The sequence below is a fragment of the Cololabis saira genome, chromosome 13 (genome assembly GCF_033807715.1).
Source record: "Cololabis saira isolate AMF1-May2022 chromosome 13, fColSai1.1, whole genome shotgun sequence".
Taxonomy (NCBI): domain Eukaryota; kingdom Metazoa; phylum Chordata; class Actinopteri; order Beloniformes; family Belonidae; genus Cololabis; species Cololabis saira.
The window spans coordinates 28,477,548-28,529,726 of record NC_084599.1 but is presented as its reverse complement, the minus strand read 5'-3'; the positions used below and the strand labels follow the sequence as shown (position 1 = coordinate 28,529,726).

Here is a 52,179-nt window from a genome sequence, read left to right as displayed (position 1 = left end):
CTTATTCAAAAAATTCGGTTCAATGGAAATCCCCCCTGCTGCGCTGCGTTAATCCAAATTCAGAGTTTCAATTTTCTTTTGCAAATAAGTGTTATGATTGAATCATCTCAAATGGATGTAGACTAAATCAGTCATTGTGATTATTTTTGAATTATTAAATAGATAAACAGTTTTTGTTTGGTGAAATTTAACACCATCACTTGTTTTCTGGCGAGAAGGCAGCTTTTGAAAATCTAGACACACTCCACTGGCATTAGCGAATAATGACTGGTGCCTTGGTCTTATTAACATATGAGGTGGTCATAAGTCATATCTCTCCCTTCCCTCAAATGTAAATGTGAGGGAAATGTAAAAAAGAGCTGTTTTGTTAGATCTAGTTTGCTAAAAGTGATTAGTTAAGGGACACGTGCTTGTTGATAATAGTGGGATTATGTTATAGTATCTGTCTTGAGCCTAAAGAGGAAAATGTTTTTGCACAAAGTTTGCTCTTATACAGCTCAGAGGATAACATGTTGATTCTCATTTTAGCCTCAGTTGAGACTGAGACTCAGTTTTGTCTTCTATATTTCTCCTAAAATATAGACAAACTTTTAGAAAACTTTTAGAAATCTCCCTGCAGTCCAAAAACATGTAATTCAGGTTAATTGATCCTAGATCTTCCAATGCAGTGTTTGTTGTTGGCTGTCCAATTGTAGCCCTGAGATGGACTTTTGAACCATCCATAGTGTTGCCTTTCACCTGAAGACAGCTGCGATGGACTCCTGCAGATCCCTGTGACCTAAAATAGGAATTAGCAGGCATAAATAAAGGAGGGATGGAAAGATTGATGGATTAATCTTAGTATATCCATATACTGATGTGTCTAGGGAAGCTATTTGACAATTTCACAATCATGTATGCAGTTTATTCAAATAAGAGGTATGTACTCTCACTCACACTATACTTGTGTGATCACAGATTTTATTTCAAAATAGTTAAGATTCATAGTAAACAGGGTCACGGGGGTAATGTATGTTTTTGCATGTTTTTTTTTTGTCTATGGGAGGAAGCAGGAGTACCTGGAGAAAATGTACACAAGCTCAAGAAGAGTCCGTATTCTACACCCAAAAAGAATCAAGAACCTTCATGCTGTGATGAAATAGTATGCTACTGTGCTGCCCGACTCTGGGTAATTTAAGCGGGTATCAAAAATTAATAGATTTATAATTTAGTGCTTGTATATTCATCTTTTGGATATTTGTATGATTTGGGGCGAATTAAACTTAACTCTCTGCAATCAGGATAATCTGCAGTGTGAGATCCATAATTTGAATTGAAAATGAGAGAAACTGAGTTAATAGAGACAGTTCTCTGGGTTTTCAGCCTGAGATATGAAACCTTTGAGAAAGTTAAGAAAATGGGATATGTAAGATAAGATAAGATAAGATAATTAAATTAAATTAAATTAAATTTTATTTGTATAAATGCATCTAATACAACAAAAGTTGTCTCTAGGCACTTTCCAGAGACCCAGAACATGATAAGTGATGATAAGTAATAAGAGTCTTTATTTGTCATTGAGCCAGTGTCCTGATACAACGATATACGAGTCCAGTACAGCCCATCCAAGAGAACAGAAACACACCCAAACAAACGACAACATAGGACATAGACGGGTGTCTGGGGCTGTCAGCCATGGTAGGCGCTGCCCTTATCATTAGCTGAGAAAGAATGACACTGGAGAAGAGTCGAGGAAAAAAGACATCCTCACACTGTGTAAAGAAGACACAGTATGATATATACCGTGTCAGAGCGATATGAGATATCTTAAAAGTTATGAGAAGGATAAAACAGATCTTGTATATCTCTTAACTCTGCAGGAAAACAGTGAAGCAGGATAAAACTATAGTCTCAGTTTGGAGAAATAAATGACATTCTTTGTATCAAAGGGGAAAAGGATTAAGATGGCTGTCCAGGCTACTGGGATGTCTGTAGGTTAAAGACCAACGTGATGCTGTTGGTGAGAAGCCAACAGTTTCATACAAAAAATGACTATGTCAAGTTATTGCTGCTGAAGTTGGTTCTACGAGCCTCTGAATCATTGGTTGTACTAGTTTTTCATTTTCTGCTTTTGCATTTTGGTTTTACTTTAAAATAAACATTTTAAATAAAAAAAATGGCACTGTAATATGTTAAATGTTGTTCATCTGAATGCTGTATTTACCTAAATTTAAAACCTGGTAAGGGCCAAGAAAACTTTTATCATGTACTGAAATGTAAAACCAATAATTTTGGGAGGGACTGGTGATAATATCATTTTTATATGACTGGAAGCAGTATCATTTTGTGACTGCGTCATCGAAGCTGGTTAATAAATCTTAAGGACACTCCAACAACCAGCTGATCATGCCTATAAAGCAAAGTGCTACCGGTAATTGTGAAATTAAAAAAAAGTGAAATTGTTTTTCTAAGTATGCTGATTAAAGACAACATTTTTATTGTACCTTCCACATCATGTTTCCCTTTATGTTTTCTAATGCACACCTGATGTAAATACATGTCCCCAGGGCTAGATGTCACCAGGCTTGCCGCCCGTCCCTTGAAATACAGAATTTTTACGTAATTGGGAATTAAAAGTTGCGTTCCGTATTGAACAAATACGGAACACAGTTTATTCCGTATTTCACAATTGTCCCATGCACGTCTGTCACACTCACATACACATGAACAAAGAACTAACAATAATGAACAAAATAAAGGACAGGATATATTAAAGACAGCAACATATGTTGGTTCGCTCTCTTCATTTATTGATGTCATAATATACAGGTGAAGGTTGGAAAATTGGAATATATTGCAAAACTTCATTCGTTTCAGTAAATTCAACTAAAGGTGAAACAAATATATTATTTCCCACTACATGCAAAGTGAGATATTTCAAGCCTTTATTGTTATAATTTTGATGATTATGGCTCACAGTTTATGAAAACCCCAAATAAAAAATATCCAAAAATTTGAATATTTTATGAAATCAATAAACAATTCAAATCATCAAAATTATAACAAATAAAGGCTTAAAATATCTTGCTTTGCATGTAATGAGACTATGTAATATATTAGTTTCACCTTTTAAGTTGAATTATTGAAATAAATTAACTTTTACACCATATTCTAATTTCCCAACCTTCACCTGTATGTATATTATATATAGGCTATTGGCTGATGTGGACATACACACTATTGGAGGCTATTTCAGTTGCTGGTATGGTTGGCTGTCCGTTCAATGCTATTACAGTTTTTTCTGAAAGCTTAGGCGCTAATCATGTTCTTGTAGCACAATTTCTAAAACTATTAATACATATAGTAAAACCATTCACTGAGTTAGCCAAACTAAAAGCACAAATACTGCTTTGCACTCAGTTTGTAATTTTGTAACACACACTTTGCAAAACTGTAGGCACAATTCACTGCTTACACTCAATTGCCAAATTTCCAAAACACTCCTAGCAAAATTATACACATGTATGGCTATTATTTACACTATTTTGCTAACTGTCTGGCACACTTTCACATGTGAAAACAATTTTAGAGAATTAGTTCACTTTGCAATCAGCCTAAGCACTATAATAATAATAATAATAATACAGTTTTTTCTGAAAGCTTAGGCGCTAATTATGTTCTTGTAGCACAATTTCTAAAACTATTAACACACAGCAAAACCACTCACTGAGTTAGCGAAATTAAAAGCACAAATACTGCTTTGCACTCAGTTTGTAATTTTGTAACACACACTTTTCAAAACTGTAGGCACAATTCACTGCTTACACTCAATTGCCAAATTTCCAAAACCCTCCTAGCAAAATTATACACATGTATGGCTATTATTTACACTATTTTGCTAACTGTCTGGCACACTTTCACATGTGAAAACAATTTTAGAGAATTAGTTCACTTTGCAATCAGCGTAAGCACTATAAATAAGCCACAGGTAAGCTGTCTGTGTGGAGTACAAGGGAAGGAGCAAGAAGAGTAAGAATCAGAGGAGGCCGAGGAAGAGGATGTGGAGGTGAAGAAGCAAGAGGTTTAGAGGAAGTTAGAGGAAGAGGACAAGGAGCAGCAAGAGGAGGACGAGGAGGGGGAAGAGGAAGGGCCAGAGCAGACCTGATATGTCATCATATGGGACAATGTTAGTTTCCATAGGGCTGCTTTGGTCCACAACTGGTTTACTGATCACCCACTCTTCATGGCACTCAACCTCCCCCCATACTCTCCATTCTTACTGTAAATCCCATTGAAGAGTTCTTTTCTGCCCGGCGCTGGAAAGTCCACGACCGCCTTCCCCATCAACACGCAGCCCTTTTACAAGCAATGGAGGAGGCATGTGGAGATATTGAGCAGGCATCATGTCAGGCCTGGATACGGCATGCAAGGAGGTATTTTCCCCAGTGCCTTGGACTGGAGGACATCGCATGCCATGTGGATGAGATTTTGTAGCCGGACCCAGAGAGACGGCATGATGTAGGCTGATTGTCTTTTTTTTGTGAATGTATTATTTTGTGTTCTGTGCTGTGTCTTTGTTTTGACGAGTGTGAATAAACACCAATACTTGAAGTTTGGATCCCTGTGTGTTTACAGAACTATGACAAAAGTATGACCTCAAACTGACCTAGCCTACCTTGTGCACAGAAAAAGAAAAAAGCCAGATGGGTTTTGTATTCATACCATTAGTGTGTAGTTGGCACATTATGTGCTTAGTAAATGATGGCATGTGTTTACTGTCTGATATGAAAACACCATTTTTACTAAGGTGTGTAGAGTTAATCAAACTGTGTTTGATTTTGCAAGAGAACTATAACGTTTTGATAATTTGGTGAAAGGTTTTCTCATTTGTGTGTAGAGTTTAGCAAAAATAGCCAATGTTGCAAAAAATGTACTTAAGGATTCAGAAAAAACTGTAATAATAATAATACATTTTATTTATATAGCGCTTTTCTGGGCACTCAAAGACGCTTAGGCTATAAATAAGCCACAGGTAAGCTGTCTGTGTGGAGTACAATGGAAGGAGGAAGAAGAGTAAGAATCAGAGGAGGCCGAGGAAGAGGACGTGGAGATGAAAGAGTTGGAGGAAGAGGACGTGGAGGTGAAGAAGCGAGAGGTTTAGAGGAAGTTAGAGGAAGAGGACAAGGAGGAGCAAGAGGAGGACGAGGAGGGGGAAGAAGAAGGGCCAGAGCAGACCCGATATGTCATCATATGGGACAATGTTAGTTTCCATAGGGCTGCTTTGGTCCGCAACTGGTTTACTGATCACCCACTCTTCATGGCACTCAACCTCCCCCCATACTCTCCATTCTTACAGTAAATCCGATTGGCATCAGGCATCATGTCAGGCCTGGATACGGCATGCAAGGAGGTATTTTCCCCGGTGCCTTGGACTGGAGGACATCGCATGTGATGTGGATGAGATTTTGTGGCTGGACCCAGAGAGACGGCATGATGTAGGCTGATTGTCTTTTTTTTGTGAATGTATTATTTTGTGTTCTGTGCTGTGTCTTTGTTTTGACGAGTGTGAATAAACACCAATACTTGAAGTTTGGATCCCTGTGTGTTTACAGAACTATGACAAAAGTATGACCTCAAACTGACCTAGCCTACCTTGTGCACAGAAAAAGAAAAAAGCCAGATGGGTTTTGTATTCATACCATTAGTGTGTAGTTGGCACATTATGTGCTTAGTAAATGATGGCATGTGTTTACTGTCTGATATGAAAACACCATTTTTACTAAGGTGTGTAGAGTTAATCAAACTGTGTTTGATTTTGCAAGAGAACTATAACGTTTTGATAATTTGGTGAAAGGTTTTCTCATTTGTGTGTAGAGTTTAGCAAAAATAGCCAATGTTGCAAAAAATGTACTTAAGGATTCAGAAAAAACTGTAATAATAATAATACATTTTATTTATATAGCGCTTTTCTGGGCACTCAAAGACGCTTAGGCTATAAATAAGCCACAGGTAAGCTGTCTGTGTGGAGTACAATGGAAGGAGGAAGAAGAGTAAGAATCAGAGGAGGCCGAGGAAGAGGACGTGGAGATGAAAGAGTTGGAGGAAGAGGACGTGGAGGTGAAGAAGCGAGAGGTTTAGAGGAAGTTAGAGGAAGAGGACAAGGAGGAGCAAGAGGAGGACGAGGAGGGGGAAGAAGAAGGGCCAGAGCAGACCCGATATGTCATCATATGGGACAATGTTAGTTTCCATAGGGCTGCTTTGGTCCGCAACTGGTTTACTGATCACCCACTCTTCATGGCACTCAACCTCCCCCCATACTCTCCATTCTTACAGTAAATCCGATTGGCATCAGGCATCATGTCAGGCCTGGATACGGCATGCAAGGAGGTATTTTCCCCGGTGCCTTGGACTGGAGGACATCGCATGTGATGTGGATGAGATTTTGTGGCTGGACCCAGAGAGACGGCATGATGTAGGCTGATTGTCTTTTTTTTGTGAATGTATTATTTTGTGTTCTGTGCTGTGTCTTTGTTTTGACGAGTGTGAATAAACACCAATACTTGAAGTTTGGATCCCTGTGTGTTTACAGAACTATGACAAAAGTATGACCTCAAACTGACCTAGCCTACCTTGTGCACAGAAAAAGAAAAAAGCCAGATGGGTTTTGTATTCATACCATTAGTGTGTAGTTGGCACATTATGTGCTTAGTAAATGATGGCATGTGTTTACTGTCTGATATGAAAACACCATTTTTACTAAGGTGTGTAGAGTTAATCAAACTGTGTTTGATTTTGCAAGAGAACTATAACGTTTTGATAATTTGGTGAAAGGTTTTCTCATTTGTGTGTAGAGTTTAGCAAAAATAGCCAATGTTGCAAAAAATGTACTTAAGGATTCAGAAAAAACTGTAATAATAATAATACATTTTATTTATATAGCGCTTTTCTGGGCACTCAAAGACGCTTAGGCTATAAATAAGCCACAGGTAAGCTGTCTGTGTGGAGTACAATGGAAGGAGGAAGAAGAGTAAGAATCAGAGGAGGCCGAGGAAGAGGACGTGGAGATGAAAGAGTTGGAGGAAGAGGACGTGGAGGTGAAGAAGCGAGAGGTTTAGAGGAAGTTAGAGGAAGAGGACAAGGAGGAGCAAGAGGAGGACGAGGAGGGGGAAGAAGAAGGGCCAGAGCAGACCCGATATGTCATCATATGGGACAATGTTAGTTTCCATAGGGCTGCTTTGGTCCGCAACTGGTTTACTGATCACCCACTCTTCATGGCACTCAACCTCCCCCCATACTCTCCATTCTTACAGTAAATCCGATTGGCATCAGGCATCATGTCAGGCCTGGATACGGCATGCAAGGAGGTATTTTCCCCGGTGCCTTGGACTGGAGGACATCGCATGTGATGTGGATGAGATTTTGTGGCTGGACCCAGAGAGACGGCATGATGTAGGCTGATTGTCTTTTTTTTGTGAATGTATTATTTTGTGTTCTGTGCTGTGTCTTTGTTTTGACGAGTGTGAATAAACACCAATACTTGAAGTTTGGATCCCTGTGTGTTTACAGAACTATGACAAAAGTATGACCTCAAACTGACCTAGCCTACCTTGTGCACAGAAAAAGAAAAAAGCCAGATGGGTTTTGTATTCATACCATTAGTGTGTAGTTGGCACATTATGTGCTTAGTAAATGATGGCATGTGTTTACTGTCTGATATGAAAACACCATTTTTACTAAGGTGTGTAGAGTTAATCAAACTGTGTTTGATTTTGCAAGAGAACTATAACGTTTTGATAATTTGGTGAAAGGTTTTCTCATTTGTGTGTAGAGTTTAGCAAATATAGCCAATGTTGCAAAAAATGTGCTTAAGCCTTCAGAAAAAACTGTAAGGCACTTTAAACGTTAAATCAACGCATTTTGTTTTTTCATATAAAATAAATGAAGTCTATGCAGTTTAGAAGTTTTGGGGATGTCCCTTTTTTTGGCACCTGCGCTGCTGAAATCGGGGTGTTATTTCTATTTCTGAAGGGTGGCAACCATAGATGTCACAACGTCAAGATTCATTATTGTCATTGTGCACACAGACAAGCTGTGGGTTCCCTCCGGGTACTCCGGTTTCCTCCCACAGTCCAAAAACATGCATGCTAGGTAAATTGATCATTCTAAATTGCCCGTAGGTGTGAGTGTGAGTGTGCATGGTTGTTTGTATATATGTGGCCCTGCGATGGACTGGCGACCTGTCCAGGGTGTAACCCCGGCCTCTCGCCTCAAAATAGCTGGGATAGGCTCCAGCAGACCCCCGTGACCCTGCAAAGGATAAAGCGGGTATAGATAATGGATGGATGGATGGACAAGCTGTGGGCACAACGCCAATAAACAACAAAGTGCTTTAACCCTCAACCGTTGTTTGTGTTCCTCCGATATGTCATTACAATGTGGCATATCGATCTAAAACAGTTAACTTTAATAAGAAATAAAGTGTCAAATGGTGCCTGATAGCAACATCTTAATTACATTTTAGTTTTTCCAAAATGTCGTTATTACTGTATCACCCTTGCCACTGTATATTGGCTTAGATTTGGCTGTACTCGCAGTCCAGCCCCTCAGCGTCAGGCCGTGGTTGACAACGTGGTCAACCAGTTTTGCGTGGATCTCATTTGTCAGATTCGGTCCTCTTTGAGCACCTTCTTGTCTTCCTCTTCCTCTACCTCTACCTCCAGCATGGCCTCCTCCTCTGTTGATTCCTCTTCCTCCCCTTCCTCCTACTCCTCGTCCTCCTCCTTGTTCTTCTCGTCTTAGTCTTTCTCTGACTCTTTCCATTGTGCTTGAAGACCAATGAACTCACTTGCTGCTTTTTATAGCGCAGATACACCTGATTGATGTGTTTACAATAAAGCCAACGAGTGTTTGCACACCTGATGACTGTGTTGAACCAACTGGTTGGACGGGGTGCTAATTTGACAGTCAGTGCTTTGGTATTGCAAGGAAGTGACTTCATGATAGATTTTTGTGTGTTATGTACGTTTAGTGTGTTTAGTGTTTTGAAAATCACTGTGTAGAGTTTTGCAACAAGTGTGAGGTTGACAATGTGCTTATAGTTGTGCAATTATGGGCTGATATTTTGCTTCTTGAGTGTAAGGTTTTGCTAATAGTGTACTACTTTTAATTTTAGTGTGTAAGCAATCGAAAAAAACTGTAACAAGAGTTTTCCTCTTGTTCCTCTGGTCTTTGGCGCCCTCTGGCATCAAAACCTTGTTACAGCAACAATTTCGGGGTACAGTTTTTAAACAATTTGTATAACAATTTGCAAAACACTTGCAAAGAAAAAAAGGGGCCACTGCTACTTTTCTGATAGGCCATGGATTTGTCCAATCGGGATTTCACAAATAACAATCACGCACAGGACCAACCTGATTGGCTGGACTGTTATCTCTCCCTGGTTGAGCAGCTTTTCTCAACCAGTTCAGCTTCCACAGCCTTTCCAGGTGTAGTGACTCTACAGTAGAGACTTACAATTCTTCAGTGAGATGTCATCTGCTTGTAACATCATGAATAGGTAAGGATTGCTGAATAAATACACGTGTAGAGATATGGTGGGGCTATACTGTAACTTTAACATATTTAGGGCCCGAGCACTGAAGGTGCGAGGACCCTATTGTATTTGTGGTGTTTATTATTATTATTATTATTATTATTATTATTATTATTATTATTATTATTATTATTATTATTATTATTATTATTATTATTATTATTATTATTATTATTATTATTATTACTCTATTACTACTCTAACATTTTCATTAGAAACCGTTTAAGATTTCAGGAAATCTCTGTTTGTTATGTCTTATTAAGATGGTAGCCTAATTATATTAATAATAACAGCTCTTATTTTTTCTTTGAACTCAATTCAATTTTATTTATGGTAACAGAGCCAGAATATTGAAGTCATCATTAATATGAAAACCAAGAGATTTTGAAAGCCAAGAATATTACAGACGTTTACTGTTACCAGAAAAGAATTCATGAGCGACCAGAAAGTTTCTTTCTTTCTTTATTTCCCCTTCCTCTTTCCCTTTCACTTTCGACTATTTGAGGTTGTAAGCAGAAGTTTTTTTTGTGAAATTGCTTTATGGCACAACCTCCCCCATTTATACCGGCATGTACGTATATATTTAGTCTATATATCTGAAAGGAGAGATTGAATACCTTATCATGCAGACAAGCGGGTCAATTTCCATTCTTCTTCATATATTGAAAAAAAAAATGCAGTGGCATGTAGTAGGCTCATAATGATGCCAGTAATATTAATTGGGATGCTTTATGAAAATTACCCTTAAGAAGGACAGCATGTTATTGCTTGGAAAGTCATTAATAAAAAGAAAAAAAGTACAATGATGAATTGTCTTGCACTTGCATTTCACAATTTGAGCAAATCCTCCTTCCCAAAAAAACCTGATGCGTGACAAGACTGGAGATTGATCCACTACCCTTTTGTTCAAAGGACTACTCACTGATCCACAGTAACAACATAAAGAACGTTAAAGGAGCTTGAGGCAGGATTGAGGCAGGATTTATGAAAAAAAATTTGTGTACGTTTTAAGTTTTCTAGTAATAATGTCAGATGAAGCGTTCCAAATCAAAACGAATGAGCCCTCTAGTGTATCTCTCCGTTTGCTTTGAACAGGCTGTGTGCTGCAAAATGTGCTGCAATTCGGAGGCCGAATTTCCCGCGCTGTCCTGCGGATGTGACATCACATGACGCTGCATGCGCATTCTCCCCGTTCTCCCGTTCACTGTTGGCTTCAGTACCCCCGACGGCCGTCTTGGCGAAGGGTGGCGCTAGAGAGTCTAATTTCTTAAAAGGAGCCTCATGCTCCTTTAAGTAATAGCGGAGTTAGAAAAATGTAAGGAAGATACTGTGCAAAAAAATAAATAACTATAACATCATATCAATATGTGACAATATCCAGGAAGAATTTGTCGTCAGTTGACGACAAATTCTTTTGCGGCAGAGTTAAAGGGCAGAAAAAGCGTATCTGACAAACGCCATTTAACTTATTCTGTTCACTTCATCCACTATGTCAGTGCAACAGTATCACGTGGACATCCCAGTTTAACTTAAAAAAGTTAAAGTCCAAATGCAAAAAGGAGAGGGAGGGAGCAGAAGAGAGAAAGAAGGTAAAAAAAGTCAAATATTTCCCTTAAACAGATTTATAAGAGGGTAGGGTGATTTGATATCTTACCTTAAGATGAACTTGCATAATGAATCCATCAGTGGCTAACAGCCTCGTTAATAGCCTGACTGGGGCAACATTGGACTCATCACTTGCCTTCTTTCTTTGAAAAACAATTGCGGGGTTGCCTGCTTTCTTTTCATTTTTGTAAGTTTGTAAATTAGTAACACTGCAAAGAGCGCTAAAAACGTGATTGATAGCGACCACCGTCGTCACGGACGCTGGGACATCACATTTCAAGATATGGGGGGGGGGTATACAAGTGTTGGGAAAGATAATACCTAGTGAAATCCATCATGTTGTTCTGACTTGCATTTGTAGTTATTTTATGTCATACATTCTGGATTCATTACAAATCAACTGAAATATTGCAAGCCTTTTAATATTTTAATATTGCTGATTATGGCTTACAGTTTAAGATTAAGATTCCCAGAATAATAACTAATTTTTTGAGATAGGATATTTGAGTTTTCTTAAGCTGTAAGCCATGATCAGCAATATTAAAATAATAAAAGACTTGCAATATTTCAGTTGATTTTTAATGAATCCAGAATGTGTGACATAAGCTAATGAAATGTCAAATGTTAAGAAACTGTGCGCATTTACGCACAAGGCACAGCACTGGTAACTTCAGATCAGGATCTACCGGTAATTCATGTTCTGTGTTTTGCTACACACATTAACAGGTCAGCTGTTAAACACACACATTCTAGATTTATATGTTTATATGGTGGAATTGTTTGTAATAAAGCAGCCCCTTACTGTATGGATGAATCCTGAGCTCCGTCCAGTTATTTTTATTTTTAAATCTGAGATAAGTCCACAACCCCACTTGATCTGACTGTCTACAGTCATGTCTGACTGTAGATTTCACCTTTAATATCATTCAGTATCACACAGGCTTGAATGATATTGAAGAGAGAGAGAAACAGACACAGACGGGGAGTGAGGAGTGAGTTTGCGCGCAGTTAATACACGCTTCGAAAAGACGGTATTTGCTCCACTATTTTTGCGTGTGGCAAATAGCGCTGGCCTTTGTGAATTAGACGGTTTTTGCAATGAAGCTTATTTGCATAGAAAGGGGGCAATTTTGCGCCGAATGTATGGATATTACCTAATTTACATGCATGCAAATGGCACAGGCGCACCATGACACTATTTGCTTGGCAGCGCAGTTTTTGGTGCAATTCGCGCTTTGCGGGTGCTTTGTGAATTAGACGCTCTCTTTTTGTCTCATTTGCACCGGTTTAGCGGCCGCAAAAGCCGCGCAATCCTTTTGTGGATTTGGCCCATAATGTGCAGTGTTGGGACTAACGCGTTATTTAGTAACGCGTTACAGTAACGCAGTTAGTTTTGGCGGTAACTAATACTCTAACGCATTACTTTTTAAATTCAGTAACTCAATTACTGTTACCAAACGGTTATTTCTGGCCAGTGAAGTGTCCAGACCAGAGGAAACGTAGTGGGCGAGTGTGTGTGCATTCATAAAACATTACCAGTCATGGCGAGCCAAGAGAAGGCGAGTTTCGCAACGTGGAGATATTATTTCTAAATTAATTATTATTAAGTATTATGCTTTTTGGCGTATATCGTCGCCATGGTAACGCTTTTGACTGAGAAAAGTAATGCGCGTCGTCGCAGGATCTAGATGCCGACTTCCTTTTCGGTCTCGGCCATGGCGCCAAGAGACTTTTCTTTAAGTTGCGACATGATACAGGTGTGTACCGATTTTCGTGCATGTACGTCAAACCGTATTGTGGGGCTTGAGGCACAAAGTTTTCTAGGGGGCGCTGTTGAGCCATTAGGACACGCCCATTAATGCAAACCATTAAATATCAAATTATTCGCCAGGCCTGGCTTGCGTGCAAAATTTGATGACTTTTGGGGCACGTTTAGGGGGGCAAAAAGGCCCTCATTTCATCGGAAAAATAAAAACGAGAAAAACAACGAGAACTCCTACAGATAGAATAGGGCCTTCGCACTGTAAGTGCTCGGGCCCTAATAAACAGTGTTGTAAACATTGCTGTGCTCCTTTAACAGCTAACTCAATTGGACATGACCCATGACTAACTAAGCTACAGTAACTACAGACTACACCTCATGAACACAACGTAAAGTAATAAATGCAACTCTCTCATGCAATCAATATTTACTTACGTTTGATACACACATAACATTGCAGTCCACAGAAACAGCTAACACTGGTACTGCACTCGTTGCGTTCTGCCTCTACAGCTGTCTGGCTGCGTGTGTGACGAGCAGGCGCCTCATGTGCTGTTGCTTGCTCCTGATTGGCTGAGAGCGTCTGAGCATGCAGAGACCGAGTGGCACTGCGTGAGAGTGAGAAACTCGCGCAGCTCTAGCCTTTTCCACAACAAGGCTTCAAAGTGCGGAAATCAGCACCGCCTCCTACGTATTTCACTGCTCTTCTGATGCCGCTGCATCCTGATTCGCTCTGTAGCGTCTTTGTCTTCTAAAGCCCACAGGTGTGTTTTTTCGAGAGAACAACATAACAGGTAGTTGTTGTCGCTCTTTTTCCTTCTGGGCAAAAAGATTCTTATAAACCGACATGCCACCATCGATTATATCCTAGAACTGTAACGAACGATTCATCAAAGGGTCCCGTTCTTGAGCTGCTAGCTGAAGCTCATTGGCCATTCTCAGCATTGTTGCTTATGGCCTCTAAGCGACCAACGTTATTGATACAGGAAGTGAAGAAGCGGGAAGACTGTTTAGCCAATCAGAATGCAGAACACGGTGCACAATGCAAATCCATACAGTACCATGCTGGAATGAAGGCTAGAGGGGCAATGGGGCATTAATGGGAGCATTTAAAATAATGTTTTTTTTTAAAGTAACTAAAACGTTACTTGTGCTTACACCTCATGACCTGAACATAAGAAACGGAAACGTCAACTGAAATGACTTAAAGCAGCACAACGTAACTTTCAGCTTTTCTGAGTTTGGCGGCATCTTTTGGACCAAAGCGGTAGTGTTTTACAAGAAAGAACACTACGTTTCCCATGAGCACCAGCGCGTACTGCCGGAAAACTCCTGTCCCCGTCGCTGCATTTGTTTTGATGAGAGGACACGGGACGCTTTTCTGTTTCACCAAGTGAACAGACTGAACGCAAAAAAAAGATGTTAAACTGCTGGAAAGGAACTGGAATTTACCGGGATACCTTAAACAAGGAAGCCAGGGAGCGGTATATGGAGAAAATAATGATTATTAACGGTCTGGATCCATATGAAATCACTACTGAAGAGCCATGTGTTTCAATAAATTAGTATAATAGTACAACATACAGTACATGTTTTGTATCCCTCTTACTTCTCTTTTCTTTTTTTTTGACTGCTATATTATGGTGAAGAGGCTCCGATGCGTGATTATTTTTGTTTTCCTCGTGAGATTATTTTTTTCCTCTGCAGCTACAAATAAGAGTTAATATTTTTTCCTCAACAAACTAGTTTTATCTGAAGATTGGGGTTAATTGCACCGCAGAGAGCTGGCCAGTAACTGCGTTTAGCTGGCGAAGTGGGGAATAAAACCCGTGTTTTGATCCGACGCCCGTCTGTGTGAGTGTTTGTGGTTTAAGGCTGAGTTATGGTTCTGCGTTAAATCGACGCAGAGCCTACGGCGTAGGGTACGCGGCGACACGCACCGTATATTGCGCGTCACCACGTACCCTACGCCGTAGGTCTGCGTCGATTTAACGCAGAACCATAATTCAGGCTTGTGGAAGGTGTTTGGTCGTTACAGCCGCGATCCAAAGCGAGCCGACGACTCCTTCACTCTTTTACTTTGTTATATCAGATACTTGGCCTGCGTGGTTCTGCCTCCGAGCAGGAAACTGTTGAAAAGTTAAACCATTAGGATCTTTTCCCCACGTCTGTTGTGTGGAGCTGCTGCAGCCACAACGCAGCAACAGGTTCTGCGGAGCTCTGAGCTCCAAGCCCCGCCCATTTTCGTCTCGACTGCGAATCGGGAAGGAGGGGGAAGTGACGTATGCCGTAAAGCAGTCAAAGTCGTAACGATTTGTAGTTTTTTAGTGTGGCAGGGTTCCTACCATGCTCCTCAAAGTTACATAGTGCCAGTGAAGGTGATACAGACTCCCTCAGACCATGACAGAGGTGTCATTAAACCTGTTGGAAGTTGATGTACCATCACAATGACTCTGGAAATATGATATTAAGGTGGAAAAGTTACGTAGTGTCGCTTTAAATCTGATATTCAAAAATTTAATTTATTTTATTCTATACATTCTATATATCAAAATAATCATATGTGATGTATACTTCTTATTTTCTTGCAGGGCTTTAAGAAAACGCATCTTACCACAAACCCTCTTGGTGACAGTTGTCCTCATGGTTGTTTACATCTGCATAAATAAAGACTCTAAAGAATCCAACGTGCTGAGGCTGCACTTTGGTGTGGCCAGAGAAGTTGCTGCAGGGAGCGCGCCGCCACCAGCATCTCCACCCAGCACCGCCTTCAGCGCCGCCACCAGCGCCGCCTTCAGCGCCGCCTTCAGCACCGCCTTCAGCCCTACGGGACGTCCCATGCCGAGATGTGACCGAAACACGTCTGTTACCAATGTCACAGACTTCAACTCTCTTCCTGGTCATTTAAAAGACTTTTTGTACTACCGCCACTGTCGGTATTTCCCCATGCTGCTGGACACCCCTGGTAAATGTGGAGGCGCTGATCGGTCCGGAGACGTCTTCCTCCTGCTGGTGGTTAAAAGCTCCCCGGGGAACTACGACCGCCGAGAGGTGCTGCGCAAAACGTGGGCTGCAGAGAGGTTGCACAACGGCGTGTGGATTCGGAGGGTGTTCATCTCGGGAACTTCGGGTGCTGGTTTTCAGAAGGAACGATTGAACAAACTGCTTGAGATGGAGCAACGCGAGTACAGTGACATCCTCCAGTGGGACTTCAGCGACACGTTTTACAATCTTACCTTGAAGCAGATACTCTTCCTGGAGTGGATGGAAAGAAACTGTCCGAATGCTCGCTTTCTGCTTAATGGTGACGACGATGTTTTGTCAAACACAGATAACATGGTTACGTATCTCCAAAGTCTCAGAGACAATGTTGGGAGCAAGCATCTCTTCACTGGTCACATCATACCAAATGCGAAGGTTATTAGGTTTTCAAGCAGCAAGTATTATGTTCCAGTGCAGGTACAGGAGTCAGAGTCATACCCCCCTTACTGCGGGGGCGGGGGCTTCCTGCTGTCTGGCTACACTGCAATGGTGATTTACAGAATGTCTTGGGATGTACTTTTCCATCCCATAGATGACGTTTACATGGGGATGTGTCTAGCCAAAGCAGGACTTGCACCCTCCTTCCATCATGGTGTGAAAGTTCTGGGAATAAACCTGCTCACCATTAAACTACCCCATCATGAAGCTTGCTTTTTGAAAGAGCTTCTTCTTGTGCACAGAGTCCTTCCACCTCAGATGTTTCTGCTGTGGAAACAAATCCATGACCCTCATCTGAATTGTGAGAGAGAATAGAGATAACAGCACCAAACGGTCACTTACACTTTGCAGAAGAACTTGGGAAACTACGGGAAATGTATACTTTTCCATGTCATTTTTCACTTCATTTTGGGCTTTGCCTATCCCTCAGGACCTTGCAAGGGTTAAAGGTTGCTTTCCATGACTGGTCTGGCCAAGAGAAGCAGCAACTCAGGCCAGCAGAAGCACAATTTCTAAAACAACACACAAATACAAGAAGGATGCACAGTTGTTGGTTGTCTTTGCTTTTGCACCACAACACATTGCACGAAGCATCAATCCACCTGTGGAACCATCCATCCATCCATCCATCCATCCATCCATCCATGGTTGTGTAACGGTAAACTGGATAAATCTGCAGTGAACCAGTGATTGCTTCAGCATTTGACTTTATATTTTTCTGAAGGCTGCATGCTTGTCCACTTCAGGAATTTCACAGACTTTGTGTTTTTGCTAACTGCAGCAAGTTGTCACCAAAATCATTCCCAAGAGCCAAATCAGTTGTGCATGTAAAAGAGTTTTGCGGTGGTATGAAAGAAGTAGTAATGTCTTTCCTGGGTGCTTTACTGGGTCTGGAAGGGTTTATCAACAATATATAAAAGATATTTAGGAAGCAATAACTTTTATAAATCATCTGATACTGGCTGCAACAGTTTCAGTGGAACTCTTGAATAAGAAAAAATTCTTTAAAATGTAGATGATTTTAAAACAAAGATGATTGAACTGTAACTGTAACAACCTTACAGCAACTTCATGAGTGTTTTAGGATCATAAGAGTTTAAACCTCTTACAGTATAATGTAAAAGTATGAAACTTGCATTAAATCTATTTACACGTCCTTTTTTGGGTTGGCTGGTGTGTTAAATATTAGTCATATAGTCATCAATGTGTCATTGCCAAAAAATCAGCATGTACTCCAAGTGATCTCTTAATTTTTGTAAATTTGGATCTTAAAATATTGTGTCGTCTTGGTAAACAGAACTATCCTTGTTGCTGTATTAAATTGCATGTTTTAGTAATAAAAAATGTTAAATAAATCTTCTCATAATACATTCTTTTCATTACATGCCGTGTTAATTTCATAGGATATCATTACACGCTTTAGAAGTTTTTATTTATTTATGGAGACATTGTGGGGAAAAGAAAGCAGAATTGTATGACCTACAGGTAAGGCAAATGCATTATTGTAGCACCGATTCATGTACAGGTACAATTCAAAGTGCTTTATATAAAAGCAATTAAAAGTGAATTAAAAAGTTAAAGAGTTTAAAAGCAGATTCAAAAGTTAAAGAGAGACCGAGAGATTTAGAAAGAGAGATATACATTTAAAAAGAAACAGAAAAAATGCATGAAATACACGTTATAGTGCATTAATGGAGATTAGTGAAATGCAGCAGTAAAAAAAAAAAGTTTTTCATGATGATTTAAAGCATACAAGAGTTTCAGCATCCCTGATGCATTCTGGGAATTTGTTCCACAGTTGAGAAACATAAAAGCTGAATGCTGCTAACTCTGGGTACAGAAAGTAGGCGTGACCCTGATGACCTGAGGGTTCTGGTTGGTTCATAACAGATGTACTTTGGTCCAGAGACCGTTCAGAGATTAATAAACCAACAGCAAGATTTTAAAATCTATTCTGTGACAGGAAGCCAGTGTAAAGATCTAAGAACGGAAATTATATGGTCCACTCTCTTAGTGAGGGCTGGGATTTTTCTAAGTCCTGTTGAGACATCAGTCCTTTAATACTTGATATCTTCAGCAGGCGATTATAGCTTAATGTTAAAAGTTACCTTAATGTGGCTGTTAAATTTCAGGTCAATTCAATTACATTTTATTTATATATTATATATATCTATTACAACAGAAGTTGTCTCTAGGCACTTTCAACATGACCCACGAGAAATTATTAAATAAACAATGTCAGGTAAAAAACTCCCCTTTAGGAGGGAAGAAACCTGGACCAGGACCTGGATCATAAGGAAAGATCAGAGCAGGAAAAGAGAAAACAGACAGAGAAAATGAAGAACAGAGAAAGGAAAGACTCAGACATAATGGCTAGCTAGTGCACTGCAGGAATGACTATATAAGCAGATGTAGACAGCGGACACTGAGCTGGTCAGTGTCTGAGTCCAGAACCAATCCCAGAATTCGGGCTGGGCTCTTGGTTTCGAGCTTGACTGCTTAAAGCTGAGTGGTGACTTTTAATCTTTCTTCCTTGAGCCCAAACACTATATTCATTTAACTCAAGAAAATTCTGGCACATGTCTTATTTAATTTGATCAGTGCATATGTTTTTATCAGATTGTAGTCTCCTGGTTATATAGATTTCTGTGTAATCTGTTATGGTTACACATTTTGTTCTTTTTCATAATTTGGAGAGGTGCATATACAGTAGATGTTGAACAATAAAGGCCCCAAAATTGAACCTTGAGGAACTCCTCATGTTACTTTTGTTAGCTCTAATTTGTAGCTACATAAAGACACACAATACTCCCTGTCTTTTAGATAAGACATGTAGGGGTAGTGGGCATAACGAGGGGTAGGGTGTATGAATCTAGCCCTTGAGAGCGAGGGATTTCAGATGCTGACTTGCCGACCGAGGGCTAGAGAAAATTTCCCAGAATGCTTTACGTCATCATTTGCAGACTGAATCAAACAAAAAAACACGGCAGACATTTCTCATTTTTAGTGAATAAAATCAATATTTTGAGTTAGTTTCTGCATAAAAATGCATTTTGATTACATTTCTAGCAAGAAATAAATATTTTACTTTCATAATGTTCACTCAGTGAATGTGCATTATCACTCGCTTGCCCGTTGTTGGGAAGTTTTTTCAGATCTCGCCAGAATAAAGGCTGATTTATGGTTCCGCGTTACACCAACGCAGAGCCTACGAAGTAGGTTACGCGGCGATTTAACGCAGAACCATCAATTGCCAGCGGCTCTTCTCATCCCCGAAAACATCGGAGCAAATTTCAGGCGTTATTTGGATAAACTGAGCCCAGGTTGGGGGATCTTAACGGTTACTTTTACGCCTGAAAAAATATTCAAACTTAATAAAGTGGCATATTAACAGCGCAACAGCGGAAATTAAAACAGCTTCTAGCTTGCTTTTAGCTCTCGGCTTCCTGATATGGTGTGACGTATGTGCAAACGTAACTACGCAGTCGCTTACGTACCCGAACGTAAACCACGCAGTGACGTAGCAAGCGGTGTCCCAATCCCTAGGGAAGATTACAAAGCCCTACCCCTTGTGGCTTCATTTTGAGGGTGAAGTGGTAGTGGGTGAGGGCTAGTGGTAGTGAGTGAGGGCTAGTGGAACTTTCCTCCTTTTGCATCGATTGACAGATGTTTTCTCAACATCTGCAGTTGACTTGTAAGGATTTATGATAACATGGTGGCGATGTGTGGAAGGATGTCCTCAATATCTGTGCAGAGATATGTGTGGATGAGGAATCAATCAGGAGTGATGGACCGTGTTATGTCTGCCAACCATCTAACTTCTGGGTTGGGTCCTCACGGAGCTACGAGTTGTTGCAGTTCCTTGACTGACCACTAGGGTCTGGTTGCAAAAGGGAAACAATCTCTATTGAGTCCCATGTTAAAATATCCAACTTTAGAGCAGAAATAAACATATATACAGTCTGCTTGAAGTCGGCCTTCAGACTAGAATTATTCTATTCTATTCTAGCTATTCTATTCTATTCTATTCTATTCTATTCTATTTGAACCCGGAAGTTAGATGGTTGGTGCTTGGTCTCCATGCAGGCTACTTTGAACAGTGGCTATGCAAAAAAACGTCACTAGACTGTGTGCGGATGGAAAAAGGAAGAACATAATGTTTACACTACAGGGATGACTACAACAGAGAAAACAAAAAAATGATCTGCATTTTCACCAATCCTTTTTGGTTAAAATGTCATCTGTAATAAATCTCCACAGGCTGTAAACTAAAGTTGACATGAGGTGTTGTAATGAGTTTACCAAAGTAATCAAAATATGGATGACAAATAGACAGATTATGGTTTTGGAAACAATATATATGGATATAACAGCTCCATCAGAAATTCTCTGACTTTATCAAAAGATAACATATCATAACATCTTACTGCACTACTTTTATTTTCATTCCGTTTATATATTTTGTAATTAAATTTTTTTTTTTTTACTTTTTTTACCCTTTCGCTGCATGTGTGTGTTGTGTGTACTGCTGCTGCACAAAGCGAATTTCCCCACTGAGGGAGGAATAAAGGACAATCTAATGTAATCTAATATCCTTTCTCTTCAGCCTGTAGCCTCTCCCCAAGTGGACATCTCTCCATCTCCTGGGTAAATGTTTACATCTGCAATGTTTACCTCTGTGGTGTTTACATGTGCTTGGTTTGAGGAGTGCTGGTCATGCTGGGGTTTTTTTTTACTGCAAAAGGCCTCATCCACTTTTACAATGCCCAATAAAAAATCTAATAATTGTTCAGTGTCATATACATCTGCAATCAGGAAACAAATAAGCAATAAAACATAAATAAGAAATTAAAAAAACTATGTTCAGTGTGTCATTACTCTCCATAAACGGATCCTCTGTGTAGTGCTTTTTCCCGCGACTTCTCAAACCTGTCCTGTAGGTTTGTTTTAGCCAAATAAGATTCCGAAACATGTTATTGGATACCTGCCCCCCCGTGTGGATACGTGTCATGTTTGTTGTATTGAATTTCTTAATGTTTTCCCATATTTGCCTTCTTCCTGCTTCCTGCTTGTGTTTGGTGGGGCAGCTGAAGTTGTTGACCCACATTCGAGTCATCACCGTAGAAGGCGGTTTGGGCTGTTGGAGCTTCTTGTGAGAAGATCACTTGGAGAATGTCTGTCTAATTACACCAGACCCAAAAAAACCTAAATGAACTGAAGCAACATTGTAAAAGAAAAGAGAAAAAAGAAAAAAGCGGCCAAAACATCTTGACAGTGATGTGAGAGACTAAAAATATCTTTCAGAAGATGACTACTTACTGCTTTTGCTGCTAAAAGTGGGTCTAGAAGGTATTCAATCATAGAGGTACTCAGTATTATCCATATCTTTAGTATTTTGGCTTTTTTTTTTTTTTTTTAGTAATGGCACAATGAATAAAGCTGTATTGTTGTTTCTTCGAGGTTGTATTTGCCTCACACTAGGAATCACTAAAATTACATAAAAAACAAGCACATAGGATTAAATGAGGTGGAACTGAGTTTAATATATGACAGTATCATTACTTTGACAACTGTGTTCAGAAGCTGAGTGGTGACCTGAAGTCCCTGGCATTACCTGCTTAAATGGAAGTGTGACTTTGACATTTCTGGCCTTGAATGGGTATTTGGACACATGACAGACATTTGGATGACAAAGGTGGGGACCTGTGGAATGGTTTCTTTTTGTATACTTTAAATTTTTCTTAATTGATATAGCCTTTTAGCATCATCCCAGTCACACAAAATCATACCACCCACCCAGTATTTGCTAACCTCGTATCAAAAACATTGAAATTAAGTGAATTAATTTCTCGGGGATTTTCTCAAAGTTGAAAGGATGTTCAAAATGTTTTTATTTATTTATTTGATTGTACAAGCTTCTTGTAACAGCAAGTGTCCTGTTTCTTAGTGTGCAATTTTCACAGAAATGACAATGGTGTGGTTTTAGTATGTGTTTTAACAGGTTGGACTCAGCACATGAGTTTTGTTTTCATTCATCTGTCCTTTTATCAGAAGGAGAAGGACAGATATAGGCATCTCTTCCAAAGTAATCCGCTCGAGAATAAGATGCTTGATCAAGGAACAAACGCAAGCGCAAAGCCCCAGTTCAGCTGCTCAAACCTGATTCATACTCCCCTTACCGTGGAGACATCTTGACATGTGGTTACACAGATCTGATCATGTTTCATGAAACCAAGGCCTTAGTATGTGGTTTAACAGGTTGGACTCAGCACATACGTTTTGTTTTCATTCATCTGTTCTTTTATCAGAAGGACAGATATAGGCATCTCTTCCGTTCGAGAATAAGATGCTTGATCAAGGAACAAATGCGAGCACTCCCCTTACCGTGGAGACATCGTGACATCTGGTTACACAGGTCTGATCGCAATGTTTCCCAGTTATAAAATGTACATGGCATAATGCCAGACTAAGGCCCAATCTCAATACCCTCCTACTTTTCTTCACTCGCCCTTCTTTTCTCCACTCGCCCTTCTTTTCTTCCCTACCCCCTAAAAAAGAAGGGGGAGATTTTAGGGCACTTGAAATCTAGGGCACTTGGCCCAGGTGCCTGTCCCAATACCCCCACTCCCCCTTGTTTTCATCCCTACCCTGATCAGGAAGCTGAGAGCCAAAAGCTGTTTTAATTTCAGCTGTAGCGCTGTTAATATGCCACTTTATTAAGTTTTAATATTTCTTCAGGCGTAAAAGTAACCTTTAAGATCCCCAACCTGGGCTCAGTTTATCCAAATAACGGCTGTTAAGAAATTTGACTCGACGTTTTCGGAGATGAGAAGAGCCGCCGGCCCTGGGGCGCAGCAGCAGCTCACAGCCGGGGGGACAGACGTGATCGCCGGGTCAAGCTGTGCCATCGTCCCGGGAGAGAAACCTGCAGCTCTGTTGAGAATTACGCTGGCCGAAATAAATCATTTAGGAAGATGTTGGTTTAATAGATGAAATCTAACAGTTGTAGCTACGCCTGTTAAGAAATTTGCTCCGAAAATTTCGACATTTCTGCCTGCCGGCTCCGGAGCTTATGGGTCCGCGTTAAATCGACGCAGAGCCTACGGCGTAGGTTAACAGCCTTTATTCCGGCGCGATCTTCACGAACAACGGACAAAAAAGGGATTATGTACATTCACTGAGTGAATATTATGAAAGTAAAATATATATTTCTCGCTAGAAATGTAATCAAAACGCATTTTTATGCAGAAACTAACTCAAAATATTGATTTTATTCACAAAAAAAATAAGAAATGTCCGCCATGTTTTTTTTTTGGATTCAGTCCGCAAATGACGACGAAAAGCATTCTGGGGAAATTTTTATACCCCCTCGCTCGCGAAGTCAGCATGTGAAATCCCTAGCTGTGAAGGGGCTATTCTCAGCCCCTCGCCCTTGTTATGCCCACTCCCCCTAGGGTAAAAGAGGAATTGGGACACCACTACCCTCACGGGAACGCGCAAAATTTAGGGGTAGTGAAGAAAACGAGGGCGAGGGGGAGTATTGGGACGGGGCCTAATTACATCCTGATCCAGTTTTTCAAATGTCATCAGAGAGAGACCCTGCCCTCTGCACCACAGAATCCGAGACGCTTTTCACAGCAGTTTATTCAGTTAATGAGAAAAAAATATGAGCAGTGCTTGAATAAATGATGACAGCTGATATAATAATTACACAAAAACAATTTAGATTGACAAGTTTCAGTCACCCCTCCTTGAACCGCCACCTTACTGTGGTGGAGGGGTTTGTGTGCCCGAGTGATCGTAAGAGCTATGTTGTCGGGGGCATTACGCCCCTGGTAAGGTCTCCCATGGCAAACAGGTCCTAGGTGATGGGCCATACTAAGAGCGGTTCACAAGCTTGTTATGAAGAGGAAGACAGCGAAGACCGTAACGTCGCCCGGATCGGCGTCAACGGGGCCCCTCCCTGGAGCCAGGCCTGGGGTTGGGGCTCGAAGGCGAGTGCCTGGTGGCCGGGTGTTTGCCCGTGGGACCCGGCCGGGCTCAGCCCGAAATGCACCACCCGCAGGAAGGTCCATGACAAGCCGGTGCCATGTGATCTGGGTAGCAGTCGTGGCGGGGTGCCTCAACGACCCAATCGCTGGACCAAAACCCTCGCAGTGGGGACATGGAATGTCACCTCGCTGGGGGGGAAGGAGCCGGAGCTTGTGCGTGAGGTTGAGAGATACCGGCTAGAGATAGTCGGGCTCACCTCCACACATAGCTTGGGCTCGGGAACCAGCTCCTTGAAAGGGGCTGGACCCTCCACTACTCTGGAGTTGCCCAGGGTGAGAGGCGGCGGGCTGGTGTGGGCTTGGTTATAGCCCCTCAGCTCAGTCGCCATGTGTTGGAGTTCACCCCGGTGAACGAGAGGGTCGCTTCCCTGCGCCTTCGGGTCGGGGAAAGGTCTCTCACTGTTGTTTGTGCCTACGGGCCGAACAGCAGTGCGGAGTACCCGGCCTTCTTGGAGTCCCTGGGAGGAGTACTGGATAGTGCTCCAACTGGGGACTCCATTGTTCTACTGGGGGACTTCAACGCTCACGTGGGCAATGACAGTGATACCTGGAGAGGCGTGATTGGGAGGAACGGCCTCCCCGATCTGAACCCGAGCAGGGTTTTGTTGTTGGACTTCTGTGCTAGTCACAGTTTGTCCATAACGAACACCATGTTCAAGCAAAAGGGTGTCCATCAGTGCACGTGGCACCAGGACACCCTAGGCCGGAGGTCAATGATCGACTTTGTAGTCGTGTCATCTGACCTCCGGCCGTATGTCTTGGACACTCGGGTGAAGAGAGGGGCTGAGCTGTCAACTGATCACCACCTGGTGGTGAGTTGGATACGCTGGCGGAGGAGGAGGTTGGACAGACCGGGCAGACCCAAACGCATTGTGAGGGTCTGTTGGGAACGTCTGGCTGAGCCCTCTGTCAGGGACATCTTCAACTCCCACCTCCGGGAGAACTTCTCTCAGATCCCGGGGGAGGCGGGGGACATCGAGTCCGAGTGGACCATGTTCTCTGCCTCCATTGTCAACGCGGCGGCTCAGAGTTGTGGTCGCAAGGTCTCCGGTGCCTGTCGTGGCGGCAATCCTAGAACCCGGTGGTGGACACCGGAAGTACAGGATTCCGTCAGACTGAAGGAGTCCTACGCAGAGCCGGATTAACGCAAAGGCAAACTAGGCATGTGCCTAGGGCCCGATTAACAGGGGAGGGGCCCAGACAGAGGGACAAAAAAAAAAAAAAAAAAAAAAAATTGTTTTTTTTTTTTTTTGTCTGCACACATATTAATGGTTGATACCATGCCGGTAAAAACCTAAGACATATATATATATATATATATATATATATATATATATATATGTGCATTATTACTATATTTAGTATACATACATAGGGCCGCCGCAAGGGGTGTGCGAACCGTGCGACCGCACGGGGCCTCGCGCTATGCGCCGTTTTTTTTTTTTTTCAAATTTTTTTTTTCCTTTTTTTTTCCTTTTTTCCCTTATAAATTTCAACAGTCACGTTCCATTACAGACCTAAATGTGTACTAGTCTGTGCATATCAATAAATATATGTGCAATGATGCGCGTGTCTGTTGTTCAATACAACTGCGTCAGACCAAGCACAGACACAAGGTGCTCTGATCCAGACGGGTGGAGTTGGAACAAACTGTCACACAATGTCGAGAGAATGAGACAGATTCAGGAAATTTCCATCAGGGGATGAAAAAAGAAAAAAACTAAAGAAAATGGAAGAGTTTAATGCCTCTCTGAAAGGCTCGTTTGATAAATTTGTTACAAAAATCACCGATCCGACCGGGTCTCAAGCAGCCGTGGGGCCCCACGTCGAGGCAAGCCAAATGATGATGAGGCAGGGGAAGGTATCCAGTATTTTGCTAATTGGAGAGTTAAAATTGCGCATATAGACACCCGATCTGACCCGAAAAACCCCAAAATTTCGAGGGCCCCCCCGGCCATTTCGCACAGGGCCTCGCAAATCTCCCAGACGGCTACATACACACATACAGACATACATACTACAGCACACTTTGTCTTACTGCAAATTTTATTGGTCTTTGTAGATTTGACTTCTTATTTAACTATTCAATTTAATCAACACATTTGATTAAGATTTTCTGCAAAATGCAATAGCTTAAAACATTTATCTTATTTTACTCTGTTTACATAGCAATGCTGACACCTATTGGTGATTTACTGGTTCTACTGCCTTAACAATGATACTCACAATCGATAAGATAAGGATAATTTAATAGCATTTAATAGAGCGGTGTAATAATGTATAAATAATAAAAATCAAAAAATAGTCTGATAGACTGTTTAATATACAACACATGACTTATTTTGGAATACAAAGAACCAATTTGACCATGACTATGCTATGTAAAATGTGAATTAACTTTTATTAGTAACTTTGGTAAGTTTAAGATTTCAATTCATAAATAACATCGATGGAGGGGGGCCCAAAAATCACAGTCTGCCTAGTGTAGTCCATTTATTTAATCCGGCTCTGGTCCTACGTTGTCCTATGTTAGATATTGGCTTTGTGTGCTTTTTTTCTGTAACCTGGTTGAAAACAATCGAGTCAATCATCATAACTTATGAGTTAATGCTTTTCTTACAGACTCATAGTGTTAAAACTATTCACTCTTTGCAACTTTTCTTCGTTGAAATAGCTACCGCATTCAGTTAGTGTAAATTCAAAGAAAAGCAAACCCTTGAAAGTTACACTCGTTCAAATTGTCATTTAAACGCTGGGTAATTTTAATTGTCTGTCTTCCTATTAAGCCTCGTCAACAATAAGAACTATTTTTAAGCATTTTAAACTAATGCTAAGGGCTTTAAAAGCTTTTTTGTTCAAATGGTTTTACACAGAAAAAATGTGTGATGGCAAGACTGAACAGCAGTGTACCAATGGTGTGATAGTTCAGTTTGTTGAAGGACAATCTGTTCAGAAACATACGTTCCTCTGCTTGCACATTTTGCTGCTTTCACTGAGGCAATAAGCTCCATGGAGGTCGGTTGCGTCAGTGTCTATTTCCAGCAACAGTGACTTATGTATAACATTTATGTGCATATATATTACATACGTTGGGTCTGTGATGTAACAGAACCCTGTAAATCTTAATGGTTCACTTTTTCATAATGTGTTCCCTTTAAGTCTTATTAAAGGGAAGATTTAATAAAGGTAATACTTTTAGAGAAAACAAGCCTAACCCTAAGAAAAAAGCTTTTTGAGGCAAATTTTGACACAAATTAAGTTGACACCAATTAAGTTTTTAGTAGTTCCTTGTTCATTGCTTTTAATGTTGTGATGAATTACAGTGCACCCATTAAACAACCAACATTGCTATCTATTTCTATTATCTATTTCATGCATTTTATTGACTTTTTAAAGTCCTTGTGGATTAGTTGAAAATTGCATATCTAAGATACTCAATTGCCTCACACATTTACAAGAACATGACATCATTGTTATGAGTAATAATCAATAAGAAACTGCCTCGATATTAATTTTATTTTAGGCCACAAAACAAGATCCCAGTTATATATATATATATATATTCTTTAGAAAAAAACCTCATTACAGTAAAATGCACAAAGAAAACATTGAATCAAAAGTTATACCTTCAGTCAAAATTCAAAGTCTTTTATATTTCAATAAGGAAAGCTCAGGGAAAATCAAAAGCAAGGCCATATATTTTATCTCTTTATCTCTTTATACCATATTGAAATGTCATCTTATGGTCATACTAAAAGGTTATATGACTATAATGTCCTCTGTTTAAAAATGTAACTGGGGAATAAAGTACCTGTTTTATTAAAAAGATATCTAACAACTAATACAGGTTCATGAGTGTACAGGCCTTGTGGCAGTTTTGAGTGAGTGACTTTTCTTAATCCTGCTTATAAATGCGTCTATCACAATACTCGTGTTAGTCAGTAACAAATCTGTATATACTATGTGCTGCCGTAGACATTCACTGTTGTCATTCTGACAACCTCAAATGAGACTATAAAGGAAGTTAGATTTTTTTCTCTTGTCAGTTTGTTGAATCAACAACAACTCTGAGATACAGTCATGTTGATCTTCAGCCTTTTGGGCTCTCTCTTTCATCCTGTATTAGGGTTTCAATCTGGTTTCCCAAGCTGGAGAAACACGGCCGGTCATCAAAGTCGTACGCCCAGCACTCCATAATCAAGCTGTATACCTGTCACAAAAGTAGATGGTGATGAAAAAATACAAAAAAAATCCCTTAAAAAATTACATTGGATATGAATTCTCAGGGTGCACATACCTTGGGTGGGCAGTTGTGAGGAGCCGGCAGTCTCCAGTTTAACTTCAGAATATTTGCCAAATGCATTGAAATGGATGCACCTTGTGCGCTGTGTCCAATCTCCTGCATGTATAGCTAAACAAAAGAATCATTTCCAGTTATTCAAAATTAGGCTGAAAGTTTGCCTACACCTGGGAACAAAAATGGTTCTCTGTCTTACCCGTTTTGGATTGCAGTTCACATCACAGTAGGAGAAGAGCTCATGAAGAACGATGCCAAAACTCCAGACGTCTGATTTTTGCGAGAATCTGGACTCGCTGATGGACTCTGGGGCGTACCTGCATTAAATAAGCAGCGTGTGAATTTTAACTACAAGAAAAAAATGGCATGTTATTATCTTGAAAGGCTGTGAGCAGGTTTAATTTGTGACCTGATTTTCCATTTTTATTTTCTACAATAGAAAAGAAAAACAACATTCAAGACCTACAGTACCCACATGTTGCTTCTCACAGCACTCACACAAAAAAACATTACTTAAACATTATGCAATATTAGTTTTACTTAAAAGAGTAGCTTTCAGCTCTGCAGAGATATACCTGAAGGATTTCTGTTTGCTGCACCAAAGACGAGAGATGTAATAACACGTTATATATTCCAAATGTCCCTTTATGGTTTTAATTTTGAGTTTCTGCTAATTAAATCCTTTTTTTTTGTAAAAACCTAAAGCATATATATGCAATATATATGCATTTTAGAATATAATCAATTTAATATATAACATATATATATATTTTTAAATATATAAATACATAATGTATAATCAGCGGCCCCACTTTTGGTGTAAATTAACCTTTTAATGTTGAATTGCCTCTCAGTCTTTTGCATTCGGGTGCTCGTCCCCTGAACCCTAACAGTGTTTCCACATTTTTTCACATGGGAATTTGAAACTTTGAAATGTATTCCTGTCATTTGTATTTTTTTTTGTTACATTGCTGTTATTTTCCAGTAACTTATGGTTCCCAGACCCATGTTGAGAAACACCTTTTACACTGTAACTTAAATTTCAGCCTTTAAATGAGGGACAATGTACCAAAAGATGGGGCTCTCTCCAGGCTGTGTGACACGGTAATACTCCTTGTCACAGGGAATAATCTTTGTCAGCCCAAAATCAGCGATTTTCACCAAAGATTCATTGGCAACAAGGATATTTCTGGCTGCAAGGTCCCGGTGGACATAACGCAGGGACTGCAGGTACTCCATCCCCTGAGAGAATCAAAGACAAAAAGAATAATCTGAGTAAAAAGGAATCGTTGTGTCTCAGAAACATTTGACAGTAAAAAACAAAAGGCTATCTCATGAGAACAAAAGCTTCTGATGCAGATAGATTAGATGTATTTTTACACTGTACACTTATAAAATATGTGACTTCTACCCTCGAATCTACGATAATCCCACTGATGTGACTGGATTTAAACAAGGTAAAGGTTTTGTTGCAAGATATTTTACAACAGGTATCCTCACCATTATTTTTTATTTTTTTAAATATTTTTATCCCGGTTTTTTCCCATTTTTACCACCCAGTGCTCCTACCTAAGTGACAGTCCTGGGCATTGCCATCCTCTACCAACCCCGGGAGGGCCCTGCACTGAGCTCAGGTCTCCTCCTTAACCTGAGGAGTGAGCAGGCCGCATTTTTTCACCAGACAGGGTGGGGCTTCTCCGGCCGGACGTAGCGTGTGGAAGGATCACGTTATTCCGGCCGGATCCTCCCCACCCCATCCCATCTGGCGCCCCGGTTGGCCAGAGGGGGCATGTATAGCCCAGGACTGTGTGCATGTTTTTTGTGAGGGTAGCTCCCATACCTAAGGGAACACGGGGAGAACATGCAAACTCCACACAGAAAGGCCCTTTCGCCAACTCCACCCAGGGTGTGGGCGCTGAAGTCATGGGGGAACTAACACGCAGTTCAGCGCCCACAGCGTCCCCCGGCGGGTATCGAACCCAGGACCTTCTTGCTGTGAGACGGCTGCACTACCAGCTGCGCCACCGTGCCCCCCCTCACCATTATTTTAATAACCCACAACAGACATTTAAGAAATACTTAAGACCTTTCTTTTTCTTTAAAAAAAAAAAAAAAAAAAAAAAAATCTCCCCCCATAATATGTCTTAAAGGAGCTATATGTAAGAGCAATAATAAAACGTATCATAAAATGACCCCGATATGTCAACAGACATTTAAAAATCATGTTCATTTCAAATACTTATGTCACTGACAACAGCACTCAAGCCAGGATATTCCAGTTTAAAAAGAGGAGTTGCAGCCCTCAACTGATGTTTATGTTGTCATTTTTTGTTTTGGCCTGAAGCTCCACCCTCCACCTATCTCCCAATCACCAAGTCAGTATTGTTTCTGAAGCTCCACCCTCCACCTATCTCCCAATCACCAAGTCAGTATTGTTTCGGCATCCGGGTTGCCAGCTCGGCTCTGAGACTGAGACTGCCCCATCTCACACTGCACGACTAGATCGCGGAGTTCAAAAGTTCAGAGCCCACGATTTATGTTCTCACACTGTACGAGCCGATGCTCGGATGCGACCCGTCTGCTGACACTATACGATCATAATCCTCCCGTCGGACCTCTGTGTACTGGAACTCGAGGCCGGTTTTGGGGCAGGGGTGGGCTGTGTCCACCCAAACGTGCGTCCTGGACCCCCGATCAAAGGTTATGGGATCCTTTATTTTTTTTTATAATTTTATTTTTTTATATATATATATATATTTAAAAAATCCCAAAATATCTGTACCGTTTCTGATTGATTGGGCGGGCACTGCGCATCATTTTTAGACATAACAATGAACGCATACTGCAAAAGTTGTGTCTCGCGGAGGAACCCGACGTCCCAGCAAAATGAGAAGAGAAAAAAGAGTTGTTCCGAACAGTACAGCACAATGATAAAAACGAAATCACATTATGGGCGATTTTTATTATTTCACTTTAGTTTATAATTCATCTTCATTGTGGCATCATATAACACTGTTTTAGTCATTTTTGTGCACTTTTCGGCTCATTATATTCTATTTTTCTACATATTTGGGAAGACGAGGTTGCGCCAACATTGTATGACGTCAGGTTTATTTACATCAGGGGCCGCTGTTATTGGTCCAGCGCGATCACGTGACGCGTCCGAAGCGCTCCTCGACACAGGCGCCGCTGGAAATAGTCCCGCTATTAAAATAACGATCTTGAAAATACTTCCCAAAAATCCGAGTTCAAACTTTTATCCTATGCTTAACATAAATAGCTCTTTTTTTTTAAGTGAAAAGAATTTACACGCAGGAGGTGGGAACGAGATGAAACGAAAAGGTGGGTGACCTGACGGTCTACAGCAGACAGCGCACACACTGAAGGCTGATTTATGGTTCCGCGTTACACCAAAGCAGAGCCTACGGCGTAGGGTACGCGGCGACCCGCACCGTACGTGGAAATGCGGTCTTTTTTTTGCTATTAAAACATGATTTGTAATGTGAATTTGCAACACTTAAACTACAAATAATAGTTTTTGAGGTGACATCAGAGATTGCGCATGCTCTCTGTGAAAGGATGAGGTTAATCGGCTCGTAACACTGCTTCAACTGTGCGATGCCTTCACGAGGAGCGACCAGGATTTCAAACATGCTTGATTTTCTTGCGACCTCACGATTTGTGATCGGGAGCTCGTCGTGAGGTGTTAATCTCTCGTCGTTACCCCACGTACACTGCACGAGGCACGAGCAACGATTGGGTCAAAATCGGGCCCAATCAAAAAAAAGTTGCACGACTGGAAAATCGGCTCAAAACGAGCCGATAATCGCACAGTGTATGCCCGGCTTAAGATGTTTGATTCAGGTGTGCTTAATGGGTGTTCTCACTTTTTCTATTACCGGTATTTGAAACAAGTTTTTACTGTAATAACAGACAAGTCATTTCACATAATTTCCAGTAAAGCAGATTTTAATATTCTTATGCACTTTTCACACAAGACTAGCTTCACCTGGAGACCTGCAGTAATCTGCACTAATCACCTGTCTGTGATATTGATCTGTTTCCAATATGTCATGTCTGTGATTTATAAAGTGGAAATTCCACTGCCAGTTTTCTTCCCTATTTCAGCAAACACAGAGGTTATCGGACAATTTAACCCTGTTTGAATCCACATCACAGACAATCAATAATCTGCAGGAAGGAATTTTTTTTTAATTTCCTCTGAAAATGTAATATCTAATTTACAGTATGAATATTTTGTATTTTATTTTATGAAGATAACTTTTAATCTAAGCTCCATATTTCTGATTCTCACCTTACAGATCTGAGAAGCAAAAAGTAGCATCCGCCTGGTGTTGATGTTGGGTCGATTGCTCTCCATGTAGCCAATCAGGCTGCCATACGGCAGGTACTCCATCACCAGGCTCATGCTGAGGCGACCTGTGGTCAGACAAACATTTATCAGTTTCTGTCGGGAAAATGTATCTTAGACATACATCAAATGCGTAACAAGCAACTTATTCTTATTAAAAAATAGCAAGAGGAGGCTCTCTGGTTAATTTTACTTTCACCACTGTAATAATCATGTGAAAACACAGAATTGTTGTAAAGCTTTTACGCTCTAATACTTGTTTATTTTACCCATGCTGTAGCAGAGTCCTCTGTACTTGACGATGAAGTCACAGTGTAAAACACTGAGGGTTTTGACCTCCTTCTGGAAGTCCTCCAGGTTCGACTGCTTGTTGGGCTGCAGCTTCTTCACGGCCACCAGCTCGCCGGTGTTATCACCCAGCGGGTCGTAACGACAAAGTTCAACGCTGCCAAAGTTACCCTGGAAAAATTTCAGTCACACACTTTTCATCCACAACCAAACTGTACGAATAATGTTTTCAAACATGAAAATGGCAGCAGCAACCATGAGACTTTCCCTCCGGTACTCCACAACTTCAGTTTGCAAATCTAAACCGAATTGTTGATATTCCTAACAGTCGGAAGTTGACGTCCTTGATTACTTTGACTGGTGTGTACATTGTCAGGGTTTGACATTCCCCCCCAGTCTTTGAGTTTCTGTTTTGCCCCGCCTGTGTCCCATCTGCCCTGATTGTCGGCACCTGTGTCTCGTCATCCCCTGAGTTTATCTGGTCTTGTCATTCCCTTGTTCCCTGTCGGTCCGTACTGTTCTTCCTTCCATGTTTCCTGCCACGGTTTTCCTCCAGGTTTTTGATCCCTGTTTCTTTGAGTTTTTGATCCTGCTAAGCAGCGCTTTGTTTTTGATTCTTGCCTTTGTTGGAATAAATCCTTGTTTTTTTTTGAGAACTCCTGCCTCCGGCCTCCCTCTCTCTCCTGCATCTGGGTCCTCACCACACCAGCCTGACAAAGACTTGACAGAACGGACCGACCGGGAACAAGGGAATGACAAGACTAGATATACTAAGGGGATAACGAGACACAGGTGCATACAATCAGGGCAGATGGGACACAGGCGGGGCAAAACAGAAACTCAAAGACTGGGGGGGAATGTCAAACCCTGACAGTAACAAAGCGCTGCTTAGCAGGATCAAAAACTCAAAGAAACAGGGATCAAAAACCTGGAGGAAAACGGTGGCAGGAAACATGGAGGGAAGAACAGTACGGGCCGACAGGGAACAAGGGAATGACAAGACCAGATATACTCAGGGGATAACGAGACACAACGAGACACAGGTGCCGACAATCAGGGTAGATGGGACACAGGCGGGGCAAAACAAAAACTCGAAGACTGGGGGGGAATGTCAAACCCTGACATACATAGTCTGCTGCTTTACACTTACTTTTCCCAGCGGGGAGATGTAGCGTAAGTGTCTCTCCTCAAACAGTGTGTCTTTGTGCTGGGTTGGGGTGAGAACCAGGCTCACAGGACTCTCCGTGACGGGCTCAGCGGCATGAAGGATCACATAGTCTGACACGCAACATGAAAACAGGATGTAACTGCATTAAATGGCCCACAAAAAAGAGTCAATTGTAAAGCGACTGTCAGTCACAATCTCAAAGTAGCATTTGTATAAATACGTAAAGGGATTTATACCAATTGTGTAACAATTGTACAATTGTATAACAATTGTGCTTTCTTGTCAACACAAGTTAATGCTGTAGTGAAGTTTGGGTGGTTTCAGTGATGGAGAGTGAGGAGCTCCGGACCAGAGCTGTGATGAGTGGCAGCGCCTGTGAGGGAGCCGTTAAAAGAGCTCAGTCGTTGTATGTCGGTGTGTCTGGAGAGAGGAGCTTGGTGATTGCCATTGGGCCCCAAGCACAGCTAAGTACACTGTTTTGTGCGCAGTAGAATTTGGAGGGAAGGTGCTGATCGCAGCTGGTTAGGGATGCTGGCGGTGAAGACAGCTAGTGGGGCTGTAGTATTCTGGGACTGATGTATGGTACAAGGAAGCCAATGAGTAAGTCCATGGGTCCAAATTTAGATACTACATAGTGAAAAGGTTATGATTTGACGCCAAGGTCATTCCAATAGGACAACTCTATTGGATTTTGTTGCGAAATGCAATATTACTGTATATTCGATGGCGGCCATCTTGAAAAAAGGCCGCCATCTTTTTTTTTTTTTTGGCACAATGGTTTTATCAAAAGAGCAACCCCTAAGGAGTATGTGTGCCAATTCAGAATCAGAATCAGAATCAGAATCAGAAAGGGGTTTATTGCCAAGTTTTCACACGAGGAATATGTTATGGGGATTGGTGCAACACAATACAAATATAAAAACAAATATATAAGAGATAGAATAAAATAGAATGAAATGTATAAACAATAAAAAGTATAAACAGTAAAATAATAAAATAAAATGTACAAAATGAGGTTTTAAAGTGCCGGGTGAGTCTGTACAAAAGTGACTTAGAAACTTAGGATAGGTAAAAAGTATAAACAGAAATGTACAATGAGGTTTGTAAAGTGCCGGATATGAGTCTGTACAAATGTTACGGGGTTGGAATATTTACGTTAATGTAACGTAGAGTGGGATGGGGGGGCAGTCCTTGGTAGTCGGGGGGGGGGGGAGGGGGGACCGGGGCCTTGTTGATGAGGAAGGCTGCAGACGGGAAAAAACTGTTCTTGTGGCGTGAGGTTTTGGTCCTGATGGACCGCAGCCTCCTGCCAGAGGGAAGAGTCTGGAACAGTTTGTGTCCGGGGTGGGAGGGATCTGCTGCAATCTTTCCTGCACGCTTCAGGGTCCTGGAGGCGTGCAGGTCCTGGAGAGATGGAAGATTGCAGCCAATCACCTTCTCTGCAGAGCGGATGATACGCTGCAGCCTGCTCCTGTCTTTCACAGTGGTAGCAGCGTACCACATGGTGATGGAGGAGGTGAGGATGGACTCAATGATGGCCGTGTAAAACTGCACCATCATTGTCTTTGGCAGGTTGAATTTCTTCAGCTGCCGCAGGAAGTACATCCTCTGCTGGGCTTTTTTGGTGAGGGAGGTGATGTTCAGCTCCCACTTGAGGTCCTGGGATATGATGGTCCCCAGGAAGCGGTAGGACTCCACAGAGTCTGCTGGGGAGTCACACAGGGTGAGGGGGGCAGGTGGGGCTGCGTTCCTCCGGTAGTCCACTATCATCTCCACTGTCTTTAGAGCGTTGAGCTCTAGGTTGTTCTGACCGCACCAGGTCACCAGCTGGTCCATCTGCCACCTGTAGGCGGACTCATCACCATCAGAGATGAGTCCAATGAGGGTGGTGTCGTCCGCAAACTTCAGGAGCTTGACGGACTGATGACTGGAGGTGCAGCTGTTGGTGTACAGGGAGAAGAGCAGAGGAGAGAGAACGCAGCCTTGAGGGGATCCGGTGCTGATGGTCCGAGGGTCAGAGACATGTTTCCCCAGCTTCACCCACTGCTTCCTGTCAGACAGGAAGTCAGTGATCCACCTGCAGGTGGAGTCAGGCACGTTCAGCTGGGAGAGCTTGTCCTGGAGCAGAGATGGGATGATGGTGTTAAAAGCAGAGCTGAAGTCCACGAACAGGATCCTGGCGTAGGTTCCTGTGGAGTCCAGGTGCTGGAGGATGAAGTGCAGGGCCATGTTTACAGCATCGTCTACAGACCTGTTGGCTCTGTAGGCGAACTGCAGGGGATCCAGTAGTGGGTCGGTGATGTTTTTGAGGTGTGGCAGCACAAGGCGCTCAAAAGACTTCATGACCACAGAGGTCAAGGCGACGGGTCTGTAGTCGTTAAGTCCTGTGGTCCTTGGTTTTTTGGGGACAGGTATGATGGTGGAGGTTTTGAGGCAGGCTGGCACATGGCATGTCTCCAGGGAGGTGTTAAAGATGTCTGTGAACACCGGAGACAGCTGATCGGCACAGTGCTTCAGGGTGGATGGGGAGACAGAGTCCGGTCCTGCTGCTTTGCGGGGGTTCAGTTTTTTGAATATTTTATTGACGTCCCTCTCCAGGATAGAGAGGGGCGTCGCAGTGGTGTGGGGGGTGGAGGATGGGGCCTCTGGGGTGTGAAGTGGTGGAGAGGCTCCAGCCCTTGCTGGGGAGGGGGGGGTGCTGTTGGAGGAATGGAACTGGGGAATGTGAGTGCAGTCCGGGGGGATGGTGTCAGGACTGTCCCTTTGTCTTTCAAAGCGACAGTAGAACTGGTTCAGGTCGTTGGCTAGGCGTCGGTCGTTGATGGAGGGGGGGGCTCTGGGTTTGTAGTTAGTAATCTGTCTCAGTCCCTTCCAGACTGAGCTGGCATCGTTATCTGAGAACTGTTGGCGTAGTTTCTCAGAGTACAGACGTTTAGCTGCTCTCACCTCCTTGCTAAACGTGTACTTTGCCTTTTTGAGCCTGTCCTTGTCGCCACTCCTGAACGCTTCCTCCTTCTGCAGCCGCAACCTTTTGAGCTTAGAAGAAAACCAGGGTTTGTCATTGTTATAAACAACCCTGGTTCGTGTTGGAATACAACTGTCCTCACAGAAGCTGATGTAAGATGTAACAGCCTCTGTGAGCTCGTCCAGGCTGCTGGAAGAAGTCCTGAAAACGTCCCAGTCAGTAGAGTCCAAACATGCCTGAAGATCCTCCGTAGCTTTCCTGGTCCACTGCTTTGAGGTCCTCACAGCAGGTTTGCAGAGCTTTAGTTTCTGCTTATATGCTGGAATCAGGTGGACCATCAGGTGGTCTGAGTGTCCCAGTGCAGCTCGGGGGACGGCATGATAGGCTCTTCTCACTGTAGAGTAACAGTGATCCAAAATGTTTCCCTCTCTGGTCGGGCATTTAATTAGCTGTCTGTATTTAGGGAGTTCGTGGCTGAGGTTACCTTTGTTAAAGTCGCCGAGGACAGTAACTAAGGAGTCCGGGTTTGTCCGCTCCACGTTCAGTATGTGGTCGGCGAGCACGCGCTGAGCGTCCTGCACGTGGGCCTGCGGTGTGATGTAAACGCCGACCAGGATGAATGAGCTGAACTCACGGGGAGAGTAGAAGGGTTTGCAGTTTATAATAAAAAATTCCAGATCGGGAGAACAGTGTTGCTGGATCACTGTCACATCTTTGCACCAGCCGTTGTTGATGTAAAAGCAGATTCCTCCACCTTTCTTTTTTCCGGAGAGCTGCGCGTCTCTGTCGGCTCTGAAAAGTTGGAAGCCTGCCAGCTGCAGCGCAGAGTCCGGGATGAGACCACACAGCCACGTCTCCGTGAAGCAGAGAACGGAGGATGAGGAGAGGTCTCTGTTCTTCCCCACTAGTAGTTGAAGTTCATCCATTTTATTGCAAAGTGATCGCACATTGGAGAGAAATATGCCAGGTAAAGGTGTGCGGCGTCCGCGCCGGCGGAGACGCACGAGCGCGCCTGCCCGTTTACCTCTCCTCCTGCGCTTCACCGCGTGAACAAAGGTGATCGCACCTTTGACTAGAATGTCCAATAATTCCACTGATGGAAGGAGAAAAGTGGGAAATAAATCCGCTGGAGTTGTTCTTCTGATGTTCATCAGCTCTTCTCTGGTGAAAGAGCATCGGGAGTCGTAGCAGAAAGCTGCATTATTAAATAAAAAGAGACAAAGTAACACGCACCAAATCACCGCGGCTGCCATCCTCTCCGGCGCCGGAAGTAATTTTGGTGCTTGTAGCCGCAACTGAACGATTATTCCTGTTATTTCTCTAACTATAGGGCGAGGCTGCTGCGTAGGCAGGGACAGTGGCAGTTAGTGTGGCCGTCTAGGAACATGCCGTCCACTCTCCAGCTGTGGAAGAGGTTTTCCGGCCATTATTGGTGCCCCAGACTGAATCCTTATTGTGCCGGACCAGCGCTAAAGCTAAGACCCCAAGGGAGACTCTTGAGCCTCAGGAAAGCTAAGCTAAGCTAAGGTCTTGAAGTCATGTGAGTTAATCCTGCCAATCAGCACAGATCATGCTTTGTCACAGACAGTGTCATCATGGCATCTGACCAATCAGCAGTGCCCTGGAGAAGCAGGAACTTCATTGATTTTCAAGAAGGGGAAAGTTCACATTTTTGCTCCTACCTTCTTCCACCCAAAAGTTCAGAAAGCTGAAACTAACCATGGTAAGTTAATGACACTCACACAGTATGTGTTTGAATGATGTTGCTAACTGATGAGATAAGTGTTTGTGCAGAATTAGTGAAATCAGTGAAATGGTTAGCATGAATAATGGTGATCCCATATATGATCATACGCCCCTGTGTGGTAAAACTAGTGCAAGTGACTGAGGAACCTTTTATAGACATATGCCAGATACTCTAGTAAGCCATACTTTGTGTATTTTTTTTTACAAATACACCCCCTTATGGTCAAACTAGTTCAAGTGACAGTGTCCTTTTGTAGACATATGCCCGGTGCATCTAGTAAGTCATACTTGGGGTGTTTTCGTTTTACAAATAGCGCATTATAAGGTAAGACAATATTGGATGTTGCATTGGATGTTGCCACAGATTTGTATAGCATAATATCAGTACCACCATTAATTCTAATGCTATTCTTCACTTCTTGTTCTGTGGGATGGTCAATGGCATGGTCAACCTGCCTGCTGCTGGTGGAGAGAGAGGGTCAGGAGGTGATTGGACTGATTGGACGAAATATATGGATGAAAAAAAAGAGAAGCCCTATAAGTCAAGTTGTACCATTTATGGAGAAAAGTTCTAATATCTCTATGAAGAGACAGTAAGATGTTGAGAAGTTAAAAAAATAAAGTATCATAAATATTATGTTGTATGTGTTTTTTGTATTTGTATACATATCAAATGTATGGGTACAATTTCACCCACAATGGGCAAGTAACCATACATGGTAACATCAGTGTTAGATACAATGTTACTCGCGATGGGCAAGAACCATATATGGTAACTTCTTTGACCTTGATTTGCATCTAGAATAAAAAAAAAAATGAAAAAAAGAAAAAATGAAAAATACTCTGGTAGTGGTCCCCAATAACACTCTAGGGTTGAAATTGTACATTTCCAAGTATTTCAATGAGTGCCCTATAAAGGGTTAAACCTGTGTGAGTGTTTCTTTTTTTTTTTTTTTAAGAGTTTTAATTACAGCCAGCGTGGAATCCCGTTTAGGGACCGAACAGTAGATGGGAAGTTGCCCTCTGTTTGCCTTGGTGACACCTGGGGTCGTGTGGATTGTTTTAGCCTGCAGTGTTTGAGCTTGCCGTTCAAGTTGACGTTTGGAAACGTCTATTTACAATGGGTTTTTGCAGTTGTGTCTTTTGGCCCATCCCATACTTCATGAATGGGAGAATAAAAAGCAAGTATGGGGATTATTCCAGATTGGAAAACTACACTGACTACTCTGAAACTGGCTGCCTAAATGCATTTCGTCCTATTTGTACTTGAAGGAATGCTAGCAAAACATTTATTACAATACACGTCCTGGACAGAATAACCATAAAAAAAACACTCACAACACATATTCTGCATCATGTAGCATAATTTCAATAAACGTATGTATGTATGTTAAAACATTTTTATTCCTCCAGAGATGAATAAGCGTTTCATCAAAACCTTGACTAATGAGTCACTGCATCTCCATCACATCCTAAATCCATGATCAAAATCACAAAGCTGCTCATTCTGTATGCTCTCGTAGTCAGCTGACACCGTTTTTGGGGAAAAACAATATTGCTAAACCTACACCTCACCAATGACGCAACTCCAGGTCATAACACTGCCCACACAGTAAAGTGGGGAACTTCATCTGCCCTGATGTGCTCATCACCCAGAAACAGAATAATACTGCACTCATTGAATCGCTCAATCTTTCTCTACTGCAGCAGATTCAGTCATCTCTCATAATAATGCTCATATGTTGTACCGGACTTATTGAGCTGGCCTCCACTGCCCTTTACTCTCCAGATCACGGAAATGTTCCTACGTTACAAAACTGTTCAATGTTACTATTCAACCAGATGTTTTACATGATGCTCAGTAGGAATCATTCAAGTTTGTTGGTTAAACAGCTATCCTCTTGATTTCAACTACTTTATTTTCGCACTGCAGAACAATAATTGGAGTCTAAAATTGACTGAAAACGTTTTGCACAACGCCAGGATGACAAATGGTTTCCACTGAACCACATTGTTCACTGAAATGCAAGTTGTGATTGTAACTGAAGTAAATTACCTTCTTCAGACACTTTCATTTGTAAGTGCTGTGTTGTAAACACTGATACCTGATGTGATGAGGCTGTTGAGCTGACGGATGATACTGCGACAGGAGGGTCTGAACGCTGCTTCATAGTCCATACACTGACCAATGAGATCTGCCAACTCAGTCCACTGGGAGGGAGGCAGCTGCTTCGAACTTTCATAAAACATCTGCTTCTGTGGAAAACACATCAGTAGCAACAATTATCAAAAAGTCCTTTTTACAGTGTTGCTTTAGATTAAGGGCCAATCCCAATGTTCACCCTACTCACTACCACTAGCCCTCACCCACTACCACTTCACCCTCAAAATGAAGCCACAAGGGGTAGGGCTTTGTAATCTTCCCTAGGGATTGGGACACCACTTGCTACGTCACTGCGTGGTTTACGTTCGAGTACGTAAGCGGTCCTGGGCATTTCACGGATTTCTGTGAGATCAGGTTGAAAACAATATCCTGAATTAGTTTCTGATTTGATTACGCGTTTTGATTACATTTCTAGCAAGAAATATATATTTTACTTTCAAAATATTCACTCAGTGCACGGCGCCGTGTACCCTTCGGCGTAGGGTCTGCGTTGGTGTAACGCAGAACCATAAATCAGCCTTTATTTTGGCGAGATCTGAAAAAACTTCGCAAAAACGAGCAAGCGAGTGATTATGTACATTCACTGAGTGAACATTATGAAAGTAAAATATATATTTCTCGCTAGAAATGTAATCAAAATGCATTTTTATGCAGAAACTAACTCAAAATATTGATTTTATTCACTAAAAAATGAGAAATGTCCGCCATGTTTTTTTGTTTGATTCAGTATGCAAATGATGACGTAAAGCATTCTGGGAAATTTTCTCTGGCCCTTGGTCGGCGAGTCAGCATCTGAAATCCCTCGCTCTGAAGGGCTAGATTCATACCCCCAACCCCTCGTTATGCCCACTACCCCTACATGCAAAGAGGAATTGGGACACCACTACCCTCACGGGAACGCGGAAAATTTAGGGGTAGGGCTAAAAAGTAGGGCGAGGGGGTGTATTGGGACTGGCCCTAAGTCAACCATCTAGGACAAGACAAAGACTGACCTTCAAAGTAAAAGAAATGAACCAAACCCATCGCAAGTAAATAACTGTCTTATGAAATACACGAGAGGTGATTTAGAAGTGAGGACGTGCAGGTACTGGGTAAAGTCTATATACTTGCTCGTACCCTGAACTAAACCTGGTGCTGTACCTGCTCGAGGCTCCAGCCTTGAAGTGGGGAGTTTCCATTGTTGAAGACTTCCCACACAGTGGCACCAAAGCTCCACTTGTCACACTCGAGGGTCAGGTTGTCTGAGGCCTGAAGCACCTCCGGGGCCACCCAGGGGATCCTGTCCAGGATAACTAAAGAAACCATAATGTGATTTATTACAACAACAACAAAATCACAATTATGCTGTTTGATTCAAAATGAATATCAGCTGGTTTTTATCTCAATTATAAAAAGGAACCTTTCAAATGTTTCTGCCCGTTTTTGGTTGGATTATGCATGCAAAGCATAACTACAGGAAGAATCTTTACCATCTTTTCCAAGCATGGACACACTGATGCCTGGATCACTGAGCTTGATGAATGGAGAGCTGTTCTTGGAGTGGTCGCCCTCTCTTGCCAGCAGCAGATTCTTAGCACAAATGTTTCCATGTACAATGTTTTGCTCCTCCTGCAAAACAGTTACATGCCACAATACACCAGACAAGGTTTGGTTTATTTATTTCATTTTGGCAGTAACAGTGATATTACCCACAAGGACGTAAATATTCTGTTTTAAGAACTTTTTTGCTTACACTTTTTAAAGGAGAAAACACCTGAAATAAAAGACTTTCTTACCAGAAAGGTGAGGGCACATGCAAGTTGTTTGATGACATTGAGTTTCCAGCTCACTGACATAGATTTGCTTCTTTTCAAGTAAAGGTCGAGGGCCCCGTGCTTGACAAACTCCTGCACCATGATGTCTGAGAGGCACAGCGTGACATGTTTTCAAAGCTGTACTTCAAACCGAGTCTCAAATCCTCACCCACGTAAACAGGGACTGAGCCGGACCGCATGAGGATTTTATTCTCTCAGTATGAAGGAAACACCATTTCCATTCACCATTTCACTTACATCAGTTATGAAAAGCAAAAGTACACTTTCTTTTCAATCCTAAGCAAAGCTCGGTGAACTGAGCCAATGAAGAAAATAGAGTATTATAAGACGCTAATATTGCAATACAGAAAATGATCACTTTTAAATATCCCTGTAATGAATTAGCTTATTAAGCATATCCCCAATCAGACAGTAATGATATTTATAAAACTCTTACTTAGTTTAAACTTACTTTTTACTCCATGAACACCAACGCCATAGACATGAAGGAGATGTTTGTGTGAGATCTGGCTCATCAAACTGGCAGCTTCAAAAAATGACTAAGAGAGGGTGAAAAAAGTACAAAAGCAACATGCGTTTAATGATGCCATGTCACCGCTTGGATCTATGAATTTACAACAGAAAAAAAAGTTTTGCACACCTCCCAGCGGTTCCTGTGAGCAGCATCGAGTTCCTTCAGAAGAACCTCTGTCATGTGTTGCTTCCCATCATGGATGTCTGTTTTGGAGCCTTTAAAGATTCGGGTGAAAGAGCCCTGTCCAAGGCTTTCACCCTTTAAAGGGAAAATACCTTTAAAAAATTCCTCTGAAGATTCCTCCATAATCAATAACTCTTTGGATAACTGTGACACCATCACTTGAACTTAATTTCCTCTGTGATTTGTCCCAGTGATATTTTTACTAACAAAACACGTTATAATAACCATCAAATTAAGAGCTGTAATAAAGGAAGGGCTGCTAGTGGTCATGGGGTTGAATTAAAAACAGTAAAATGAGTCGCAGAACGATAGAAAGTAGAGCAGTGAAAAGGTATAGTAACAAATGTGGTCTCATGCTGACACACTTACCCATTCCAGGTCTTCATATTTGATCATGTGGAACTGGATATGACTGAATTTGTTCCTTTCAGGTGTTGGGGAACCATGAGTCTCAACCATGCTGCTGTTGCGTATGATTATCAGATTTGTCAGCTCTTCAGAAACAGCAAAAAAAAAACAAACACGCCAGAAATGGAAGCATTAAGCTTATACTTAATAATTTGTTTGACTGTGAGCATCTTTACAGGACACATATCCAGTTCATGAGACCTGCAGGGTTCTCAGTGCTGAAATTCAGCTCCACCTGCCACTGAAGAGGAGCGGTTTGATTTATCAGCCCATAAGATGCTGAACCCCCACATCGCCTCTGATACAATCACTGCAGTTCAATATCGCTACAAGAACAGCTCTACGAGTGTGTATGAAAGAAAATATTTGTTTGAGACGGATGAGGTCAAACTTTTAAAAGTATCCCTCTCCCCTTGTCACGTATCAATACTTTGTAACAAATATGCATCATTTTTAAAGGCTGTAATTTACACCACTGGGTAACATCAATAGTACAAAACAAAAATGGACGGTTTTAAGAGTTTTCCAAAGTAAAATAAAGAAAAACACAGGTTCTCTGAGCTCCAAATACAACCTTGTTTAGATGGATGTAGTATGTGCTCACCGGCTGGCTGATCAGTCTCTAAAAAACATTGACTACACTTTTAGTATGGTATCACTCCAAAAAAGATATTTTCTTAAAAATCCAATGACACAACGATTGATTAATAAGTTTGATTGCAATTAGTCTAAGTTTGCTACTTTGGGTGTGAAAGTGGAGCAACAGATACGTAAGCAATATTTAAATTGGGTAAACGAGATTATTAACTTAAAAAAGAAAGTCAAAATGAAAAGGATTGTTTAAAAAAAGGACATGGAAAACAAGAATCACACTGCTCCTAGGGTGTCCTGTTCCTCCACACTTTCACTGCTTGAACCATACTGGTCCCGACCAGGGATCAGTATGTGATGAACTGAGAGCAAGAATGTGTTGCAATGTCGCATTATTGCTGGTTTGGGAAACATACCTTTGGGTCGAGGTGGGCAGCAGCGAGCTAACATGACAGGTATTTCAGCCAGCAGCAGCTTGTTGTGTTGATAGTAGCAGGTCAGCTCTCTCAAACTGGAAAATGATTTCTGGACTCCAGGAAGGTTGTAGTACTGATTTTTGATAATGAGACAGTCTTTGTAATCAAGTCCAAATTGGGTCTGCAGAAACAGAATCAACAGACTGTTCATCTGGTGGCTTTGAAACTCTCTTACCTTGGAGTTGCTGGATCTTTTTCAACTATTTTATGTATGTATCAAATAAAGGCATTTAGCATTTTGCAAAATTATTATTAAATAAATCCTAAATTAGTCTACTTCTATTTTTGCGATTACCTCAACACAAACAGTGAGGAAGAAGTTCTCATAGCTCTTGGGACTCTGCCGGAGGAGGAAAGTACCTCCTTTGCATCTTGCCTTTTTCAGCTTGTTGACAGCGAACTCTGATCTGATCAGACAACAAATGGCAGAAGCATCAAAAACGTGTTCATGTTTACATATGACAGATTCAGCATTTGTTAAAGGACTCACATAATTGGGCCGTGGCAATGGTTTTTTATCGCCTCCAGAATGCTTGGTGGAGCGATGTTTTGGCAGAAAAAGTGGCTGGAGTCTGTGGTCAGTCTGAAGTAGCCATCAACAAGAGAGACGAATGAAATCGCCTCTTTAAGAGTCTGGAAATTGGCTTCCTGTTATGTGACAGTCAAATTGAAAACATAAGTAAAGTTTTTTGTTGATCAAAAAAAATAATAATGGAAATGATTTTTGTTTAAAAGAAGTTCTTTACCAAGGATCTATCATCCTTACAAGTTATGGTCACCATCCTGCTGTCTTGGGGCACCAGCTCGTGGCAGACTCTCTTTATACTGATGTCAATGATTTCTTGGAAATCACAAAATGTATGCCACTCCTATAAATAAAGAACGAGACAGAGGTTTACAGGTTTTAAGCTTTAAGATCAATTAGATCTCTGCATCCAGTTTTGCCACATAACACCATGCAACACTCCTTTCACCAACAGATGGTGCATAAAAGGTTACAAAGCCATGGTGAAGGACCATCGTGTCCACATGTAGATGGATGGATTTAAAAAGTGAAGCCAGTGAGGAAGTACTTTAAATGTGAATTTTTTCTAAAAGTCAGCATGAGCAACCTCGTTGATTTCAATTTGAGCATTTGATTAAAACTGCATTTCTTGCTTCGGTAAACATTTTTTCATTGTCCCATGTCCCCTTGTAAAAAAATGCAAAGTGATCACTTTGTATACCACAGTCCAACTACTGTATGAGTAAGATACTATTAACCTCTTAATTGTACAAACTTAAGTTTAAATCCTCTTACCAGGCCACCATCAGGGTGACAGCTTCCACCTTTTTGAATTCCCGTCTCTCCCGTGACCCTCACGTGTGAGAAAGTTGCCGTTGAGTAGGGGGACGGCCGATTCACATGGTAGGTCTCACTTCCCAGAGAAGGCTCAATGCCAGCCAGTTCTATCAGATATTTGAGTTTCAAGCTGCACTCATCTACTGAGCTGTTTCCAAGCTTCTTCAGGAACCGCTTGAGGGTGTTTCGGATTCGATAGCGGTCCAGGCGATTTCGCTTCTGGATGTCATGGCGATGAGACTTGGGTAGACATGATTTATAGCTGAAGAAGAGAATTTAGTGTAAGCATGGCAAAGTACAACAATTAAAACATATTATGATGGATGTTTATATACTGGTGTAGGGTATGAATGTTCAAATCAAAGTACATTCCTAAATGTATTCATTTGGGCCAAAACTGAAAACTTTTCTAACTGTAAATACCTGACAGTCTTGCAGAGGTCTCGTACAGTCTGATTGCGCTCTTTAGCCATTCGCCACAAGTCCAGCACAGCAAGGCCAAGGCACTCCTCCTGGGCACTGAGTGGAGGGACAACTCCTGCTTTACTGCTGATGAAGTCACTTCGCACCTTCACACCAAAAGACATCAATGGCAGATGGTTACAAACTTGTGTGGTCAACATTAATGTCATAGTTTCCAAGGAGCTCTTTTGAGCTATTGGTACGGCAATTTTTGTGTGTTTTATGTGGTAGATCTTTGAATTTGAATATTCTTTAGTTAAAGTGTCTGACACGAAGAATGGATAGATTTGATCCAATTTAGTTTGTTATTGAGAATCGTGTTTTGGTTATTGGAGAGATTTGTGGTAATTTTTCAACATGCTTTAAGAGTGAATTGATTTCATTTGTCAAGATAATTTAATTTGTTCTTCTTTATTTTAGAACCATGGCAATCATCCTGAAACTTCACTAAACCAACATTCACCTTGTGAATTTCAAATAAACTCGACAATTGATTGACTGCAATCCTGTTTCCTGGTGGTTGTGTGGCTCCAGTCTGAACATTCATTCACTACATATAGTTTAGAAACTTAGAAACTTAGAAATGGCAATTTTACAACATTAATGACCTGATGTAGAAACTTTCTTTAATGGAGGGATGCCCCTTTCCAGTCCTCTAGGGCCACTGTCCTGCGTGTTTTATGTTTCCCTGCTTCAAAACACCCTGATACAAAGAAATGTGTCATAAACAGTCTTGTGCAACTTGATAACAAGCTGATGAGGATCCATCAGTTTGAATCAGGTGTGTTACAATACAATACAATACAACTTTATTTATAAAGCACTTTAAAAACACCAACATGGTCCAAAGTGCTGGACAGGCAAATGAAAGACAACACACCATAAGGCACAGGGCACATAAATAAAACAATCATGATAAGTTAAGTCAATAAAAAGGATAAAGGTGTTGCAGCAAGGAAACATTTAAAACATGCAGGACAGCTGGAACTGGACACCCCTCCTACTATACATACTGACAGAAAAACTATCAGTAAATGTCAATTCTTCATTGATTGTTCAGAGGACTTTTTGTAGCATTTAACTCCACTATTTTGATAATATGAGGGATGTTGTACACTTATAGGCCTGGGCTGATCCCCAAAACCCAAATGAATTCAAGTTTTTGCACCAAATTTTTGCTTCACCAATCTCTTGAAGATTAATGTTGTCGAAAACATATGACCCTGAGAAAGAAAATGTAAATCAGATAGCCTCATAATGGTCCCTCAGTCATGAATAGATTTTGTGATGGTGTTGAGGTTGTGACGATGTTAGTCTTGATGGTGAATACGAACAATGATTTAAAAAAGTATCCAGAATGTTTCATATATAATTATTCATATCAGTTCATTGATGAGTACAATGTTAGTGAAAGGGATTATTGTGTACTTTACCTGAGCAAAAAGATAATCTATGGCATTGTAGTCGAGCACTGGGCTGATCCTGTCTCTCGTCAGGCTGTAGCGGTAAGAGGTTCTTGATCCTTGGCCAAACCAGTTTCCAAAGAAAAACCTTTGAACAACAAAGAAATCCATTATTCCTTAAGTAGGACGCCAACTCTGAATTCTGTAATCATACTGTTCACCTCTTTACACTTGTTGTGAATGTAAGAGCTAAAGATTAGGTCCATTTGTTAGCGTTTGGCTGAAAATGTCTGTATGTGGCTCCAATAATGTTTATATATCATTCAGTTTTAAAGGTGTATCACTACTCGAAGCTTCATTTGAAATCTTGCTATGTAATATCGTAATAATACACATCCAAACTATCTTCAATACTACATTTTTTATAGCAAGAAACTTGGTTCGCTAATTCTAGTTGACTAATCACTACAGTTAACTGTCCATGTAGTCTTTCTCAGAGGGATTATTGTATGAATAACTCTTGGGGCACAGAGTGGTGAAACTTCATCAAAAATAATTTACACTTACCTGACTCGGAAGTGAACTTGTATGTTCTCATCTGAGTCAAACATGTGTGATGGAGGATACCAAAATGAGTGATCGGCAGAGGCCAATCCAAAAAGACCAAGGTAAACTGGTAAGATTCCTGCAAAATAAATAAATGAGTTTACCACGATGTGACATATGAACATCTGTGTGTTACCCAGCTCATAATAATAATTCTTTGCTCTCATGTTTAATTTGTAATTCAACTCTTACCACATTTCTCTCCTGCTTTTATACAGACATTTTCAGCTGATATCTGTCCAGATGAAATGTGCAGCGTTGTCTCTTCCTTTGTGCCAGGGAAGAAGTAGAGGTGCACTTGTAAACTGGAGGCCACACTTGAGCTGGACTTGTGACTGCCCCCCCGGTCTCTGACCATCAAAGGGGTAGACTCTTCGTATCTGTGATCCATGGGCATCTCTGAACTATCAATCAGACAAAATAAGTCAAGGTGATCAAAGTTGTGACATAACAATAGCGTGATAACACTATTCTTTTGCCTCAAATTATACACATTCAATATATTCAATATATAAGTCCAGCAGTTTATTTGCCATCTCTCTACATACAGCAAAACAAATATTGATCGTAATTGTAGATCTGGATACATGACACGCTTGGATGGAGGCAGACTGAATGGACATTCATCCATCACAATGAAAGAGTCTTGTTATATAGTGCAGGCTGAAACACTATTTAATTCTTTACCTAACTTTGACTTATGATTTGGGCACCAGATGGCTACAAACAAACACTGTTGTCCAATTTAACATTAGCAAACGCCTCCAGTGCTGCATTGACGCCATTCATATTCACACACAGGCTTGTTTTCACTTAAAAAAAAAGGGGGGGGGGGCGTTGCAGGCATTGAGTAGAGGCTAAGCATCCACATGTGCCAGAAAAAGTAATGATTTAGATGTTGCCATGGTAACAATATGCCCATATGAACAACCTTGTTAATAACAAATAACCTTGGTAACAACAAACAGCCTTTTCTGCACAGCTACAGTCTCAAGGATAGTTTTCATGGTTCAGACAAATGTTGGATGTGTCTGACAAATGGCCTATATTGGAAAGACAGAGTTTGATCCGTCGTCCAAAAAAGGTCAATGTTACAAGACCGCCATGTGAACAATTTTTATTTATGTGTTTAAAGATGAGCAGGTTCCTGCTCAGAGATTGCATACATGTGTACACCGAAATACACTACCAGATTTCAGTATTCCATGTGAAAATTCTGTATATTGTTCTCAAAATTACTTTCAAATTATATTATTTATATTGTTAAAAAATGTTAAATATAGAATTGTGGACTTCCCCACGCTATCGACCGAAACTACTCATCATGTTTCTCCTTTACTGAAACAGGGACTGTATGTAACATCAATTAAAATACACAATATGACACTTAAGCATATACAAGATTGTTTGACACTACAATCATTGGTAATAAATTATTATTATGTATTTTAAGTTACACTGATAACAATGCTGTCATGTTCAGATGAACGATTTCATACAACACACTAATCTTAGGATACAATATGTAAAAACAGTCTCATACTTACAGTTCATGCGCCAGACGTAAGTACCATTTAATATTAAACACACTTTTTGTACTATTACAAATACATTCCAGGAAATAAGGCTATCAATTTCTTCATTCTCTTCCCGCTAACATCTACTTCACGCGTAAGAATATGAGTGTGAGTGAGAGTGTGTTTAGACAGGAAGCCTCAAAAGCTTCCTGATTTTAGCATCAGCAGTCACGTCCATATTTAACCCTGATCTTTACAAGTTGAACGTCGTTCTTGTTTAGTGAATGCTTTGTAGAGCAACATCCTCTATGATTTCTGCCCAGACAAGGTCTATCAAGGGAAAAACTCAATGCTGTATGTTCACAAATTATAGCCGAAAAATTTAATGAACAGAAGTAAGTCAAACTGTTTTGGACACTTTTTTGATCATGAGTAATAATTGGGACTGGTTTAGGGGTGTCACCAAACAGAAACTCGACTTGCAGTTCTCCGAACACCTCAATTTATCTGACATTACAGGAAAAGAAGGCCATGTGATAACTGTGGTTTCCCTCTTCAGAAGTCTAACTTCCTGCTTTAGTTTTAACAACACAATCTGAACTGCAGTTTAACTGTTTGACTGCTGCTATAATTTTTGTAATTATGAATTTTTCTGATCAAAATATTGTTCCAATAGTATCTTCTTCCTATTCATGTTTCAGCGTTAGATTGGTTGTTTTTTGTTTTTTGATTTTAGTTTGACATGTGAAAACTAGATAGGAGTTTATGGAACATAATTTGCGGTTTAAAGCTTTGTTCAGCCCCTCCCCGTCTCCCCACCAGAATTGCACAAGCACAGTCGACGGGGGCTGACGGTGTATTTCGACAGCTTATCAGACTCTGGTCCTCTGGTATGCTAGGATAACAAGTAAAATGCTCAAAGATTAACCAAAGCAAATTTTGTGTTAACTTTGATGATGTGTCAACCAAAAACTACAAACCAACTTCCACCAGCCTTTAAAACTACTCCATTATTGCAACATATGAGCAACTTTCTGACAAATCAGACCGTAACATTTTCTTAGAGATTTTGAGCATAAGCTGAGTAATGAAACAGTTCACTGTCAATGTTTAAACTCTGATAGTTATTCAAAGTCTGACTCTTTTGGCTTAGACTTGAAGTCAAAATACTTAAACGTCTGATCCAAAAATTAATATGATGTAAAGAACTACAGTATAACCTTTGTTTGAACCATTATGGACTTTCTTTGAGGTTTGAGTTGGTTCGATGGTGTGAATTCATTCTTCTGTTGTCTGACATATTACAAAATTCCTGGCACAAGCAATGCCGTCTTGCTCTTTACTACATGTGGCTAATCATGGGTTTTACCTGCACCAACCAACATGCTGCAGCT

The 52,179-nt window shown here is 41.2% G+C and overlaps 3 protein-coding genes across 5 annotated transcripts in view; 2 read left to right on the top strand and 1 right to left on the bottom strand.

Moving 5' to 3' along the window:
- Positions 1-2,489, top strand: part of LOC133458528 (N-acetyllactosaminide beta-1,3-N-acetylglucosaminyltransferase 3-like) — a 12,163-nt gene extending 9,674 nt beyond the window's left edge. For both annotated transcript variants that reach the window (XM_061738527.1, XM_061738525.1), the window contains one exon: positions 1-2,489. This exon is cut by the window's left edge and continues 2,383 nt beyond it. The gene's annotated coding sequence lies outside the window, so the exon portion shown is untranslated.
- A 6,956-nt stretch (positions 2,490-9,445) lies between these two features.
- LOC133457845 (N-acetyllactosaminide beta-1,3-N-acetylglucosaminyltransferase 3-like) lies at positions 9,446-17,728 on the top strand. Of its 2 annotated transcripts, none has more exons than XM_061737202.1 (2): positions 9,446-9,535; positions 15,530-17,728. In XM_061737202.1, exons 1-2 carry the CDS (start codon positions 9,507-9,509, stop codon positions 16,731-16,733), a joined length of 1,233 nt encoding a protein of 410 aa, XP_061593186.1. In that variant the 5' UTR covers positions 9,446-9,506; the 3' UTR covers positions 16,734-17,728. The 2 variants fall into 2 exon arrangements, with proteins under 2 accessions (XP_061593186.1, XP_061593187.1); XM_061737203.1 differs by lacking the exon at positions 9,446-9,535 and adding an exon at positions 10,815-10,886.
- A 10,027-nt stretch (positions 17,729-27,755) lies between these two features.
- Positions 27,756-50,947, bottom strand: jak3 (Janus kinase 3 (a protein tyrosine kinase, leukocyte)). The gene is made up of 24 exons (XM_061738524.1): positions 50,816-50,947; positions 49,461-49,672; positions 49,230-49,347; positions 48,693-48,810; positions 47,221-47,366; positions 46,756-47,059; positions 46,202-46,324; positions 45,946-46,103; positions 45,751-45,862; positions 45,396-45,576; positions 44,350-44,474; positions 43,924-44,055; positions 43,735-43,822; positions 43,245-43,369; positions 42,939-43,077; positions 42,610-42,761; positions 41,411-41,561; positions 34,577-34,704; positions 33,408-33,597; positions 33,082-33,206; positions 29,836-30,008; positions 28,966-29,083; positions 28,767-28,880; positions 27,756-28,679 (listed from the first exon to the last, which is right to left on the bottom strand). The coding sequence occupies exons 2-24, from the start codon at positions 49,663-49,665 to the stop codon at positions 28,560-28,562; spliced, it is 3,345 nt and encodes a 1,114-aa protein (XP_061594508.1). The 5' UTR covers positions 49,666-49,672; positions 50,816-50,947; the 3' UTR covers positions 27,756-28,559.
- Between the last annotated feature and the right edge of the window lie 1,232 nt (positions 50,948-52,179).

Bases quoted from the DNA above. Each gene is read 5' to 3' on its own strand.
- jak3 (XM_061738524.1), bottom strand. From the start codon at position 49,665: ATGCCCATGGATCACAGATACGAAGAGTCTACCCCTTTGATGGTCAGA. The intron at 34,705-41,410 runs GTATCAGTGTTT...GTTGCGTGTCAG, and splicing joins CAACAGCCTCATCACATCAG to ACTATGTGATCCTTCATGCC. The intron at 28,680-28,766 runs GTATGTGCACCC...CTTTTGTGACAG, and splicing joins CTCACAACTGCCCACCCAAG to GTATACAGCTTGATTATGGA.
- LOC133457845 (XM_061737202.1), top strand. From the start codon at position 9,507: ATGTCATCTGCTTGTAACATCATGAATAG. The intron at 9,536-15,529 runs GTAAGGATTGCT...ATTTTCTTGCAG, and splicing joins GCTTGTAACATCATGAATAG to GGCTTTAAGAAAACGCATCT.